The sequence below is a fragment of the Sminthopsis crassicaudata genome, chromosome 3 (assembly GCF_048593235.1).
Source record: "Sminthopsis crassicaudata isolate SCR6 chromosome 3, ASM4859323v1, whole genome shotgun sequence".
NCBI classification, from domain to species: Eukaryota; Metazoa; Chordata; class Mammalia; order Dasyuromorphia; family Dasyuridae; genus Sminthopsis; species Sminthopsis crassicaudata.
In genome coordinates, this window is record NC_133619.1 from 338,118,951 (window position 1) to 338,191,039 (window position 72,089).

At 37.9% G+C, this 72,089-nt stretch overlaps 1 long non-coding RNA gene across 2 annotated transcripts; it reads right to left on the reverse strand.

Moving 5' to 3' along the window:
* Window positions 1–18,578: 18,578 nt before the first annotated feature.
* Window positions 18,579–46,382, reverse strand: LOC141561664 (uncharacterized). 2 transcript variants are annotated; one of them, XR_012488113.1, is made up of 5 exons: window positions 45,978–46,382; window positions 45,281–45,356; window positions 36,711–36,782; window positions 22,320–22,426; window positions 18,579–20,923 (listed from the first exon to the last, which is right to left on the reverse strand). It is a non-coding gene; the product is annotated as an uncharacterized LOC141561664 (long non-coding RNA). The 2 variants fall into 2 exon arrangements; XR_012488114.1 differs by lacking the exons at window positions 36,711–36,782; window positions 45,281–45,356; window positions 45,978–46,382 and adding an exon at window positions 24,219–24,505.
* Window positions 46,383–72,089: the final 25,707 nt, after the last annotated feature.

Sequence of the window (72,089 nt, forward strand, 5' to 3'; positions counted from 1 at the left end):
TCTTTGGTAGATGGATTCCCAAATACTTTATACTCTCAACATTTGTTTGGAATGGAATTTCTCTTTGTATCTCTTGCTGTTGCATTTTGTTGGTGATATATAAAAATGCTGAGGATTTATGTGGATTTATTTTGTATCCTGCCACTTTGCTAAAATTCTGAATTATTTCTAGTAGCTTTTTAGCAGAGTCTTTGGGGTTCTCTAAGTATACCATCATGTCATCTGCAAAGAGTGATAGTTTGATTTCCTCATTTCCTACTCTAATTCCTTGAATCACTTTCTCGGCTCTTATTGCAGAGGCTAGCGTTTCTAGTACTATATTGAATAGTAATGGTGATAGTGGGCAACCTTGTTTCACTCCTGATCTTACAAGGAAAGGTTCTAGTTTATCCCCATTACATATGATGCTTACTGATGGTCTTAAATATATGCTCCTGATTATTCTAAGGAATAGTCCATTTATTCCTATACTCTCATGTAACGTGCTCTCGTGGCAGTTACAATTACTAGTCTGTCCTAGACCCACCAGAGTACCTTTGACCACTGTCCTTTGCAGTGTGAACTCTACCCGGCTCGCCTCCTCTGAGGCCTTCTAAGGTCTCTGGCCACAGTCTCTTGAATCTATAGCTTAATAACCGGTAGCGCACTCAAGAACAGCCACGTGTAATCTTAAAAGCCTTTATTATACCTACTCACATAATGCCCTAACTGATGCCCTGACTTGTTGGTTCCCGAGTGAACACCTGGTCAGAAGATCCACGTGTTCACTACCAAAACCCTTACCTCTTTTGGCTACCCATCTTGGCTTGGCCACCCAGGCTAGGGAGCCAGGGTGAACAGCACGAGGTTAAAGAGGGCGGTTGCTGCCTGCAGTGGGCTTACATAGGGCCTGTGAGGTCACACACACAGCCAATCAGCGAGAGAGTCACCCATTATGAAGCTATCTCAATATGGCCAGGATCCCGCCCAAGGGCAGTCCTAATATCCACAGAAATTATTTCTGGGCCTCAATCTCCCGATGCACTGTGTCCGCCCATTTAAAGGGCCCTTACAGTCTCAAGAGTTTTTAGTAGGAATGGATGTTGGATTTTGTCAAATGCTTTTTCTGCATCTATTGAGATGATCATATGGTTTTTATTAATTTGATTATTAATATGGTCAATTATACTAATAGTTTTCCTAATATTAAACCAGCCCTGCATTCCTGGTATAAATCCTACTTCATCATAGTGTATTATCCTGGGGATGATTTTCTGAAGTCTTTTTGCTAATATCTTATTTAAGATTTTAGCATCAATATTCATTAAGGAAATTGGTCTATAATTTTCTTTCTCAGTTTTCAATCGACCTGGTTTAGGTATCAGTACCATGTCTGTGTCATAAAAGGAGTTTGGTAGGACTCCTTCATCCCCTATTTTTTCAAATAGTTTATATAACATTGGGGCTAATTGTTTTTTAAATGTTTGGTAGAATTCACATGTAAATCCATCTGGTCCTGGGGATTTTTTCCTGGGGAGTTGATTAATAGCTTGTTCTATTTCTTTTTCTGAAATGGGACTATTTAAGCAATTTATCTCCTCCTCTGTTAATCTAGGAAGCCTATATTTTTGGAGGAAGTCATCCATTTCACTTAAGTTATCAAATTTATTGGCAAAAAGTTGTGCAAAGTAACTCCTTATTATTCCTCTAATTTCCTCTTCATTGGTAGAAAGATCCCCCTTTTCATTTGTAAGATTAACAATTTGATTTTCCTCTTTCTTTTTTCTGATCAGATTTACCAAAGGTTTATCTATTTTATTAGCTTTTTCATAAAACCAACTCTTGGTTTTATTTATTAATTCAATAGTTTTTAACTTTCAATATTATTGATTTCTCCTTTTAATTTTTGTATTTCCAGTTTAATTTTTGGTTGGGGGGTTTTAATTTGGTCTTTTTCTAGCTTTTTAAGTTGCAGGCCCAATTCGTTAATCTTATCTTTCTCTATTTTCTTCAAAAAAGCCTCTAAAGATATAAAATTTTCCCTTATTACCGCTTTAGCTGTATCCCACAGATTTTGGTATGATGTCTCATCATTGTCATTATCTTGGGTGAAATTATTAATTGTTTCTATAATTTGCTGTTTCACCCAGTCATTCTTTAAGATGAGATTATTCAGTTTCCAATTACTTTTTGGTCTATTTACCCTTAACTTCTTACTGAATGTAGCTTTTATTGCATTGTGATCTGAGAAGAAGGCATTTATTATTTCTGCCTTCCTACATTTAATTTTTAGATCTTTATGTCCTAATATATAGTCTATTTTTGTATAGGATCCATGAACTGCTGAGAAGAAAGTATATTCCTTTCTATCACCATTCAGTTTTCTCCAAAGGTCTATCATACCTAGTTTTTCTAATGTTCTATTTACTTTTTAAATTTCTTTCTTATTTGTTTTGTGGTTTGATTTGTCTAAATCTGAGAGTGCAAGGTTGAGATCTCCCACTATTATAGTTTTACTGTCTATTTCTTCTTGCAATTCTCTTAATTTTTCCTTTAAAAAGTTAGATGCTATACCACTTGGTGCATATAAATTTAGTATTGATATGGCTTCATTATTTATGCTACCTTTCAGCAGGATATAGTTTCCTTCCTTATCTCTTTTAACTAGATCAACTTCTGCTTTTGCTTGAACTGAGATAAGGATAGCTACCCCTGCTTTATTGGCTTTACCTGAAGCATAATCGATTCTGCTCCAACCTTTTACCTTTACTCTCTATGTATCTCCCTGCTTTAAGTGTGTTTCCTGTAAAGAACATACTGTAGGGTTCTGATTTTTGATCCAGTCTGCTATCCGTCTCCATTTGATGGGAGCGTTCATCCCATTCACATTTACAGTTAAAATTACTAATTCTGTATTTCCTGCCATCATATTATCCCCAGATTATGCTTTTTCCCTTGACCCCGCTGAACCCCTTCCCCAATATTTAATTTATAGACCCCACTTGTGACGTGCAGCCCTCCTTTTTTTTTTTATTATCCCTCCCCCCTCCTTCCAAGTCCCTTCCCTTATTTTCCTTTTCTTTTTCCCTTTTCCTCTCCCCCCTTTTAATGAGGTGAGAGAGAATTCTCTGAAAAACAGATATGTCAATTATTTACTCTTTGAGCCTCTTCTGATGAGAGTAAGATTCACACAATGTTTCTCCCCCTCTCTAAATTCCCTCAGATATGGTGTATTTTCTATGCCTCTTCCTGGGATGTAGTTTCCCTCTTTTTATCATTCCTTCCCCTTTTTCTGAAACGACCTCCTTCCCTTTACTTCACCCCCCTTTTTTCTTTTATATCAGTAAGATCAAATTATCCATGAATACTTTCTATACACTCACAATAGAGATACAGTTCTCAAAGGTTCTGTGTACCTTTTTCTGTTTCTCTTCAGTCTTGTGGATGTAGATCAAATTTTTTGTTTAAGTCTGGTTTTTTTCTCAGAAACATATGGAATTCCTCTATTTCATTGAATGACCATCTTCTTCCACGGAAAAAGATGCTAAACTTAGCTGGGTAGTTTATTCTTGGTTGCAATCCTTGATCTTTTGCCTTTGCAATATCAGGTTCCAGGCCCTTCTATCTTTTAGTGTGGAGGCAGCCAGATCTGCCAGATCTTGTGTGACTCTTATTGTGGCACCTTGGTATTTAAATTGTTTTTTTCTAGCTGCTTGCAAGATTTTCTCCTTTGTGTGGTAGTTCTGCAGCTTAGCCACAATATTGCGTGGTGTTCTTTTTTTAGGGTCTATTTCAGAAGGAGTTCAATGAATTCTTTCGACATCTACTTTCCCTTCTGTTTTTATTATCAGTTCTCTTTGATAATTTCCTGTAAAATAGAATCTAGGCTCTTTTTTTGCTCATAGTTTTCGGGAAGTCTAATGATCCGCAGATTATCTCTCCTAGATCTATTTTCCAGGTCTATAGATTTTCCCAGTAAGTATTTGACATTATTCTCCAGCTTTTCATTTTTTTTTGTTTTGTTTGACCGATTCTTGGGTTCTCAATGAATCATTCTATTTGTTCTATCCTGAATTTTAAGGAGTTATTTTCTTCTTTCACAGTTTTTAGTTCTTTTTGTAAATGTCCAATTTTGTTTTTAAATGAATTATTTTGCTCTATTGAATTTTTTTCCATTTCCCTAATTTTTTTTAGAGAATTATTTTCTTTTTCCAATTCAGAAATCCTATTTTCTTTAGACTTTTTTGTCTTCTCCAATTCAGAAATCCTATTTTCCTGTGATTTTTTAACCTTTTCTAATTCACAAATTTTGTTTCCCTGAATCTCCTGTGAATTCTTTATTTTTTCCAACTCCAATTTCATAGCTTCTCTTTCCTTTCCCCATTTTTCTTCAAACTCTCTTAATTTTTTAATAGTCTCTTCTAGGAGAGTGTTATGTGATGGGGGGCAGGTATCGTTCCCCTTTAGGCTGTTATCTGCTGACTCTCTGCTGTTAACTTCCTCGGGGTTGGATACCCGCTCTTTCTCTGTGTAGAATGAGTCAATGTTTTTTTTTTTTGCTTTTTGCTCATACTTAAAAAATCTTTTGGGGTCTGTCCCTGGGGTAGGAAATTATTTATTTCTTTACCAGCTTCCTCCCTGACTGGATGGATGCAGCGGCCCCTGTGCCTGAGCTAAGAGAGAGCTCTGGGAGAGAGTTCCCCATCCCCTCCCTGGAAGTGCCTCACAGGTGATTAGCACTGCTGTGCTTTGAGGGCAGCACTATTTGTCCTAGCGGCTTCCCTGAAGTTTGAGATTGAACAGTAAAGGCGACACAAAGCCCAGCCTATGTCTCCCGTGGGGCGTGGATGTCAGCAGCAGGTGACATGAAATGCCCTTGCGCTCAAAGTGGAAGTGTCTGCCCTGAAACCGTGGTCCCTAGTTCAAAGGTTCTGCTTCTCTGGGACTTCCCAGGGCTGAGTTCCACAGCTTCCAGCCAAGCAAGGCAGTGTGTGTTTCCTTGGGCCGTATCCACCCACTTCTCAATCTCTTAACTACTCCCAGGTGAAAGCCAGGACAGCCTAAGTTGGCCACACCCACAATGCCAAGATCTGCTGAGTCACTTTCAGGTTGGGGTGGTTCTAGTATCTGGCTTAAAATTTTTAAAGTGGCTTAATTTCTCTTCTGAACTGCTGTTTTATAAGTAGAGAAGAGCTAACAGCCTGTGCCAGATTCTTCTATCTCAGTGGCTTCTCTGATCCCAGAGCCCTCCCCAGCGCAATCGGGGCAGCGTGCCAGCACCCAGCCGTCTGTGCTGGCCTTTCTTCTTCCTCCCCTGGGAATTGACCTTTCCTGTTGAAACTCCAGATTCTCTTCAGCTGGTAAGTCGTGCTTCCAGTCCTTGTGGATTCTATCAGTCCAGCGCTATTTCTGAGGCTGATTTTATCTAGTTGGTAGTGAGGGAAGAAAGGAGCTTACAGAATTGCATGTATCTTCTCCACCATCTTGGCTCCGCTCTCACCCACTCATTCTTTAGCACCAGATTATTTAGTTTCCAATTCATTTTTGGTCTATTTTCCCCTGGCCTTTTATTGCAATTAATTTTTATTGCATCATTATCTGAGAAAAGTGCATTTACTAGTTCTGGTTTTCTGCATTTAATTTTGAAGTTTTTACGCCCCAATACATGTCAGTTTTTGTATAGGTTCCATGTACTGTCAAGAAAAAAAGTATATTCCTTTCTGCCTCCATTCAATTTTCTTCAAAGGTCTATCATCCCTTACTTTTCTAGGGTTCTATTTGTCTCTTTAACGTCTTATGATTTGATTTATCTAGTTCTGAAAGAGCAAGTTTGAGATCTCCCACCAGTATAGTTTTATACTTTAATTCTTCTTGTAGCTCTCTTAACTTCTCTCTAGGAATTTGGATACTATATCACTTGGTACATATGTGTTTAGTATTTATGTTTCTTCATTATCTATGGTACCTTTAAGTAAGATGTAGTTTCCTTCCTTATCTCTTTTAATTAGATCAGTTTTTGCTTTTGCTTGATCTGAGATTAGAATCCATACCCCTGCTTTTTTTTTTTTTTTTTTACCTCAGTTCAAGCATAATATGACCCCCCTTTTTTTTTATCTTTACCTTTACCTTTACTCTGTATCACTCTGCTTTACATGTGTTTCTTGAAAACAACAAATTGTAGGATTCTGGCTCTAGTCACTATCCACTTCTGTTTTATGTCCCATTCATATTCACAGATAAAATTACTAACTCTGCATTTTCTGCTATCTTGTTTATCCCCAGTTATATTTTTCTCTTTCCTTCCCCCCTTTCCCTCCTCCACAGTATTTTATCATTGATCATCTCTTCCCTCAAACAGCTTTTTTTTTGCAGCCTCTCCCCCTTTCTTATGCCTTTCCCCTTCTATTTTTGTTTTCCTTTCTACTAGACTCCCTCCTTCCTTTCCCCCTTGCCCTCCTACTTCCTATAGGGTGACAAAAGCTTCTCTGTGAAACTAAATGTGTCTGATATTCTCTCTTTGAGCCAAATCTGATGAGAGTAATATTTGCAGAATGCTCATTCCCCCTCCTCTCTTTCCCTCAATTGTAATAGGTCCTTTTTGCCTCCCCCTTTTGCCTGTCATTATTAGATGTAATTTATTCCATTTTAACTCCATTTTCCTCTTCTTCCAGTAAAATCACCTTTCCTCCTCTAGTTTCTTTTTAAATCATCACAATCAATCAAATTATATCTTCATCTTCTAAGTATAACCATAACAGAGATACAGGTCTTCCCATATAAGGATATAATCTTTTTAACTTTTAAAAGAAAGTTATTTTTTTTTTCCTTTTTACCTTTTACCTTCTCTTGAGTTATGTATTGAAGTTCAAATTTTCTATTCAGCTCTGGTCTTTTCATCACAAATAGATGAAATTTACCTATTTCATTGAATATCCATCTTTTTCCCTGAAAGATGATGCTCAATTTTTCTATACAGTTGATTCTTGGCTGCAATCCAAGTTCCTTTCCTTTTGGAATATCAGATTCCATGACCTTTGATCTTTCTAAGTGGAACCTGCTAGGCTTTGGGTAATCCTGATTGTGGCTCCTCAATATTTGAATTTTTTCCTTCTGGCTGCTTTCAATATTTTTTCCTTGATTTGCAAATTCTGAAATTATCTTGTGATGTTCCTTGAAGTTTTCATTTTGGGGTCTCTTTCAGAAGGAGGTGATAGGTGAATTCTTTTAATGGCTATTTTACCCTCTAGGTCTAGGCATCTGAGCAGTTTTCCTTGATGTTTTCCTGAAAGATGAACTCTCAGTTATTTTTTTCATCAGGTTTTCAGAAAGTCCAATAATTCTTAGGTTGTCTCTCCTTGATCTATATTCCAGGTCAATTTTTTTCCAATGAAGTATCTGACATTTTCTTCTCCTTTTTCATTTTTTTTTTGGTTTTGTTTGACTGGTTCTTGAAGTCTCATTGAGTCATTCACTTCCATTTGTTCAATTCTAATTTTTGGTGAATTATTTTCTTCAATTAGCTTTTTTATCTTCTTTTGCATTTGGCCAATTGAGGTGCTTTGTTCATTGCATTTTTTTCCATTTCACAAATTCTGTTTTTCAGTGAATTGTTTTCTTTTTCATATCTATTTTGTGTAAGGAATTCAGTGACCACCTAGGCCATCTATTCTGCTGCTAGTACTGCAAAAGTAAATCCTGAGAAAGTATCCATGGCAGCATGGATAAAAGACAGATAGTGCTTGTGGCTAGAATTTTGTTAAAGACCTTTAAGCAAGAAATACAATTATCTGGGATAGGATCTAACAAGATATACACCTTTTATACCAATATACAAATTAATGTATTCTGTGAAACCATCCTAGAGTGGTAAATTTTATTGGCCACAGCTCCAGATTTTATGCATTGATCCCCCTTAAAGATAAGCTGGTTATTACATAATTTGTCATGGGTTTTTGAAGAAAAGGTTTCTAAGATCCCTCTTAAAAGATCTTTACTTCTTTACAAATGCATCAAAATATAACATTTGTGTCATATATTCTGCTTATGCCCAAAAAGTTATCAAACTGTGCATACCCTTTGACCCAGCAGTGCTACCACTGGGCTTATAGCCTAAAGAAATACTAAAGAAGGGAAAGGGACCTGTATGTGCCAAAATGTTTGTGGCAGACCTTTTTGTAGTAGCTAGAAATTGGAAAATGAATGGATGCCCATCAATTGGAGGGTGGTTGGGTAAATTATGGTATATGAAGTTATCGAACGTTAGGGTCGGGGCAGACCTCAAGGGCAGAGTATAAGAGGCACTCGAAGGCTTATTCTGCCTGAGCCTAATAAACTGGGCATAAAAGTATTGAGTAAGCCTCATTAACGAGGAAAAGCCTCTTCGCTCTTGCTGATCATGCTCAAACTTGTGCATTCTCAGTCATGTGACCAGGGGACTATAAAAAGAGGATTGCAGAAGGTGGGGGGAGGGAACTCAAGGGAACTTGACGGAATTCCAAGGGAACTCGAGGGAACTTGAGGGAACTCGGGGGGAACTCGAGGGAACTCAGGGAGAACTCGAGGAACTCCGAGGAAGAAAGAGGGGATGTGCAGAAGGAAGGCCAGAGGGAATATTAGGGAACAGTATGTGAAGAGTTAGAATAAAGACCTGTTGCCGCATACTTGAGTGACTTGGGTGCTCTATGGTGGAACCTCTAAAGAAGTAGCTCATCAGCTCATTGATTGAGATAATCAGAGCTGGAGACGTCCAAAGAGGAGACGTCCAAAAACCTGGTGAAGATGAGAAACCAGTTGACCCCTGCTGAGGTAAGCAGCTGGGAGATAACGATGGAATATTATTGTTCTATAAGAAATGACCAGAATGATGAATACAGAGAGGCTTGGAGAGACTTACATCAACTGATGCTGAGTGAAATGAGCAGAACCAGGAGATCATTATACACATCAACAACAATATTGTATGAGGATGTATTCTGATGGAAGTGGATATCTTCAACAAAGAGAAGATCTAATTCAGTTCCAATTGATCAGTGATGGTCAGAATCAGCTACACCCAGAGAAGAAACATTGGAAAATGAGTGTAAACTGTTTGCATTTTTGTTTTTCATCCCAGTTTATCTTTACCTTCTGAATCCAATTCTTCCTGTGCAACGAGAAATTTGGTTCTGCACACATATATTGTATCTAGGATATACTATAACGTCTAGAGGAGGAGGTGGAGGGAAGGAGGGGAAAATTTGGAACAGAAGTGAGTGCAAGGAATAATGTTGTAAAAAATTACCCATGCATATGTACTGTCCAAAAAAAAGTTATAATTATAAAATTAATAAAAAAATAATAATAAAAAAGAAAGTTCAGTGTCCAGTGCAAGCAGCTCTGGTATCTTTAGATAATTGCCAGGTGATGCATAGAGATCCAGAAAGTGGTGAATGGAAGAGACCATTTAGGTTAACTACTTGGGGCAGAGAGTTTGCTTGTGTCTCTACAGATGGAAAAGGAATTCAATGGGTGCCGAATGTGCCATATCTGCCATATTCATTGGAGAGAGACAGAAAAAGAGAAGACCCTTGAAATGAAGAAGACCCAGAAAATATTGAGTAATTCCTTCTCTGACTACATCTGCCACTGGAAGAGCATGGCTGTTAGCCCTATGTGTATGGCAATGGATGAACAAATATTGTAATCTCTGGATGATCTTGGTACCAGCCTGAGTCTTTGATCTTAGGAGAGGAGTGAAAAGGTGGGGCCCATGTGGATGGTCAAACATAAAGTCTATTTCAAGTTCTTTCAGCCTTAAGTATCCTAGTACATTTGCATCACTATAGTACACTGCCCATGCATTAACTATACTAGGTATGTACCAACTATAGGATATTGCACATGCCGGGGCCACATAAACAACTTGCTATTGTTATGCAGATGCTTCCTTAATGCAAGTACCTTTCTTCAAGTAGAACACAGGTTCTCATGCCCCTTGACTTCTCAGGAAGGCTAAAAATGCCCCCAAAGGGAGATGAGAGCCAAACAAAACATTGTCAGCAGGTTCCCTCTGGGTTGAAAGATCTTATACCTCACCCAGAGTTCCCCAACTATCTGTGGCCCTCTACAGAATATTACCAAGACCATAAAAGTAACTGCTAATGAGAATGATGCAGGACTTCAAAACCTGCAGTTATCACTGGATTCCCTGGCACATGAAGTGATGGACAATAGATTGATTTTAGATTATCTCTTGGCTGCTGAAGGAGGTGTATATGTGGTTGTGAATTCCTCTTGTTGTATGTATATCAATGAATCACACATTGACCACAAATGGACACTAACTACATGAGGTAGCTCAATGGATAAGAGATGCAAGACAATAATTATTTTCTATACCTTCCTTCTGGGATTCATGGAAGTATTTTATAGTATCTTAATTATTCATATTATTTGTTATATTACTATTTGCCTGTATGATTCTTCCCATGCTGAAATGTGCTTTATGATTTTAATCACTGATGGATACCTGCTTCAATTAAAACAAAAGAAAGTGAGAAATGTAGAAGGCCATGGATAGTGGGGAACCCCGGGTAAAGTATAAGATTCTTTAGTCCAGTGAAGCTCTCCTGACAGTGTCTGGGTTGTCTCCCCTCACTCCTATGTGTGTCTTGGCTTTCCTGAGAAGTCAGGGAGCATGACAACTTGTGTTGTGGTTAAAGCAGAGTTATACTAAAGTGGCAAAGAAACATGTGCTCACAATAGCAAGTTATGTGGTCCCACATGTGCAGTATCCTATAGTTAGCACATGCACAGTTATGTGCTATAATTATGTATGTGTATAAGGGTATACAGGGCTGAGAAAATTTTGAATAAATGGACTCCTGTTTGACCATCTTCGTGAGTTCTGCCCCTTCACCTCCTCACCCATGATCAGGATTCGGGCTGGTACCAAAGTAAGCAGGTATGAACACAACACAACCAAGGCCAGGTACTATGGAAGTCATGATGAGGGCACTGGTTTCCATCCATTGCAGGTGTAAGGCAGAAATCTTGGAGTAATTTCAGCCTGGCAGTTGAGGTGGAGCACCTGTTCAGGGCTGAACAGGGGGTCATTTTCCCTCACTGGATTTCACCATTGTGAAAAGCCAAAGAGACTGAGAATTCATATCATGACCTGTTGGAACTCTGTCTTCCCAGAAATCAGCCGGAGTCAGGATCACTAAACGTCTTTATTCTTGATCTCTACCGTCCCCTCCAACACCAGGTCACGAGTGCGAGTGAGCATGAGTTCCACCACCCAAGTTTCTCTTACTCCTCCCACACAAGTCACTTCCCCCTCTTTGTCCCACCAAACAAGTCAGCACAGAACAGCTGGGGAGGGTCAACCTTCAAACAAGTTAATAGGGAACTGTCCAATTGGCAATTAGTTTCATGTGCTTCATTATCCAAGTGCATTGCTCAGTTCTAGCCCTTTACAATGACCCAGGTGGTAGCCCCTCATACCTCTATCATTGGTCACCTTTTTGCTCTGTCCCTACTTGGCGAAGTCATCAATTTCCCTAACATCCATTTCTCATCACTATGCAAATCATTCCCAGGCATATTGATACTGCCCTAATCTCTCCCCTGAGTTGTACTCCATAATATCTGTTGGATATTTTAAACTGGATGCTCCATTTGAATCTCAATATGTTCAAAATGGAATTTGTTCTTTGTCCACAAAATTTTCTCTTTTCTTCTGAAATTCCCCATTCCAATAACCCAGGTTTTGCAGGCTCTGTTACCCACCACTCTTCTTTCTTTATTACCCTACATATCCTACACTTAGTAGATTTGTCCATTTTGAGTTCCTTGCAATTAATCTTGTTTATTGACTATTCTTTATTAAATTTTCTATTAAGTTTGGTTATAGTTAGGACAAAGTCTTGAAAGTCTACAAGTTAGTTATGTTGGAAAATTATCATGGATAAGATATTCTTGGTAACAGGCTTAGTCTTCTGATTGGTTGTTTATGTCACTCCATGAACTGTGGTTTTTTATTGTGGATACTAATAAGTACTGTAAATTTCTAATTGTACCTCCAGCATATCTGAATTGTTTTGGTTTGGTTTGCTTTATTTCTTGCAAGTTTTTCTCTTTGATCTGAAAGTTTTAATATTTGTCAATATTCCTATATATCCAACAATTATGGGGAGAAATTTATAACTATGCCCAGAGGACTATAAAACTGTGCTTACTCTTTGATCCAGCAGTGCCACTACTGGTTTTGTATCCCAAGAAAATCATAAAGGAGGGAAAAGGACCCACATATGCAAAAATGCTTGTAGCAGATCTTTTTGTGGAAGCAAAATGAGTAGATGACCATCAATTGGAATATGACTGAATAAGTTGTGGTATATGAAGGTAGTGGAATATTACTGTCCTATTTAAAAAAAAGAAGAAGAAGAAGATGAACAAGCTGATTTTAGAAAGGCCTGGAACAATTTATATGAACTGACACTGAGCAAAACAAGTAGAACCAGGAACACATTGTACACTTCAGCAGCAAGAATATGCGATGATCGACCATGAAAGACTTGGTTCTTCTCAGTGGTTTAGTGATCCAAAGCAGGATAAATAAATTTTGGTTAGAAAATGCTATCTATGCCCAGAAAAAGAACTATGGAAATCATGTGTAAATCAATACTTGTTATGTTCACTTTTTTGTATGTTTTTTCTCTCCCATGATTTTTCCCTCATTCTGATTTTTCTCTCCCAACACAATCCATAATGAAATATGTATTAAAAATAAATTAATTTTAAAAAGAAAAGCATCAGTCAATTCTGCCATGTCTGACCCTTTGAAAACCCACACAGATTTTCTTGGCCAAAGCTATTCTTTTCCTTTTCCAGCTCATTTGACAGATGAGGAAACTGAAGTAAAGAGAATGAAGTAATAAGTTCAGGTAAATTTCCCTAGAAATTTAATTTCAACAATCAATAAAATAGCCATTAGATCCCACAAATAATTGTAGTAAGAACCAATTTTATATCATTTTGAAACATTTAAGGACTTTCTTTCATACACACATATACATCTCCTAATAGACAGGTAACTAGGTCAAATATTCATTTACCTAATGGTTTCACATTTTCAGACTGAAAGCAACAAGATCTTACATACCTATATCCCATTCATATCTTGTATTGACCACCTGCTCATATTATAGAAATTTGTAGGGACATGATTCTAATGGAAAGCTTTCTTGACTTCAAGTAAGAGTCATAGTTAGGAAGAGGTGGAACCAAGATGGTAGAAAGTAGACAGGACTTTGCTAGTGAGGTTCCATGCAAGGAGGCCCAGGGCAGAGAAGCCCTATGCAACGAATCAAGTGGGCAGGTCTTGGCCAAAATATAGTAGTGTTGAGTACTCTGTACTAGTTCACAAGCCAGCAGATAAGCAGAATAGCTGTAAGACCTCCAACACAACTACAGAAGGCAAATAGTGAGCCCTTGAACCCCAGAAAAACAGGCAAAACTTGGTCAGGCTCACACAGCACAGGGAGGAAGCCTGCAGCACTACCTGGCACCAGGACAGTGTAAAAGCCCTGTTACATTGTAGAGGAAGCTTAGGACAATCTCCCCTATACCTAGGAGCAGATCTCAAACTTGTAAAATGATCAGGAAAACCAAAAAGAGCTCTGAACAAATTAGCAATTATGGAGGCAGAAAAGAATAGACACTATAGGCAAAATGCCTTCAGATGAACCCTCAAAGGGGGTTATGAACTAGTGTCCAACTCAAAAGATTCTCATGTAAAAATTCACAAAGGATCTTAAAAGAAAGAAGGAAAATGAGGAAAGTAAATAGAACTTTGCAGAATAGTTTAGAAAAGGAAACACAGAAATTAAATGAAGAAAACGTCTCCTTAAAATAGAATTGGTGAAATGGGGGGGGAGGGGAGGATCCAGTGAACAAATTAATTCCTTTAAAAGTTCAATTAACCAAATGCAAAAAAAAAAAAAAAAAAAAAAGGTAAAAAGGCTAACTGAAGAAAATCATTCAATAAACATTAGAATTGGACAAATGAAAGTGAATGACATAATGAGACATCAAAAAGCAAACAAAACAAAACAACAACAACAACAAAAAAAAAAAAAAAAAACAGAAGAAAATGTAAAATATCTCATTGGAAAAACAATTGACCTGGAAAACAAATGCAGGGGAGACAATTTAAGAATTATTGCACTACCTGAAAACCCCAATGAAAAAAAGAGCCTTTCAAGAAATCATCAAGGAAATTTATACCTAGTACCAGAGGAGGAAATAGCTATTGAAAGAATCTACCTGTCACCTTCTAAAAGATACCCCAAAATAAAAACTTCAAGAAATATTGTAGGTAAATTCTGGAGTTATAGAAGGCAGAGCCAAATAGGGGAGTAAAGGCAAAAACTCACATAACCTCTCCCCCAATCTACTCCAAATTCCTTAAAATAATAACTCTAAATAAATTTTAAAGCATCCAAACATTCCAAAAGATGTAAAATAATATTTTCCAGCTAAAGTCAAGTTAGATGGTCAGCAGAAAGGGTCTGTAAAAACAGAGTAGGAGCCCAGAGCATAATTCCAGCATAGCCCATGCCAGCACAGCCCTAGCCCTGGGCTGCAACATCAAATTCAACTTGTCACAGATTGAGGACATTCTTAACAGCTTCAGGAAAGAAAAGAATGTTGTGGTCAGTTTCCTAGAAGGATGTCTGAAAGCAGCTGCATAAAACTCCTGCAACTTGGGACAGTGCATGCTCTACACTGGAACCAGACTGCTGTTTTTACAAAAAGTTAAAAGCCAAGTAATAGGCTAGAAAAATGAACAGAAAACAGAAAAAGTGATATTACAAGCAACTTAGAACAAGTGATAGTCTACCTCTCAGATCTGTGGAGAAGGAATTTGTGATCAAAGAAGAACTAAAGAACATTATGTAATGCAAAATAGATTTAATTTTTATTATATTAAATTAAATGGGCTCTATACAAACAAAACCAATGCAGCCAAGGGAATAAGAAAACTGGGGGGAAATTGTTACATCCACAGGTTCTGAAAATTTCTAAATTTCTAAATATATTTCTAAAATATATAAGGAATTGACTCAAATCTATAAGAATAGTAGCCATTCTTTAAATGATAAATGGTCAAAGGATATGAACTGACAATTTTCAAAGATATTAAAACCATTTATAATTATATGAAAAAATACTCTAAAACACTATTGGTTAGAGAAATGTAAATTAAGACAACTCTGAGGTACCACTACATAATTCTTAGATTGGCTAAAATAACAAGAAAAAGTAATAAATAGAGGAGATGTGGAAAAACTGGGATACTAATGCATTGTTGATGGAGTTATGAAACAATTCACTCATTCTGGAGAGCAATTTGGAACTACGCCCAAAGGGCTATGAAACTTAGCATACGCTTTGATCTAGTAATCTTTGTATCCCAAGAAAATCATAAAGGAGGGAAAAGGACCCTCATGTGCAAAAGTGGTTGTTAACGACTGTTATTGTGGTAGCAAACAATCAGAAAATGAGTTGAAAAGTTGTGGTACATGAAGGTAATGGAATATTATTGTTCTAGGAAAAAAAAAAAATGAGCAAGCTGATTTTAGAAAGGCCTGAAGAGATTTACATAAACTGATGCTGAGTAAAACAAGCAGAACCAGAAATACATTGTACATAGTAATTAGCAAGATTGTGTAATGATTAACTATAGAAGACTTCATTCCTCTCAGTGTTTTAGTGATCCAAGACAATCAGAATAAACTTTGGAAAGAAAATACCATTTGCCTTTTGTTCTTCCAGATGAATTGTGTTATTTTTCTAGTTCTATAAAATAATGGTTTTTTTTGGTATGGTACTGAAGAAATAGCCCAATTTATACAGAATAATGATTTTTATTATGTTAGCTTGGCCTAGTCATGTTTATGGCTATTGATATTTTTCAAATTGTTTAGATCTGATTTTGTATGAGAAGTGTTTTGTAATTGTGTTCATATAGTTCTTGGGTTTGTATTGGCAGGTTGACTCCCCAAGTATTTTATTTTGCCTATAGTAATTTTAAATGGAATTTTTCTATCTCTTGCTGATGGTCTTTGTCAGTAATATAGAAATGTTGATTATTTCTCTGGGTTTATTTTGTATCCTGCAATTTTGTGAATGCTGTGAATTGTTTTGAGGAGGTATTTGGATGATTTTCTAGGATTGTCCAAGTGTATTATCTTATCTGAAAAGATAGTTTTATTTCTTTTTCTTTTCTTATTGCTAAAGCCAACATTTCTAGGACAATGTTGAATAATAGTGATAATAATGGGCATCCTAGTTTCACCCCTTCTCTTACTAGGAATGCATTCTGCTTCTCTCCATTAACAACAATGCTTGTTGGTTTTAGATACTGATTAAGGAAAGCTCCCTTTATTCCCATGCTCTCTAGTGTTTTAAATGGGAATGGGTAACTGAACCAGCTAGACCCAGCAAAAGAACTCTGGGAGATGACTATGAACCATTACATAGAATTTCCAATCCCTCTAATTTTGTCTGCCTGCATTTTAGATTTCCTTTACAGGCTAAATGTACACTATTTCAAAGTCTGATTCTTTTTGTTCAGCAAAACAACTGTTTGGTCATGTATACATATATTGTATTTAATTTATACTCTTAACATATTTAACATATATTGGTCAACCTGGGTGGGGAGAGGAGGAGAAAATATAGAACGAAAGTTTTGGCAATTGTCAACATTGTAAAATAACCCATGCAAATACCTGGTAAATAAAAACTATTATTAAAAAAAATGGGAATGGGTGCTGCATTTTTCCAAAAGCTTTTTCTGTATCTATTGAGATTATATAATTTCTGTTGGCTTGGTTATTAATATGGTCAAATATGGTATAGTTTTCCTGTTAGTGAATAAGCCCAGCATTAGTGTTATCCTGATAAGTTGCTGTAATCTCTCTGCTAATATTTAAATTTTTTGCATCAATATTCATTAAGGAGATTGCTCTGGAATTTTCTCTGTTTTGGCTCTTCCTGGCTCAGATATCAATGTCATAGAAGGTAAATACTCTTTACCTATTTTTCCAAATAGTTTACATAATATTGAAATTCTTTAAATGTTTGGTTTTAGTCACTTGTGAATCCATTTGGCCCTTGAGATTTTTTTCTTAGGGAGTTTTACTAATGCCTTATTCAATTTCCTTTTCTAAAATTGGACTATTTAGGTAATTTATTTCCTCTGTTAACCTGGTCAATTTATATTTTTGTAAATATTCATCCATTTCAGTTAGTCAGACTTGCTATGTAGCTGTGAAAAATAGCTCCTAATTTTAATTTTTTTTGTATTGATGGTAAGTTGACCCTTTTCATTTTTGGTGCTGGTGATTTTTTTCTTTTTCTAATCCAATTAACCAAAGGTTTGGAATTTTGTTTTGACACAAAACCAACTTTTAGTTTTATTAGGTCAATAGTTTTATTAGTTTCAATTTTATTAATCTCTCCTTTGAGAATTTCAGAATTTGTACAAAGCTAGGGAAAATCTTCACAGCCAGTATCTGATAAAAGTCCCATTTCTAAAATAAAGAACTGTGTCAAATTTATAAGACCACAAGTCATTCCCCAATTGACCAAAAGATATGAACTATTTTCAGATAAAATCAAAGCCATTTACAATTATATGAAAAATGCTCTAAATCAGTAGTAAAGAAATGCAAATTAAAACTCTTGAGGTACTACTTCATACCTCTCAGACTGGCTAAAATGACAGGATAAATGTTGGGAAAAATGTGAGAAAACTGAGACACTCATGCATTGCTGGTGGAGTTGTGAAATGATCCAACTATTCTGGAGAGCAATCTGGAACTAGGCCCAAAAGACTATAAAGCTGTGTATGCCCTTTTGACACAGAAGTGCCATTACTGTGTCTGTATCATAAAAAGGAAGGAAATCATAAAAAAAGGACTCACATGTGCCAAAAATGTAGCAGCTCTTTTTGTCCTAGCAAAGAATTGGGAGAGGAGTGTATGCCCATCAATTGGGAAATTGCCTAACAAGTTGTGGTATGTGAAGGTACTGGAATATTATATAAAAAAATGAACAAGCTAATTATAGAAAGGCTAGAAAAGATTTACATGAACTGATACTGAATGAAATAAGTAGAATATTGAAGAAATAACAGCAAAAATGTATGATAATTATGAAAGGCTTGGTTCTTAATAGTTCAGTGATCCAAAGTAATCCCAATAGATTTTGGACCAAAAAAATGTTATCTGCATCCAGAAAAATTGAGAATGCATTCAGAAAAGAACTGAGATTGAATGTAAATCAAGACATGCTATGTTCACTTCTGTTTTCTCCCCCGTGGGATTTCTCTCGTGATTTTTTTTTCTCCTGACACGATTCATAAATGTGTATAACCAGGAAAAAAAAGGCAGTACCAAAAATGCTGTCAAGAGAAATCCTGAATTGGGATTAAAAAGTCAATTCGTTTTTGTGGTTTAGAGATTAATTTCAATTAGTAAAAATTCAATGAAATGAGAAGTCAAGAGTATAGAGTTTAGAAGTGAAAGGAGAAATAAGTGGAGGAATCAGTCAGTCAATAAACATTTATTATTGGCTATAAGCCAAGATCCGTACTGAGCACAGAATATGAAGGCCCTGGCCTGGAAGAGCTCCCAGTAGCTCCATGCAAACAAATTTGCACAAATAAATGGTTTACAAGAAAAATTGGAAGTGACTCCATGCAAACAGCTTTGTACAAATAAGTGTTTTACAAGAAAAAATCGGAAGTAATGAAGTTGTCTCTTGGGCTTCTTTCAAGTATAAAATGAAAGCATATACAAGAACACAATGAAAAAGGTCAGTTCTCCTTGAAAGGCCAAGTATCACTCTTGGTAGATCATATGTTCTGCCATCTTTCCCACCCATAGTGTTTCTTCATTGCTTTCCTTTTGCTCCTAAGTTCTCTTCATCCACAAACTTGGCCCAATTGCCTCAGAAAAGCATCTTTCAGAAGGCCAATTCAGTGCTGTCACTAGGTCCCCTTCACTGGATTTCACCATTGTGGGAAAAAGATCCCCTGTCCAGCACTGAGCATGTACCCCACCCCAAATGCCAGACTGAAAATGATACAGGTTCACTGCCTCACAGGAAGGAGCTTGTGCCCTCCTCATGGCTCCAACACCTGACTTTGCTTGTGCCACACTTGTTTGTTCCCAGAGTCATGGCTGAGCCATTACCTCCCTTTGAACCCCAAGACCACTAGGAAGCCATCCCAGCCCTGCCCTTCCATCAGTGGTTGGACACAAAGGAAACCTCGGTGGACATAAAATTGGTCACCAAATGCAGTGCTCCTCAAAAGTGCAACCTCAAAAGCCAGCCTGCCGTTGCAACCCACAACTCCTCAACTGGCAGAGCAGCTTTCAGGGTCCTGAGCACCTTCCTGAGATTGTCCCAGGCAAAAGGACCTTTCAAAGCTGATTCTGATCAATTCCACCCAAAGGCCCCAGTCAGAAATTGCTAACCACCAGGCTCCTTTTAGAGAATTTCTTAATTATGTAATTTGCAAAGCACTAAGAAACTGTTTCTGCCCTATCAGGACTAGCACCTCCCTTTGCCAAGGAGCACTGCTAGCCAGATGCCCCAGACTTGGGTCTCTGGATTCCTGCTTCATTTGATGAGCCAGATACAAATGAAAAATCTTGAAAGCACTGTGAACATCAGTTTTTAAAAAAATTTTGAAAAAGAAAAATTTTAATTTTTCAAGGAATTTTGTGTTTCTTGTGACTTTAAACCCATGTGTCTCATTTTACATGTCATTTAAAATTTTAATTTTTAAATAAATTGGGATTTTTTTTCCCTTTAAAATCAACTTGAACAGCTTCCATGGGCAATGACTATCCTGAGACTAAACCTGTAATATTAAGACTGCTAGCAGCTCGAGTCCCCAAGACTTCCACACCACTCCCAGATCAGCTATTAGCTGAACACGTAGCTTTGGGGTTCATCACTCAGGAGATCCTAGACTCTACTCCAGACCTCTCCAACTGCCACAGGGAAGCTGTTGGAGGAATACAACCTCAGGGCTTTTCTGATCTTCAGGTCATATAAGATCTAAAAAATCATTTACTAAGATAACCACAAGTAGTGCTAAGCTAGCTTCCTCCCCACTTCTTGAGTTCTATAAGTTGATCATTTTGTAGGGCCAGTAAATTGAATTATATGGAGTTGAGGACTGGTCAGGTCTTTACTTGGTTGGCACATAATGTACCCATAGTTCCCTGGCCAGAGCTCATGGGGAAAACTTAGAGATATATTTTTAGGCCTGCAAGTTCACTAGGTCAAATGTCAGGCTTGTATCTAATTTACGGGGCCTGTGTTAATTTTAGTTATCTCATTACTGATGTTCATTAGTTTCATATTAAAAAAAAAAAAAAAACCAAACAAACAAAACACATTTTCACCAATCAGCATTGGTTATCTTTACCTCTGGCATTCATTTGAGCTTAGGCACCTAGCCCTGCAAGATAACAAGAAGAATATCACCTAAATGAATTCACATAGTTTGGGGTATGTTTTATATCATTTTTCCAGGATCTGGCATTTAAGAGTTTTAAATACCTTAGGGCCATTACAGAATTCCTGAAAATTGCCTTAGTTTAGCAGACCTCAAAATTGTACAACATCAGAAATGCCCCACTTGATTCTTCTCTCAAGTATTTGGGACCCAAATTAATTTGGAGAACAGAGATGAAGTCTCATCTTCTACAGTTATTTCCTGCTGGAAGGGGTCCTAGAGATGTCACTGCCTAGTGGGATCCAGATTGAGGAGAATAGATTTGTGACAAAGAGGTTAGGGAGAATCCAGGAGGTGGTAGGTCTCTGGGTCAAGTAGAAAATGGTATTCAGGTGGAGTAAGTGGCTGGAAGTTCATGACCTGGAGATTAGAAAAAATAAAGTTGCTTAAAGATGCAACAAAAATGATCAGAAAAAAGATTAAAATTGAAAAATATGGGATTCGATAGGGAAAGTAACCCCAAACCTTATCCACATGAAAACTTGGCTGGAGAGGGGGGAGGTGTTGGGAGTGATGGGGGAGGTAAAGGGATGGGGATAGAGATGTTACCTAATATCCATAAAATATTTTATTTTTTAAGATTAACTCTGTATGAAGTTCCAAGGTGATGTTGGCAAGGAGACAGGTACCACACTGAAGTCAAGAAATGAGAATCTAGGGCCAACCAGTTGTCTAAGAGCATATTGGCCATGGGGTCCAGGGACTCCTGGAGGATTTAGAGAGAATGTGTCATTCCCTTAATCATTTGGTGGGTGGTAGCACTCAAATTAGAGAGGATATGCTCATGTTCTAAATACCCAAGCCAGGGAATGAGTATTGCCCTTTCATTCCTTAAACTATCTCATTAGGGGGATAAGGTTGGTGGAGGGAATATTAGCATTATAAGAAGTAAAAGGAATATTCAGGTAGCCAAGGGTGCATGCACCAAAGTGTTTACAGGGGTTAGATATTGGATAGAGTAGATAACAGGTTGAGAGAGGTCCCTCCTAAGAGCATCTGAGAACTTTCAATGTGAAATTGGAAGACTCATTTTACAAAAAAAAAAGTGCATCTCTCAGGGACAGAAATGGTGCCCAAGGTCACCCTTGATAATTGCTTTCTGGCTAGCTCTCCTTGAGGGTCCCTCTAATTGCATGACATTATACCAACAGGAATGCCCATTCACAAGATACCATGGAGAAGCCTGCAGGCTTAAGGGTGGTATAGAAGTGTTGTAGGGAGTTTGCTGAAATAATTTTGGAATAGGTACCACACAATTCTCTTCAAGTTGTCTATAGTCATACGTATAGTGAATGCTCAGATCCTCATTATAGCTAGTATAAGTGGCTGAGGTGAAATTAAGAGTTGTGGGAATGGTTATATTCACTTGCTCCACTAGTGTTTATGGAGCCCATAGCTTCTATAGGTGGACAGGAACAAAAGCCATTTTCTGGAGTTATTTCCTATTGGAAAGAGTCATAGAAATGTTTTTGCTTAATGGTGTCCAGAGTGAGGAGGGGAGATGTGTGACAAAGACCATAGTGCAAGATCCAGGAGGTGCTGGTATCTGTATTAGAAGATGGTAAACACGTTAAGCAAGTAGCTGGAAGTTCACAGAAGAAATAGAGCTCACAAGTAGGTTGAAAATGAAGGGACTGAGAATGAGCAGGAAAGGAATGATTAAAAGGGGAGCAAGTATGGGATTCCATAAGGGCAGTAGCCAAGAACCCCCCTCCCCAAAAAGGGAAGATTTTGTGAGTTTTTATAGATGTCTTACCTCCATCCTGTTTTTTTTAAAGACTCTTGCAGTATGAAGCTCAACTTCCCCAGTGGTTGATGTACATGTAACAGCAGTAGGTGTTGGCACAGACACAGCCACCAACCCTAAAGGCAAGAAATGAGTCTATGGCCTACCATGTTGGTCAGGAAGTCAAGTGATTTCCCCCAAGCATTTCCAGTGTTCCAGGGATTCTTGGGAACAGCACTTTCAGTTCTTCTCTGAGTTCTCATGAGATGCCAGGAAGGTCTGAAGAAGTAGAGATTAACAGGAGTAGCATGTCTGAAAACCTGCATCCTGCTGGGAAGGCCTCCAAAGTTAACAGCATTTTTTTTTTTAACCAAAAATGACCTCATGTGATTCTTTCCATTTGGTGCACAGAAGATCAGGACTTTGGGCCACCCATGATTTCAAATATCCTAGGTCGCCCCTATTTATGGAGATGAAGTCTGGGGATGAACACCTGCTGGTTTGAGGAGATGTTCACATTCAGAAAGGGCCTTCAGGGCTCTGCCAAGCTGTGGGACAAACTGGGTGACCAGATGCTGCTCTGAATCTACAGAATGTCAGAGGGGAAACATGGCTGCCCATGTGAAAGGTCAAAAGGGCCTGAGCTCAGTGTTCTCCCCAAGTGCAGTGCAGACTCTTAAGTAGTCTTATCAGGAGGCTTTTTACCCCCTCTTCCCAAGTCTGCAAGCACAGCTTAGGGAGGACTACCTGGAGATTCATTTTTAGCACCTTTCACTAAGCCTGAGGATACCAGACAGAGTGGGGATAATCTAAAATACCTCAGCCACAGTTTGGGTTATTAGTGAAGGCTGGACAGTTCATTCTGTAAATAGTTGGGCACTCCAAAATAAGATTAAAATTTCTTTTAGTAAATCTTTGATACCTCCCGGGCTTATTCAGTCTTAAAAGGGAAGGCTTTCATCGAATTGGTAAAGATGTCAAGAAAAGCCAAAAGTAGTTTGAAATTCCTGCAATGGGGCCTATGAATAAAGTTTATCTACCAGTCTTCTTCTGGATAGATATCCTCTTCTCCAAATGTATTTAAAAAGCTTGTTTGGGATAGAGGATTATTTAACAGCACCATCAGGATTTACTTGAGCACATATTGTACAAGCTTGACTAACCTGCCTAATTATCTACTAGCTTGTGTCCAGCAAAAATAGATTCTATAGGAGCATCTAGGTGACGCAGTGGATAGAGCACCAGCCTTGAAGTCAGGAGTACCTGAGTTCAAATATGGCCTCAGACACTTAATACTTCCTAGCTATGTGACCCTGGGCAAGTCAATTTAACCCCAATTGCCTCAGAAAAATAAATAAAATTTTAAACATTTAATTTTTTTTTTTTAAATAGCTTGGTGTAAGCCAAAGAGAAGTTATCACTGGCTTGCCTCTGGAATTGGAAGCTGGCCAGAGAAGGTTTGAAACACCCAGAGAGGGAAAAATTATATACCCTTTCTCTAAAAAGGGCCTGTTCCTAGGAACTATAAGAAAATATACAAGATTCAGGGAGATGGCAGAGCAGGATGTCATGGTTAAGAGCAACTGTGCAATAGCTTGGGTAGCCAATTCTGCAAGCTTGTTGCCTTTGACCTGGAATAAAATATTACTCTCTGGGTTCACGGACAGCCTGCAGGCAAAGTAGAGTTTCCCCGGCACATTTTATGGGGGAAGTTTGGTCTTCAGAAATCCCTCTATTTTCTAGAGAACCCCATGAGCATATGAAACCTGAAAGGCACATTTGGAGTCAGTATAGAAATTCCCTCTCAATCCTTTCCCCCCATTTTAAAGCTTTGGTGAAAGCAATGATTTCAGCCCTCTGAGCAGAGGTCCCAGGGAGAAGCAGTTTAGCTTCCAAAGTACTATTGAGGGTCACCATGGAGTCACTTACCTTTCTGTCCTTATCTTCAAGAAAATGGACCCATCAATAAACCATTCACCATCTGGGTTGTGGAAAGGAATGTCTCTCAAGTCAGGTCCACTAGAGTAGACTGAATCTGAAGTTTCCCCACAAGTATGAATAATATCACTGGACTGTGTGGACTGTCAGGAAGCAAGGCAGCAGGGTGGAAAGTGTGACACATCCAGAGTTAAATTGGGAATGTCTAGTAGCAGGGCCTAATATTTGGTTAGCTTTCTGCTAGCCAGCAACAGATGGCCTTTAGCTTCTAGAATGCTCTGACCCCAGTTGAAAGCTGTTCAAAACGGTTTTTAACTGTTGGTAAAAACTGTTTGTAACTGTTGTTCAAAACTCTCAATGCTTTCTCCAACAGCTGGATTTGGAGAATTTGTGGCCCTATCGCTAACTTCTGCAGCTACTTGTGAATATCTGGGGCAGCCTAAATAATAAAATGCATGTTGGACAATGGCCCCTTCAGGAGAAATGGGGTCCAGGTTGGTGTATTTTTTGTTTTTTGTTTTTTTAACCTTTAAATCAATATGAAAAAACAACAACTTAAAACAGAAAAGACAGAAATAGAAAACTAAGATTATTGCTCTGTCCCAGTAGAACATCAGAGAGTTTTCAAAATATGTAAAAAATTTTCTTTTCAAGAAAGCATGTACAATAATAGAAGACATTGTACACATAATAGTACCTTTTTTTTGCTTCCTTTTAGGATTTCTTTTGTTCTCTATGTACATTTTACTTTTATCTTTTTTCTCTCCTTTTCTTCCCTACCACATCTCCCATGCACACTTCTGTTCAACATATACATATATTTGTGTAAACATATATATGTGGACATGCACACACACATACAGAAACATATGCATGTATATATAAAATATACTTTTTGCACACTCACATATACACACACATGTATTGACATAGAAATATAAACATACATAGCCATAATGTTTAAAACAACTATATTTGAGGTATAATTTTTCTCTTGATTGAATCTTTTGTAAGTTTTACATTGTTTAAGATGAATGATTATTAACCCTGATTTTTTTGCCATAAATTCTACTTCTAATCCTTATTGTATTATTTTTGTATATATCTTATTTCCTATCCCTTTTCTGTTTTTAACTTGTTCTTCACCTGAGAAAGCTCCCTCTCTTATCCTCTCCTCCCGCCATCTCCTTCCCTCTTTATCCTATTTCCATTATCACTCTGATTAATCTAAATATCCTTCTGAGGACCACCTTATTCTACACCATCCTTTCAACCCTTTTATTTTTTTCTCAATAATCTATACACCTTGTCCCACTACTATTTATTCTACACACCCTTTTATACCACCTTATCCTATTCCCTTCCCCCTTATTTCTTTATAGATTTTGTATTGTGTTATACCCTTCATGCTCTCTCTCTCTCTCTCTCTCTCTCTCTATATATATATATATATATATATATATATATATATATATATATATATATATATATATATATATATATATATATATACTCTATTTAACCCATTCTAAAAGTTAGATTTTCAGAACTATGAATCTTTCCCATCCTTTCATCCCCACCAAGAGTTCTTCCTCAGCACTTCATTTGCATAACATAATTGCTATATTTACCTTTGCCTTGTTTTTTAGACTCAGTTCTTACTCAACTCTGCCCTAATCTCTTTTGAGCAACCCAATTAGTGATATTAAATCTTACATATATGACATATGTTTCCATGTACAACACATAAATGATTTGTCCATGTTGAGTTCCTTGAAATTAATCTTGGATACTGAGTCTTATATGTTGAATTTTCTATTAAGTTTGGCTTTGACTGAGACAAAGTCCTGAAAATCTACAAGTTCATTGAATGTACTTTTGTTTTTTAATTCTTTGTGATCAATAATTATTCTGAATAGGATATTATTAGTTATAGGTCTAGTTTGTTAGGATATATGTCATTCCATGAACTGTAGTCTTTTATTGTGGCTTCTAAGTCCTGTACATTTTTAATTGTAGCTCCAGCATATCTGAATCATTTTGTTTTGTTTTGTTCCTTGCAAATTTTTCCCTTTGATCTGAGGATTTTGAAAATTTGCAATAATATTCCTATGTGTTTGCCAATGTGATCAGTGGATTTTTTTCTATTTCCCCATCCTATCACTCCAGGACAATTTTCTTGAATTATTTCTTCTAATATTAGGTCAAGGATTCTTTTATTGTTGTTGTTAGAATTTTCAGATAGTCCAATTATTCTTAGATTTCTCTTCCTGATCTGTTCTCCTGATCTGTTATTTTTCATGTGTTTCACATTCTGTTCTATTTTGTCATTCTTTATATATATATATATGTATATATAGATATATATATATATATTTTTTTAATTATAGCTTTTTATTGACAGAACAAAATCATGGTAATTTTTACACCATTGTTCCTTGCACTCACTTCTGTTATAACTTTTCCCATCCCTCCCTCCACCCCCTCCTCTAGATGGCAGGTAGTCATATACATGTTAAGCATGTTAAAGTATTTCCTAGATACAACATATGTGTGCAGATCCGTACAGTTCTCTTGTTGCACAAGAAAAATTGGATTCACAAGGTAAAATTAACAGTTTACACTCATTTCCCAGTGTTCCTTTTCTGGATGGAGCTGATTCTGTCCATCATTGATCAATTGGAATTGGATTAGCTCTTCTCTATGTTGAAGATATCTACTTCCATCAGAATACATCCTCATACAGTATCATTGTTGAAGTGTATAATGATCCCCTAGTTCTGCTCGTTTCACTCTGCATCAGTTGATATAAGTCTCTCCAAGCCTCTCTGTATTCATCCTGCTGGTCATTTCTTACAGAACAATAATATTCCATAACATTCAGATACCATAATTTACCCAACCATTCTCCAATTGATGGACATCCATTCATCTTCCAGCTTCTAGCCACTATGAAAAGGACTGCCACAAACATTTTGGCACATACAGGTCCCTTTCCCTTCTTTAGTATTTCCTTGGGATATAAGCCCAGTAGTAGTATGGCTGGGTCAAAGGGTATGCACATTTTGATAACTTTTTGGGCATAATTCCAGATTGCTCTCCAGAATGGTTGGATTCTTTCACAACTCCACCAACAATGCATCAGTGTCCCAGTTTTCCCACAGCCCCTCCAACATTCGTTATTTGTTCCTGTCATCTTAGCCAATCTGACAGGTGTGTAATGATACCTCAGAGTTGTCTTAATTTGCATTTCTCTTATCAATAGTGATTTGGAATACTCATATGAGTGGAAATAGTTTTAATTTCATCATCTGAAAATTGTCTGTTCATATCCTTTGACCATTTATCAATTGGAGAATGGCTTGATTTCTTATAAATTAAAGTCAATTCTCTGTATATTTTGGAGATGAGGCCTTTATCAGAATCTTTTAACTGTAAAAATGTTTTCCCAATTTGTTACTTCCCTTCTAATCTTGTTTGCATTAGTTTTGTTTGTGCAGAAACTTTTTAATTTGGTGTAATCAAAATGTTCTATTTTGTGATCAATAATGGTCTCTAGTTCTCCCTTGGACACAAACTCCTTCCTCCTCCACAAGTCTGAGAGGTAAACCATCCCATGTTCCTCCAATTTATGATTTCGTTCTTTATGCCTAAATCTTGGACCCATTTTGATCTAATCTTAGTATGTGGTGTTAAATGTGGGTCCATGCCTAGTTTCTGCCAATTTCCAGTTTTCCCATCAGTTTTTGTCAAATAATGAATTCTTATCCCAAAATTTGGGATCTTTGGGTTTGTCAAATACTAGATTGCTATTTTTATTCACTATCTTGCCCTGTGAACCTAACCTATGCCACTGATCAACTAGTCTATTTCTTAGCCAATATCAAATGGTTTTGGTGACTGTTGCTTTATAATACAGTTCTAGATCAGGTACAGCTAGACCACCTTCACTTAATTTTTTTTTTCATTATTTCCCTTAAAATTCTCGACCTTTTGTTATTCCATATGAATTCTGTTGTTATTTTTTCTAGGTTATTAAAATAGTTTCTTGGAAGTCTGATTGGTATAGCACTAAATAAATAGATTAGGGAGTATTGTCATCTTTATTATATTCGCTCAGCCTATCCAAGAGCACTGAATGTCTTTCCAATTACTTAAATCTGACTATTTTTGTGGCAAGTGTTTTGTAATTTTGCTCATATAATTCCTGACTCTCCTTTGGTAGATATATTCCCAAATATTTTATACTATCGACCGTTATTTTGAATGGAATTTCTCTTTGTATCTCTTACTGTTGGATTGTGTTGGTAATGTATAAAAATGCTGAGGATTTATGTGGATTTATTTTGTATCCTGTAACTTTGCTAAAATTCTGAATTAATTCTAATAGCTTTTCAGCAGAGTCTCTGGGGTTCTCTAAGTATACCACCATGTCATCTGCAAAGAGTGATAGTTTGATTTCCTCATTTCCTACTCAAATTCCTTGAATCTCATTCTTGGCTCTTATTGCCGAGGCTAGAGTTTTTAGTACTATATTGAATAGTAATGGTGATAGTGGGCAACCTTGTTTCACTCCTGATCTTACAGGGAAAGGTTCTAGTTTATCCCCATTACATATGATGCTTACTGATGGTTTTAAATATATACTCCTGACTATTTTAAGGAATAGTCCATTTATTCCTATACTCTCAAGTGTTTTTAGTAGGAATGGATATTGGATTTTATCAAATGCTTTTTCTGCATCTATTGAGATGATCATATGGTTTTTATTAATTTGATTATTAATATGGTCAATTATACTAATAGTTTTCCTAATATTAAACCAGCCCTGCATTCCTGGTATAAATCCCACTTGGTCATAGTGTATTATCCTGGGGATGATTTTCTGAAGTCTATTTGCTAATATCTTATTTAAGATTTTAGCATCAATATTCATTAAGGAAATTGGTCTATAATTTTCTTTCTCAGTTTTCGATCTACCTGGTTTAGGTATCAGTACCATGTCTGTGTCATAGAAGGAATTTGGTAGGACTCCTTTAATCCCTATTTTTTCAAATAGTTTACATAGCATTGGAGTTAGTTGTTCTTTAAATGTTTGGTAGAATTCACATCTAAATCCATCTGGTCCTGGGGATTTTTTCTTAGGAAGTTGGTTAATAGCTTGTTCTATTTCTTTTTCTGAGATGGAACTATTTAGACGACTAACTTCTTCCTCTGTTAATCTGGGAAAGCTGTATTTTTTAAGGTATTCTTCCATTTCATTTAAGTTATTGAATTTATTGGCATAAAGTTGGGCAAAGTAGCTCCTAACCATTGTTCTAATTTCCTCTTCATTAGTGGTGAGTTCACCCTTTTCATTTTCAAGACTAACAATTTGCTTTTTCTCTTTCCTTTTTTTAATCAGGTTTACTAAGGGTTTGTCTATTTTGTTGGTTTTTTCATAGAACCAACTCTTAGTTTTAATAATTCAATAGTTTTTTTGCTTTCAATTTTATTAATCTCACCTTTTAATTTTAGAATTTCAAGTTTTGTGTTTGTCTGGGGGTTTTTAATTTGTTCCTTTTCTAGCAATTTTAGTTGTAAGCCCAATTCGTTGGCCCTCTCTCTATTCTATGCAAGTAGGCTTGTAGAGATATAAAGCTTCCCCTTATTACTGCTTTGGCTATATCCCACACATTTTGGTATGATGTCTCATTATTGTCATTTTCTTGGGTGAAGTTATTAATTATGTCTATGATTTGCTGTTTTACCCAATCATTCTTTAGTATAAGATTATTTAGCTTTCAATTATTTTTTGGTCTATTTTCCCCTGGCTTTTTATTAAATGTAATTTTGATTGCATTGTGGTCTGAAAAGGATGCATTTACTATTTCTGCCTTACTGCATTTGATTTTGAGGTTTTTATGCCCTAGTATATGATCAATTTTTGTATAGGTTCCATGAACTGCTGAGAAGAAAGTATATTCCTTTCTGTCTCCATTTAGCTTTCGCCAAAGATCTATCATATCAAACTTTTCTAGTATTCTATTTCCTCTTTGACTTCTTATTTATTTTGTGGTTTTATTTATCTAATTCTGAGAGTGCAAGGTTGAGATCTCCCACTATTATAGTTTTGCTATCTATTTCTTCTTGCAGCTCTCTTAATTTCTCTTTTAAGAATTTAGATGCTGCACCACTTGGTGCATATATGTTTAATATTGATACTGCTTCATTATTGATGCTACCCTTTAGCAGGATATAATGCCCTTCCTTATCTCTTTTAATTAGATCAATTTTTGTTTTTGCTTGTTCTGAGATTAGGATGGCTACTCCTGCTTTTTTGGCTTTGCCTGTAGCATAGTGGATTCTCCTCCACCCTTTTACTTTTAGTTTGAATGTATTACCCTGTTTCAGGTGTGTTTCCTGTAAACAACATATAGTAGGATTCTGACTTTTAATCCAGTCTGCTAACCTCTTTATGAGGCAGTTTGCCCCATTCACATTTATGGTTAGAATGACTAATTCTATATTGCTTGCTATCCTATTAACCCCTGCTTATGCTTTTCCCCTTTCCTTCCCTCTTACCCCCCTACCCAGTATTAAACTTGTGAACACCACTTGCTTTTCACAGCCTTCCCTTTTTAGGATCCCTCCCCCACCTTAAAAGTTCCTTCCCTTATTTTACCCCTTTTCCTCACAATTTCTGTATTCCCTTCCCCTTAGCTTACTGCTTCCCTCTCACTTTTCAATGAAGTGGAAGAAGTTTCACCATAAATCGAATATGTCTATTGATACACACTATGTTCATCTCCCTCCTTTTTTTCTCTCAGATATATGTTACCTTTGCCTCTTCATGAGATGTAGTACCACCACTTTACACTTTTTTGTGATATAATTTCCTTTCCACCTCTAGTTTCTAAGACAAATTGTACATATGTTCTTTACATATTTTTTTTGGCAGAAGTATAGTTCTCAAGATTTCTTTTTACCTTTTTAGAAATCTCTTGAGTTCTGTATTTGAAGATCAAACCTTTTATGTAGGTCTGGTTTTTTCATCAAGAATAGATGGAATTCATTTATTTCATTAAATGTCCATCTTCTTCCCTGGAAAACGATGCTCATTCTTGCTGGTTAAGTTATTCTTGGCTGCATACCAAGTTCCTTAGCCTTTTGGAATATCATGTTCCAGGCCCTTCATTCTTTTAATGTGGACGCTGCTAGATCCTGGGTTATCCTTATTGTGGCTCCTCCATATCTGAATTGATTTTTTTCTAGCAGCTTCCAATATGTTTTCCTTTGTCTGATGGTTCTTGAACTGGGCCACTATATTTCTTGGCATTTTGATTTTAGGGTCCCTTTCAGTAGGTGATCAATGAATTTTTTCAATGTCTATTTTACCCTCTGTTTCCAAAATGTCTGGGCAGTTCTCTTTGATAATTTCCTGGAAATAGTGTCCAAGCTCTTTTTTTCCTCACATTTTTCAGGGAGTCAAATTATTCTCAAATTGTCTCTCCTGGATCTGTTTTCCAGGTCTTTTGTCTTTCTAATAAGGTACTTGATATCCTTTTCAATTGTTTCATTTCTCTGGTTTTGCTTGACTACCTCTTGGTTTCTCCTTGAGTCATTCATTTCTACTTGTTCCAGTCTAATTTTCAATGATGTATTTTCTTCACTCTTTTTTATATCTTTTTTGTAATTGTCCAATTGTGTTTTTATCTTCTATGGAATTTTTTTCCATTTTATCCATTTTATTTTTTAAGAGAGCCGATTTCTTTATCCAGCTCACTAATCCTGTTTTCCTTGGACTTGTTTGCCTTTTCTAATTCACTGATTTTATTTCTCAATGATTTGTTTTCTTTATCCACTCTGTCTTTAAATGCATGGAATGACTTCTCCAGGCTCTCTTGCCAAGCTTCCCTTTCCTTTTCCCATTTCTCTTCTAGATCTCTTGTGAGAGCCTTTTTGATATCTTCTATGAGATTCTTTTGTATTGAGCAGCAGATCATATCCCCCCTTAGGGGATTCCTCTGGGGACAGTCTGTTTTTAGTCTCCTCAGTATTTGAAGTCTGCTCTCTCTCCATACAAAAGCTGTCAATGATTAGAGCCCTTTTGAATTTTTTGTTCATTTTGTCAAGAGCGGAATAGAAGAAACTGACAAGAGAAACAATTGGTCTGTTTTTTGGGGGGGATGGAGCTGGATGGTGTTAATGGACTTCCTCTACAGATTGGGGGTAGGGCAGCAGAGAGCCACTAACAGAACAGCGATGGCTGCGCTGAGTCTGTGCTCTGAGGCTCTGAGAAAGAGCTGAGTCACTCCAGGTGGGGGTTGGGAGTGGCCAGGTTCCCAGAGACACTAGCTTTCCCGGGTTTTAATCCTCACCTCCGGTGTTTACCCCCTCTCCGCTGCTCCTGGCTTGCTGCCAAGATGGAACATTCACACTGGGGTAAAAGCCTTTTCCCAGAAACGGCAGAGATTGTACCCCTCCCCCTCTGGTCTGAGCTGTGTGAGCTGCCTGTCTCGCTCTGGCTGCCTGCCCCGCTCTGGCTGCCTGCCCTCCGTCTACACCCAGTCTGTTCGACCCTCCCCCGAGCAAACACAGACCTTCTCTGGCGAATTTCAAGAATGTTGTCTCTTGGTGATTATTTGTGGGTTTCTTTTCTGGTCAAGCATTAACTCTGAGGCTTGTCATGAAGTAAGTTCTGAGAGAAAGCGCGGAGCTCAAGCAGCTGTCTGCCTCCACGCCGCCATCTTGGCCGGAAATGTCATTCTTTATATTTTGTTAATTTCTTAGTCACTTATAGTTTCACTGGCTTCCCCTTGCCTAATTCTACTTTTCAAAGAGTTATTTTGTTCATTAAATCTTTATATCTCCTTTAATACCAAGTTAACTTTTTCCCTCATCTTTTCTTGGATGGTTTTTATTTATTGTATTTCCTTAATTTCTCTCACTTAATTTTTAAAGTCTTTTTGAATTCCTCTAAAAATTATTTCAGGGTAGGTAGCCATTTAGCATTATTCTTGGGGACAGCAGAATTTTTTTTTTTTTTAACTTCACTATCTGCCTGTGAAAATGAGGCCCAGTTTTCCTTATTCGCATAAAAAGTTTCTATGCTTGCATTTTTTTATTGTTGCCTTTTCATTTTTTTATTTTAAACAATAACTATGTGAGTAAGCACCTCTAATCATGGAGTGGGGGCATACTGCATCAATCCTGATTGCTGCTCTCCTCTTTGATTTGAAAGTCCAAACCAAACGCTATTCACTTTTGCATTCACTAAGTTTGTGAATTCCTTCTCTGAGATTCATTACCAATGGTGCATCCAATTCAAAACGTCTGTTATTATGTGAGAATTGGGGAGTAAAGTTCAGGAGGGCTAAGGCAGGATTAATATATTTGGGGATGGTTTGTGGGGAGATGAAAAGTGGATACCAGGAAAATTAATGAGGTCCCTAAGGAGGAGTACACAGTGCAAAAAGATGTACAATGACAGAGGTATGGGGGGGGGCCATCACATGAGTTCATGACATGACTAAAGATCCAGCCAAAGAGACTGAACAACAAGCAGGTCACACCAAGTCAGTACCCAAACCTCAAGTAAAGCTCTAGGCAAAGAAGCCCTCAGATACTAAGCATCTTCCTGGCATTTTGCTCAGGCTACAAGATATTTCTGGTGTATTCCACCCAAAGCCCCTCTCTTCAGCAACTGCAGACCACTAGGATCCTTTTTTACAATTTGTTAAGAAGTTAACAAATCTGCTACCTAGAAACAGAATAAGTCCTGACTATTGAGCCAAGGACACACCACCTATGACTATGAACAGTAATAGCCAAGTTCCATCCAGCTTTCATTATTGGGTCACCCCTCCACAGAGAATTGACTGTAAGGCTAGGCATATTCCTGATCCTAATGTCCAGGCCTCTGTTCAACCAGAGCTAAATGACTGAGAAACTCTAACCCTGAAAACAGACCAGCAAGCCTCAATACCAAAACTTCAAGATCCTCAGGCAAGACCTCAAATGAGCATTGACCCTGAGGACACAAGTTTCCCTGGCCATATCTGTTGGGTAATACCTTCATCCAGCCCCAACCTCCAGCCAGGGAATCAACTATTCACTGAAAATGTCATTGGGACCATACCATTGGGTCATATGAATATACTTCCATATTTCCCTACTTCTGATCCTCTAACTAGTCCTGCACACCAACATGAATTAAATAAGATTTCATTACCACATTTCTGGATACAGCTCCCAAAAATCTGAAAAAAAAATAAAACTAAGAAGCCAATACTCCAACCCAGAAATATAAGATTGTACTTAAATCTCAATCAATTCTAAGGAGAAGTTTGAAGTTCTAACAGTTGGTAGTGAGCACGTCTGGGGCTTCAATAACTACTGACCCTGAAATGAAATTTCCATCTGAAATTCCATTCCAATCCTCATCATTGAGATCTCTGCCACCAAGATAAACAAGGAGACAAAAGCAAATTTAATTTTTTTTAAAGCAATTCATCATGTGATTTTAAAATGAATGTTTCATCTTACATGTGATTTTTAAATTTTATGGAGAGAGGAATCCAGAAGATGTCTGAATTACTTTTTCTTTTTTAAATATTTTGTTTTTGGTTTTGTTTACTTGTTTGGGGCTCAAAAATCTGGTAATTTATTCCACTGCTCCCAAGAGCAATGACTACCCTGACTTTGAGCCTGGATTTTTTTTTTCCTGAAGCAATTGGAGTTAAGTGACTTTCCTAGGGTCTACAACTAGGAAGTGTTAAGTGTCTGAGACAGATTTGAACTCAGGTCCTTCTGACTTCAAGGCTGGTGCTCTATCCACTGTGCCACATAGCTGTTTCAGAGCCTGGTATCTAAAACTGCTAACACAGACTTAGCAGCTGCCAACCCTTGGGTTGTTTAGACCTCCAAACCACTTCTGGGGTCTATCATTCAGGAGGTCCTAGACTATACTCCAGACCTCTCTAACTACAACAGGGTAGCTATTAGGGGAACACAGTTTTAGGGCCTTTCTGATCTTTAGGCTATATAAGGCCTGAAAAATCATCTACTGCAGCAGTGATGAGCTGAAAGCTAGGCACAATATCTTCTCATTGCTTGAGTTTTATAAGGCAATCATTTTGTAGGACCAGTAAATGGTGTTATTTATGCCTTTGACAGAAAAGAGGTCCCCAGCACAGATCAGGGGAAGAGAGAAAAAAAAAAAAGTCTCACTAAATGTTAAATGGATATCTCACTATCCCTCTCTTTCCTCAGAGTGATAGAATCAAAGACTCCACAAAAACAAGTTCAAGTAGATCTCCAAGTAAATGAGCAAAGTTGTTTTATATGACAAACTGTAGGTTAATTTCCAAAAGAAGTTAGCAAAGAGCCAGGAGCAAGAAGGCAAATTCCTAGGGAAAAATGAAATGAGAAATGAACTGCTTCATAGCCTGATAGCCTGATTTAATGGCTTAGATGTAGAGTGGAAGAGTGATCAGGCTCTTACCCATAGTACCCTGGCCAGGGAATCTATAGTTCCCTCATTGCTGGGAGTGGGGTGGGGGACAGAAACCTTCCAAAAGTGTGTTTTTAGTCCTGAAAAGTTATAGGTACAGTGTCAGGAATCCAATTTTGTACTGTCTGGTTTAACTTTGGATACCTCATTATTGATGCTCAATAGTTTCAGAAACCTCATTATTGCCAACAAGCAGGCTAGTATCTTGAACACAGGCTTTTGGACTTAGCTATCTGGCTTTGTAAAATAACCTGAGCAAGATCACCGAAGTACAATACTCATAAGATAGTTTGGGGTCTGTTTTATAACATTCTCAGCATCTTAGAGCTTTTAATACCTTGATCCCATTTATATATTATTCCTGAAAATTGCATTAGTACAGCATTTCCCCAAATAGCACCACATCAGAAATATCCCACATCATTCTTTCACTAGAACACTTGATCTCCAAATTCATTTGGGACAAAGCGACAAGGGTCTCGTTTTCTGAAATTACTTCTTGCTAGAAGGGGTCATAGAACTGTCCCTGCCTAATGGTGTCCAGATTAAGGAGGGGAAATGTGTGACTTAAAGAACTAAGTGCAGCATATAGGAGGTGCTAGTATCTTGGTCAGGAGAAGATGGTATCCAGGTTAAGCAAGTAGCTGAAAGTTTATGGCCTGGAGTCTAGAAGAAATAAAGCTTACAAGTTGGTTAAAAATGAAGGGACAAAAAATGAGCAGGAAAAGAATAATTAAATTGGAATAAGCATGGGATTCCATAAAGAGAGTAGCCAAGAGTCCTCCCTCCAAGAGGAAGCCTTTGTAAGAGAAGTTTTTATAAATGTCTTCCTCCATCCCATTTTTTTAGGACTCAAGCAGTATGAAACTCAACCTTTCCCAGGGGTTGATGTACATACAACAGGTGGCACAGGCAAAGCCTAGAAGTAAGAAATGAGTCTATGGCCTACCATACTGGTCAGGAAGTCCAAGGATTTTCCCATACAATACCTTTCCAGTGTTCCAGGGGGTCAGAGAACAGCAGTTTCAGGTCTTCTCTGGGTTCTCATGAGTCATGAAGGTCTGGAAAAGCAGAGGTAACAGGAGTAGCATGTCGGATTCTAGCAATGTGAGTCCAGCTGGGAAGGTCTCTGAGGTTAACAGGGGATGGCTAAAATGACTCATGTGGTCCTTTCCATTTGGTGCCTAGTGGGTCAGGACTTTGGGCCAGCCAAGATTTCAAGTATCCTAGGTCCCCAGTGTTTACTGGGGTGACAGTCTGGGGATGAACACCTGCTGGTTTGGAGAGATATTCACTTGCATATTCAGAAAGAGCCTCTGAGATTCTGCCAAGCTGTGGGACAAACTGGGTGACTAGATGCTGTTCTGAATCTATAGAATGTCAGAGGGGAAGCATGGCTGCCCATGTGAAAGGTCAAAAGGGCATGAGCTCAGTGTTCTCCCCATGGGCACTGCAGACTCTTCAGTAGTCTTATCAAGAGGCTTTTTACCCCCTCTTCCCATCTCTGCAGGCACAGCTTAGGGAGGATTCTCTAGAAGGGCAGATTCATTTTTTTTGCCCCTTTTCCCCAAGACTGAGGATGCCAGACAAAGAAGAAATAATGTAAAATGGCAGAGTTGGGCAGGCCACAGTAAGGAAAAATATTCTCTTTTTGTAATATCTTTGCCACTCAATTACTGATGCCAGTCTAAAATAAATATATGGTATTCATTTATATGCACAATACATAAACACCTTTGTTCCTGTTGAGTTCCTTGAAATTAATCTTGGATATTAGCTCTTATAGGTTAAATTTTCTATTAAAATAAGGCTTGGTTGAGACATCCTGAAAATCTGCTGAATGTCCACATTTTTTTGTTCATTATTAGGGATAATTTTCCTGGTTGTATTTTTCACATCAGGCCTAGATATTTTGATTGTTTATATTATTCTAGGACCTGAGGTCTTTTATTGTGGCTGCTGCTAATCTTTTCTTTTTTGGTTTTTCTCTTTGATTTGGGAGTTTTGAAATTGGGCAATACTATTTCCATGTGTTTTTGACAAAGGATCTTTTGAGATGGTAATAGGTTTTTTCCTCTTTCCCCTTGTGTGCTTTCACTTGAGTACAGGTTTCTTTGATTATTTCTTACATTGCCAATGTAACACTTTTATGTGACCTTTTTTTGGCCACAGTTTTCAGGTAGTCTGATTCTTAGAATTTCTTTTCTTGACCTGTTCTCCACACCTGCTGTTTTTTTGATAAGGTGTTTTACATACTGGTCTATATTTTTTTTATTACCCTCATCTTTTCTATTCCCATACTAAGTTTTTGTAGTTGGATTCTTCTTTGCCTATTTATTTTTTTATGAGGATTGACAGATGTAGCTCTAATCCAGGAGATGGAGGGGTGAGAATGGTGCCTCTAGGTTCAGCTCTTTCCTCTGACCTGGAACCCTAAATCAAAAGGTCCCCTCTCCTGTAAGTCCCTGCCTCACTGCTATTTTCCATCTGGTTCCTTTTTAAAAATACGTGTTTTAAAACCTAAAGTATCAGCATTTCTATATATTACTGACAAAGTTCATCAGCAAGAGATAGAGAAATTCCATTCAAAATAACTATAGCAAAATAAAATATTTGGATATCTTACTTGACAAGGGAAAAAAACAGGAATTATATGAACACAATTACAAAATACTTCTCACACAAATAAAGTCAAATCTAAACTGGAAAAATATCAATTGCTCATGAGTAGACCTAGCTAATATAATAAAAATGACAATTTTGCCTAAATTGGTCTACTTATTCAATGTCATACCAAACTGCCAAAAAATTATTGTATAAAACTAAAAAAAAACATAAAACTCATCTGGAATAAGAAAAAGTCAAGAATAACAAGGAAATTAATGAAAAAAATACAAAGGTTGGTGACTTAGCAGTACCAAACCTAAAATTATCATAAAATAGCAGTTATGAAAACTATATGGTATTGTCTAAGAAATAGAGTGGTTGATGAGTGGAATAGATTAAATATACACAACACAACAATCATGGTGTATAGTGATCTATTTGATTAAATCCGCCAATAAATCCACCAAACTCCAGCTTTTGCAATTAAAAACCTCACTTTTTGACAAAAATTACTGGGAAAAATGGAAAATATGGCAGAAACTCACCATACACCTCCATCTCAAATCCTATACCAAAATAAGGTCAAAAATGGGTAGATGACTTTGGCATTAGGGATGATACCTATCAAGATCCTATGGAGAAGATAGGAATTTATGACCAAAGAAGAACTATAGAATATAAAAGGCAAAATAGACAACTTTGATTACATTAAATTAAAAAGGCTTTGCACAAACAAGCCCCACAAAATCAAAATTAAAAGGGAAGTACAAAGCTGGGGGGAAAATCTTTACAGCAATTTTCAGATGACAAAATTAAAGCCATCTATAGTTATATGAAAACAATGCTCTTAAGTCATTATTAGAGAAATGCAAATTAAAACAAATCTGAGATACCACCTCATATATCTCAGATTGGCTAAGATGACAGGAAAAGATAATGTTGGTGAGGATGTGGGAAATCTGGGACACTAGTGCATTGTTAGTAAAGTTGTGAAATGATCCAATCATTTCTGGAAAACAATCTGGAGCTATGCCCAAAGGGCTATAAAACTCTGCATATCCTTTAACTCAGATGTGCCACTACAAGGTCTGTAATTCAAAGAAATCAAGGAGGGAAAAGGACCCACATGGCAGCTCCTTTTTTTCTTTTTTTTGGGGTATCAAATAATTTGAATATGAATAGATGTCCATCAATTGGGGAATAGTTGAATAAGCTGTGGTATATGAAGTTAATGGAATATTATTCTACAAAAAAATGAACAAGCAAAGGCCTGGATAGATTTACAGGAAATGATGCTGAGTGAAACAAGCAGAACTAGGAATACATGTGTATACAATAATAGCAAGAATGTGAAATGATCAACTTTGAAAGACTTGATTCTTTTCAGTGGTTCAGTGATACAAAGCAATCTCTATAGATTCTGGACAAAGTGCCATCTGCATCCAGAAAAAGAACATCCACAATGCAGTAGAATCACATTATAGTGTTTATAAGTTTATTTTTAATACACATTGCTTTATGAATCATGTTGGGAGAGAAAAATCAGAGCAAAAGGGAAAACAATTGGAGATATAAATGGGACATCAAATTCAAAATGTCCAGCCTAGGTGTTTCAGTTGTGAAATAGAGTGCAGGAGATCAGGAGGATCAATATACCTGGGAATGGTTTGTAGAGAGATAATTGTTTACCTGGAAATTTATCAGGTCCAAAAATAGCATACAGAACAAAAAATTGACCAATGACAGAGATATGTTACTAACATTCAATTGAATGTGAGAAGGAAGAGTGCAGAGAGTTTAGAAGAAAGAAATAAGTGGAGGCATCAGCCTGTCAATATTTATTGTCTACTATGGACCAAGCTCTGTACAAAGCAATGGGCAGATACATCAGCACAAGCCAGTCTGTGACCTGAAGGACCTTGCTATCTGTACCTGTACAAATAAATGGCTTATAAGAAAATTGGATGTAACAAAGTTGTCCCTTTGGCTTCCTGTGTGAAATAACAGCACATGTAAGAGCATATTGAAAAGGATCCAGTTCTCTAAAGGTCAAGTATCACTAAGTAGATCTCTATTCCCTATTTTGATACTATCTTTTCCACCCACAATTTATTTCCTGATTTCCTTCCACTTGTTCACTAGTTCCCTTTTTCCTCCACAGATTGGTCCCTGGTGCCTCAGAAAAGCCTCTGCCAGCAGACCAGATCAGTGCTGATATTGAGAAGATCAGGGCCTTCTCAACAAATTTCCCCTTTGTAGGAAAATGACCTTCCCTGTCCAGCATTGAGCAGGTGCCCACCCTGAACTGCCAGATTGAAATTAATGCAGGGTCACTTCACTGCCTCACAGGAAGGAGCTTGTGCCCTCCTCGTTCCTCCAATACCTGACATTGGCTGTGCTGCACTTAAGACTCTTATGTTCCCAGAATAATGGCTGAGCCATAAACTCCCCTTCAATTTTAAGAGCATCAGGGAGCCACCCAGCCTTGCCCTTCCATCAGAGGCTGGACACAAAAGGAACATCAATGGTCCTAAAAATGGTCACCAAATGCAGTGCTGCTCAAAAAGTGCAGCCTCAAAGGCCAACCCATGACTTCTCATTGAAAAAGAAGCCTTCAGATCCTGAGCACCTTCCTGAGATTGTCCCCAGGCAAAAGGACTGTTCAGTACACTCCACCCAAAGGTCCCAGGCAGAAACTGACCACTGGGATTCCTTTAGGGACTTTTTAAAGATGCTTAAATATAGAGTAAGAAGCTGTATCTGCCCAGCCTAACAGGCTGAGTACCTGCCTTTGCCAAGGAGCACTGCTTAGCCAGGTTCTATCTAACCTTGGTCCTTGGGGTCCTGGTTCTTTGGAAGAGAAACCAGAAAGGCACTGGACATTCCTTTTTTGAACAACAAAAGGAACTTTCAGTGATCTAGATTCTGATACACTCAACCCATCATCCCCAGTCAGAAACTGCTGACCACCAGGATCCTTTTGTAGGATCAAGGTTACTTGCAAAGTACTACCAAGAAGCTGCATATGCCCTGCCTACAAAACTGAGGACCTGCCTTTGCCAACCAGTACTGCTATCCAGGTGCCATCGAGCCTTGGTCACTGGATCCCTATTTCATTTGTTGAAAAATTACAAAGGCATTGTACATCTCTTTTTTCAAGATCTTTTGAAACAGAAAAATTAAATTTTCATGGCATTGGCTGTGCTGCACCTGATTTTGGATCTTCCCAGAGTAATGGCTGAACATAATCAGTATCTCCTTTCACCCCAAGGAGCATTATCCATCCCAACCTTGCCCTTCCATCAGAGGCCAGACACAAAGGGAATCTCAGTGGCCATAAAATTAGTCACCGAATGCAGTATTTTTCCACTGGCAAAATCTGGCTTGCTTTTCCCTCTGACAAAGAAGCCTTCAGATCCTGAGCACCTTCCTGAGTTTCCCAAGGCAAAAGGATCATTCAATAGATTTCTACCTATAGTCCCCAAGCAGAAACTGCTGATTACCAGGATCCTTTTAGAGGATTTAAGGTAACTTGTAAAGTACTACCAAGAAGCTGCATCTGCCCTATCTACCATGACTAGGATCTGCCATTGCCAAGGAGCACTGCTAGCTAGTTTCCATCCAACCTCTTCCCTGCTTCTTTGGAAGAGAAACCAGAAAGGCACTGGACATTCCTTTTTTGAACAACAAAAAGAACTTTCAGTGAGTCAGATTCTGATAATACTCAACCCAACATCCCCAGTCAGAAATTACTGACCACCAGGATCCTTTGGTAGGAGCAAGGTTATTTGCAAAGTACTACCAAGAAGCTACATCTGCCCTGCCTACAAAACTGAGGATCTGCTTAGGAGATCTTTGCTTTAGAGCTTAGGAGCACTCACTGCTAGCCAAGTTCCACCTAGCCTTAAGTCATCAGGTCTCTGCTCCACTGAGTATTGATAAGGACAGGGATATTGCAGACACCAATACCCAGATAAATGAAAAATCATTTAGAATTTTGAAAGACAAAAATTTTCATAATTTTAAAATACTTCTGGTGATTTTAAAACTCTCATTTTAGATGTAATTTTTCAATTTTATGTAGAAGGGAACATATGACAATTTTTTCCTTTTTAAATAGATTAGAATTTTTCTCCTCTTTAAAATCAACTACATTGATTCAACTGCTCCTTGGGTCAGGGGATGCCCTGAGATCAAGACTGCAATATTAAGACTGCTAGCAGGGATTTGGCAGCTGCCTTAAGTCCCTGACATCATCTCACTAGTTCTGGGGCAGCTATTAGCTGAACATGTAGCCTTGGGGGCTCATGACTCAGGAGAGATTAGACGCCAACCCAGACCTCTTCAACAGTCATAGGGCAACTGTTGGGAGGAATACAGTCTCAGGGCCCTTCTGACCTTCAGGCCATATAAGGTCTCAAAAATCATTTACTAAGGCAACCACAAGCAGTTATTAGCTAAAGGCTAGGCAAAAGCACCTCCCCACTATAAGTTGGTCATTTTGAAGGACCAGTGGATATTCTTATGTGGAGCTGAGGACAAGTCAGGTTTACTTTGTGGGCAGATGTAGTTCCCATATTTCCCTAGCCAGAGTTTATGGGGGGAGTCATTTCCAGAGATGCAGTTTTTAGGACTGAAAGATCACTAGGTCAAATGACAGGCATCTAATTTTATACTGGGCCTATGATAACTTTAGGCATCTCATTTCTGATGCTCATTATTTTAATTAAAAGCCATTTTTACCAACTAGCAGGCTGGTATATTGACTACTGGCATTCCTTTGGGCTTAGCCATCTGGCCTAGCAGGGCAACCTGAGAAAGATCACCTAAATATAGGACTCCTACATTCAGATAGTGTAGAATCTGTTTTACATCTTCCCCAGAATCTGGCATTTTAGGATATTTAATAGGACCCAATACTACAGCATTTCTAAAAATTGCATTAGTACAACATTCCTAAAAATTGTACATCGGAAATGTCCCGCTTCATTCCCCCCTCAAGTATTTGGGACCTAAACTCATTTGGGGCAAAGGGACGAAGGTCTCATCTTCTGCAGTTACTTCCCGTTGGAAGCAGTCGTAGAGATGTCCCTACTTAGTGGGGTGCAGATTGAGGAGGGGAGATGTGTGACTTAAAGAGGTTAGGGGTAGAATCCAGAAGGTGCTGGGTCTCTGAATCAGGTAGAAAGAAGTATCCAGGTGGAGCAAGTAATTGGAAGTTCATGGTCTGGACCCTAGAAGAAATGAAGCTTAGTAGTTGCTTAAAAATGTAAAAACCAAAAATGAGCAGGAAAAAATTGATAAAAATTGGAGTAAGTATGGAGTTCAATAGAAAGAGTAGCAGAGTCCCCACCCAGAAAAAAATTTTTTTTAGAGAAAATGTCTTATATTTATATAAAGACTCTTGTTTTGTGTTTTGTTTTTTAGGATCCTCATATATGGCATTCAACCTTCCCCAAAGTATCAATGTACATAAAGTAGGAAGTATTGACAAGGAGACAGTCACCACCACTAAAGTCAAGAAATGAGCATCTAAAGCTAACCAGTTGTCTAAGAATATGATGGGGGCTATTAGGTTGCACCAGCCCTGAAGTCAGGAGGACCTGAGTTCAAATTTGTGTGATTCTGGACAAGTCACTTAACCCCAAATGCCTCAGGGAAAAAAATGCTGGCCATGGCATCCAGGGATTCTTAAGAGGACTAGTGCACCACTTCCTTAGCTGTTTGGTAGTAGATGGCACTCAGATTAGAGAGGATATTTTCATGTTCTAAGTACCCAACCCAGGGAATGAGTCTGACCCTTCCTTTCCTTACAAACCAGAGAACATTTTCCCCAAATGTTAACCTTGATCTAATCATGGTAAGGTTGGTGGAGGGAATGTTGGCATTATACATAGAAAAGGAGTATTCAGGCAGCCAAGGTGCATGCACCAAAGTGTTTACAGGGTTAGACATTGGATAGAGCAAATGACAGATTGAGAGAGGTTCCAGAGGCATTTCTCCTAACAGAGCCATGAGAACTATCAAAGTGAAATTGTGGAAGACTCACTTTACAGATAAAAGTGCATCCATCAGGGACAAAAATGGTGCCAGAGGTCACCTTTGGTAATTGCTTTCTGGCTAATTCTCCCCAGGTGTCACTCTTAATTGCATGACTTTGTATCAACAGGAATGTCTGTTCTCAGGATATTCTGGAGGAGCCTGGGGGGAGGGGTGCAGAAGGGTTGTAGGTGAGTTTGCTGAAACAGTTTTGGTACTGCTGTTCTCTGTAAGTGGTTTATAGTCATAGTACACATATGACATATATACATAGTCATAGTGTATAATAAGTGCTCAAGCCCTCGGTATACAGGTGGCTAAGGTGAAATTAAGACACTTGTGAGAGTGGTTACATGCACTTACTCCCCCAGTGTTTGTGCTACAAGTCCATGGCCCCCTATCTGGGATGTAAACAAGGCCATCACAAGTTTCTGTGCCTGTGATTAGACATGCTGAGATATGACAAAGAGAGATTTTCTGGAGCAGTTAGGGCCAAGTTGTTGGCAAGGGGGTGGCTACTGCTAATGGGGAATTATTTAGGGTGGAGACTGTGACCCTCAGAAATGTGGTCTTTGCCAAGAGTGCATCAGGTCACAGATGCGGGCTGCTGTGGGGATGCCCACAGAACACATTGCAATCCTGGACACTCCTGCTGCCTATGGAGTTTCCTAACTTAACCAAGGAGTTATGGCCCCACTGGAGGGAGCCCCAAAGTGTGGTAAGGAGACCTTGAGAAAGAGCACTAGGGATAGGGCCTCATCTTTGGGATGAATGGCTCAAAGAGCATCAAAGAGCATTGAAAAAGATTCAAGTTGAGAAGCAATTAAGTTGGAGAAACTAGAAAATAAAAAGGAGAAATGAAAAGGGTTAAAAAAGGATAACGCAGACAAGTTCACCCTACTCCATACAATACCTTTCCAGTGTTCCAGTGCTCTAGGGGAACAGAAGTTTCAGGTCTTCTCTGGGTTTTCATGAGGAGTCAGGAAGGTCTGGAGAAGCAGAGGTAACAGGAGTAGCATGTTGGATTCTAGAAACATGAGTCCAGCTGGGAAGGTCTCTGAGGTTAATAGCAGGGGGATGGTTAAACTGACCTCATGTAGTCCTTTCCATTTGGTGCCCAGTGGGTAAGCTAAGATTTCAAATATCCTAGGTCCCCCGCATTTATGGGGGTGACAGTCTGGGGATAAACACCTGCTGGTTTGGGGAGATATTCACTTGCATATTCAGAAAGGGCCTTTGGGGCTCTGCCAAGCTGTGGGACAAAGTGGGTATCCAGATGCTGTTCTGAATCTACAGATGTCAAGAGGGAAAGCATGGCTGCCCATGTGAAAGGTCAAAAAGGGCTGAGCTCAGTGTTCTCCCCAGGTGCACTGCAGACTCTCAGTAGTCTTATCAGGAGGCTTTTTATCCCCTCTTCCCATGTCTGCAGGAACAGCTTAGGGAGGACTCCCTGGAGTGGAGGATTCATTTTCTGAACCTTTCCCCAAGATTGAGGATGCCAGACAGAGAGGAGATAATTACTCTTAAGGTGGCTCAGCCACAGTTTGGGTTATCTGTGAAGGGAGATTAGTCTCCAAAGTACTATTGAGGGTCACCATGGAGGCACCTACCTTTATGTTCCCATCTTCAAAACTGGACCCATCAGTAAACCATTCATCATCAAGGTTGTTGAGAGGAACATCTCTCAAGTCAGGTCAACTAGAGTAGACTGAATCTAGTTTCCTCACAACTATGAATAATGTCACTGGACTGTGTAGTGTCAGGAAACAAGATGGCAGAGAGTTAAATTGGAAGTGTCTAGTAGGAGAACCTGATATTTGGTTAGCCTTCTGTTAGCCAGCAACAGAGGGCCTTTAGCTTCTAGAATGCTCTGAATCCAGTGGGGAGCTGTTCAAAACGGTTTTTAACTGTTGGTAAGAACTGTAACTGTTCAAAACTCCCAAAGCTTTCTCCAACAGCTAGGCTAACTTCTGCAACTTCTTCTGAATGTCTTGAAATAGCCTCACTAATAAAATGCATGTTGAGGATAGTGCCCTCTTTGGGAGAAATTAGATACAAGTTGGTGTATTAATATTTCTTCAGTTTTATAATTCCAAATAAAAAAAACTTAAATAAAAATAGAAAAACAAATAGAAGAAAATTATAAATATTGCCCTGTCCCAGAACATCAGGATGATTCAAACTATGTAATAATTTCTTTTTTAAGTAAACATATATAATAGAAAACATTGTATTCATAATGGTGTTTGTTTCCTTTTAAGAATTCTTTTGTCCTCTCTGTGTACTTTATCTTTTTGTACCCCTTTCCTTCCAACTACATCTCCATGCAGGCTTTAGTTGTGCACAGATATATTTATATAAACCTGTATATCTACATAGTCTTGTGGACATACATATACATAAACTCATATTTATAAAAAATATTTATATATATATATACTTACATACATACACACATATACACATGTGCATTTATATAGACATATAGACATACATATCTATAACATCTAATTTTTATAGAGCTGACATAATAGACTTCTCTTGATTGAATATTTTGTAAGTTTAACATTGTCTAAGATTAATGGTTATTATCCCTTGATATTTTTTTCTCATAAATTCTACTTTTGATTCTCATTGTAGTGTTTATATCTTATTTACTATCCCTCTTCTGTTCTTTGACATGCTCTTCCTAGAGACATGGATACCTCACTTATCTTCTTCCTTTCTTTCTCTCTTTATCCCATTTCCATTATCTCCACACTTTATCCCACTTGATTAGTCTAAATAACCTTCTGAACCCAACTTTATTCTATACTACCCTTTAAATCCTTTATATTTTTCCCAGTAATCTACACACCTTGTCCCACTATTATTCTGCACATCCTTCTATATCTCCACTTTATCCCAATTCCTTCCCCTCTTATTTCTTTGCAGATTTTGGAGGTGCTGTATTTTTCATGCTCTTTATATATAAATAGTGCTTCATATTTAACCCATTCTCAATGTTTAGAGGTTTTCAGAACTACAAACAGTCCTCCCATTGAAATGCCTCTGGATCAGTTCTTTCTCTGCAACTCATTTGTGTAACAATTACTATATTTATCTTTGTCTAAACAATATTGTTTTTTTGACTCAGATCATACTCAAATCTGCCCCAGTCTCTCTTTTGGGCAACCCAATTACTGATGTCCATTTTACATATATGGTATAAATTTTCATGTACAACACAAAACGATTTGTCCATGTTGAATTTCTTTAATCATGGATATTCATATTTGGCATTCTTGTGCACTTATAATAAGTACATCCCACTGGAGAAGGCCACAAGATTTAGACTGACATTCAGAAATAGCTTCCTCATTTAGCTATCTTATTTTCCAACTGCTATTGCATCTTCACAAAGCGGGCTTCCATGTAGTTTTCTGACGACATTTTCCCTACCCTGAGACTGAGCCTGGAATCTCAGCCAATCTCTTAGGGCCTGAAATCACCACACCAGTCTTGGGGTAACTGTTGGTCGAACATGTGGCATCAAGGGAAATCTAGATCCTAGACTCAACCCCAGACCACTCCATTTGCCACAAGGCAGCTATTGGGAGAACACCAGGTCACAGGGATCACAAGACTCCCATGATGTATAAAGCCTGCAAAATCATTTCATAAGGCAAGCACATGCAATGATGAGTTGAAACCCTTGGTACAAGCACCTCCCACTGCTTGAATTCAATAAGAATTATGTAAGGTCAGTGAATAATGTTATAAATCTCCAAATTGGACTTGACAGGAAAAAAGCCCTAGACATTAGGGAAGAGAGATGAAGTATGGATCTCACTGGAATGGTTTGGAGATCATTTCTATCTACAGAGTGATGGTGTCAGGGACACCACAAAATGTTGAATATCGAGCATTGTCACAAGTATCATGAAAGAATTTACAAGCTCAAATGGGGTTCCAAGTTAGGAAGGAACATTTACTTACACAATAAACAATAGGCTAAGTTCCAAAAGAAATGAGCAGAAAGCCAGGATCAAGCAAAAAAAATTCTAGGGAAAAGTAACTGAAACCAGATTCTTCCTGTCACTGATATGCTAATGTAATGGCTTAAGTGAAATTAAGAAGTGGCCAGGTTCTTTCTTTGTGGGCAGATGAAGAATCCAGAGTTCCTGGACCAGATCTATAGGGGGAACCTATCACAAGTTAGTTTTTAGGACTGAAAGGTCACTAGGTTAAGTGGCCTCCATCCAGTTTTGTACTACATGTGCCTTAAGTTTGGGCATCTTCTTATGGATGGTACTTAATTTCAGCAATTCCATTATCACCAACCAGGAGGCTGGTATCTATTACTCTAGTCACTCTTAGCCTTAGCCACCTGGCTCTTCAAGGTAACCTGAACAAGATCGCCTAAATACAGCATTCTTAAATTCAGACATCTCTTGTACATCATCCCCCAAATTTGGCAGCACCTAGCATCTTAGGGATTTTAGTACTTGGGGTCTGTTACTACAGCATTGCTGTGAAAGTTGCATCAGGACACCATTTCTCATAATTATATCAGAAATACCCCTATCATTTCCAGAATTCAAGGATTGGAGATCCAAATTTATTTGGGGCAAAGAATGCATGATCTCATCTTCTGGAGATAACTCTTGCTGAAAGGGGTTATAGAGGTGTCCCTGCCTAATAGGGTCCAGATTGAGGAGTAGTGATGTGTAACTTAAAAAGACTAGCACCAGCTTCCAGGGGATGCTGGGTCTCTCCATTAGGTACAAGATGGTGTCCAAGTTCTCTAAGCAGCTGGAAGGCCATGTCTTAGAGCCTAAAAGAAATAAAGCTCACAAGCTGGTTAAAAATTCAGGGACAAAAAATGAACAGAAGAAGAATTAAAATTGGAGTAAGTATGAAGATCAACAGGAGCAATAGTCAAGACCCCCACCCAAAGGAAGACTTTGGGGGGAGATGCATTTTTCTTGGTATGGGCAATACCTGATCCCGAGCATACTAGACCAATGCAGGTCAGTACTTTTGTCTTACATTCATAGAGAATGGAACTTGGCATGAGAGGCTGGAACAATCCATGCTCCCCTGTGCCATTTATAGGTGCTCCCTCAGCCACACTCTCTCTCTCAGGAACTTCTTCCTTGAGGACCACTCAATCCAGATCGACCAACCAAGTCAAAGTCAGCAAGCTACTGTGTACTGTCCTCTAGAACACTCCCTTCCAGTAGTTCAGTGCTTGGCTCACAAGCTTTTTCAACTACTCCATTCTTGTCCTCTTCCTAAGGTGCTTCTAAATACATACTGATACACTTTCACAGCCTCGATTTAACCTCACACTTCTTTAATTGAATCATTTCATATCTTATTACCTACCTTACTCACATACAAAGTCAAATCTTTGATTTTTTCCACCATCCCCACATGCATCACTTGTAAGTTCATGCATTTTGGGATTGCTTTGTTTGATGACAATTTATGGTCATTCTACCTTTGTCTTGAAACCCCAAATCCTTTCTATGCCCTTATTGTGACCTATCTTTTAAGCCCTCAGTTCTTTCTATGGCCATGATCCTTCACTGGCTCCACTCTTTCCCTTTTCCTTCTCATGACTTCTTGTTAAAGTGATTCAGTTCCATACAGACTCTCTCAAATCCTTTTTCTTTTCATGCTACTTCCATTTCTAAGTCTAATTCTGGGATCATTCCCATTATCTACTGCCTTCATTTCATTCATACTGCTAAATAAAGCTGGAGAAAAATCCAAAACCATGCTGACTGCTCTACTACAACTTGATCTCATATTATCTCACCAAGGCCTTTCTAGCTCAAAGGAAAGCTTTGATACCTCCTACATGAACTCATTACCCTATTCACCATTCCAGTTCTTCAAAACTTTTGCTTCCTCAAACTTGCCTCATCTTTTCTTGAACAACAGGAGATGAGTCATTGAGAATTCCCCTTCTTCCTCTACTTTATCTCACATTGCCCAGATGCTTTTAGCTACTTTTATTTCCTTCACATCACTCCCATGAAGAAGTGGACCCCTTCTCCTTGCAAACAAGCCTCTCTCCATATACAAAGGATCCCAATCTAGCCCATATTCTCCAGAATGTTACCTTCTCTGTCTTCCCACTCACTCATTTTGCTGACTACAAGCATGGCTATGTCTCCCCATCTTTAACTGGAATCCCTTGTTCCATCCTTCCCTGATAGATATCTCTTCTCTCTGGCCCTTTGAGGTTCAACTCCCAGAGAAAACCAACTAGAATCAATGCTTCTATTTCCTCTCACTCTCTTCTAAAGTGTTTGCAGAGAAATGTCTGACCTTACCATTCAACTTAAACCATTCCCTCCAAGTTAATACTGATTAACACTGATCTCTTCTTCATTGCCAGAACCAATGGCCATTTCTCAGTCCTAAAGCTTCTTGATTTCTTTGCATGCTCTGACATTGCCAAACACCCTCTTCTCCTAAATACTATTTTCTAGCTTTACCACTATGGCACCATTTGATCCTACCTGTCTCACTGTTCCTTTTCAGTGTCTCTCTTTGTTAGTTCTTTGCCCAGGACATGCTCAGTAAACATTAGTGAGTGTGTTTCCCAGAGCTTTGTCCTGAGGCCTTTTTTCTTCTCCCATGATATCTTTTCACTTAGTGATCTCATCAGCTCTGGTCAATTAAAAGATCATCTCTAAACTGATGATTCTTCAACCATTTCATCCATCTCTACCCTTTTTCCTAACATTCAAAATTCTCATCCCAACTACTCCTAGATATCTCAAATGGGATTTTCGGTACACATATTAAATTCAATATGCCCCAAACTCAATGCATAACCTTATTTCACAAAACTTTCCATCGTTTAAATATTCTTAGTAATGTGAAGGGCCCCATTCAATATGCACCATTTATCCTGCTAATTAATCTGAACCTAGGCTGAAACCCTAAGATATTATTATGGAATTTTCATTCTCTTTCACCCCCTCACTCCACATCCTAACTATTACCTTATTCTGAGGGGTTTAACCATTGTAACATTTCTATCATATGTACCCTTCTAGCATTTGGTATTGCTACAACCTTGGGGCAAATACTCTTCCTCTCATGCAGCAATAGACTACTTATCCAAGTTTCTTTTCACTCTGGTCCTTCCATCAGTCAGCTGTCCAATTAATCTTCTAAAGCACAGATTTATGTTACTTCCTCAATCCCCAACTCAATAAACTTCAGTGACTCCCTATGTCCTCTATGATCAAAAATAAAATTCTGTGTAGCATTCAAAGCCCCTTACGACCTGTCCCCTACCTTTCCAACCTTCATAACCCTTATTTCTTCCCACTAACTATGGAATGCAGTGAAAGGAAACTCCCTACTTTGCATTACCTTCCAAAGGTACAGGTCTAAAAATTGACAGAAATGGGGCTAAAGTCTGTCAGATTATATTGCCACTACAACCCTCAAAACCCAACCAAAGATCCTCCCTCCTCTATCTTCTTTCCAGGGATCTTCTACCTCCTACCCCATGTTAACATATCCTCAAATTCAGTGACACTAGCCTCATTGCTATTTTTCACATGAGATATAGTCTCTCCTGTCTCTTGAGCATTTTCAATGGCTGTCCCTCATGCCTGCATGCTCTCCTTCTTTATCTCAGCCTCTTGCATTCCCTGATTTCCTCTAAGTTTCAGCAGAAATGCCATCTTCTATCACAATCCTTGAATTTTTACCCCATCATTTAAATACCTTTTTGCATGGATTATATCCAATTGTTCCATAGAGAGCTAGGTGAAGAAAGGACCCAGGGAAATCATGGATGATTGGGTAGAAGGTCAAAGGGATCTGACTTTTGTCACAATGAATAGGAATATCCCTTGACAAATAGGCTCATAAAGATGAAAAGGATAACTGCAGAAGTGGGCCCCCAAAGAGATTGGTTTTTTTCCCTCCAAATTCTCCATGAGATTTATTAATGACCTCTCTCCTTTTGGGAAGGTTTCACTAGATGAGAAGCTGCTGATTGGGTGCAGAAAGAAGGTAAGGGAAGAAAAGAATAAGCCTTTAATAATCACTTCCTATGATCCATGCATGGTGCTAAGTGCTTTATAAAGACATCTCATTTCATTCTCACAACAAATCTAGGACATTTTGTTTTCGAGGAAGGTGAGGAGGATTGAGATTGTATATTGACCAAGGGTCACACAGCCAGTCAAATTGGAGCCAGGACTTGATCTGAGATCTTCCTGATTCTGAGCCCTATACACTATGCATTGTACAACTCCACCATTGTGAATGAAGATAAAGAAGGAAGACGTTGTCAGTTTTGTTGCCTTATCAATAAAGAAGCCATATATCTATCTTTGATTGGACATGAATCAAAGAGACAAAAAATGAAAGTTGAATCAAAAAGTTTTATAGAGAAGCCTATCAAATTCTCCTTACGTATTCACACTGAACACAAACATTTTTCCTTATTAATCGGCAGACAAAGACTAAAATTTTTAAAGTTCAACATTGAGAGATATTTTTAATCTTTGGTAAAGATGCATTCTAGTTGGAAGAGTGACAACAAAACTGTTTAATGAGAATCAGTAGGAAATACAGTTTGAAACACAATTTAAGGCAAAGTGGCTTAGGTTCAAGATACTAAGTAATGTAAAAGCTTCCTCTTCCTGAACAAATACTCCAGCCTGCAATGATAGAGATGATTGGAAGACAGTAAGTGTTACAAAGGCAAAATGGTGCCTTATGATGTCAAGTCTACCTTCCAAACCCTTACTAGGATAAAAGGCCTGGAGTCTCATCAGTCCTGTTCTGTATGAAAGAGAGACATAGAGACAGAAAGACTAACAGAATAAAAAGCATTTTTATTAACTTACTAGGCTTAATTTTTGCTGGGGTATTATGTTCTTCCTGAGCAAGCTGGGAACCACAGAGATCCCAACACAGGCTGGAAGTTGACTAGCTAAGAGTGCAGCCTGCTTCCTCTTCTGCCAGATGTTCTTGTAGGTAAGACTCTTCATGGTACCTATTTTTGTGGTGGTGGTGATATAGGAAAGAGGGAATGAGAGAGTTTGTATCTCTGCATGGGGGTACATTTTTGTGGGAGCAAATTATCACTAGAGCTCAATATGAGACATTCCTTATTCCAGAAATAGGAGACAAAGTTGCTTCTTCCTCTGTCAGTGGGGGAACAACTAGGATACAATTTATATCTTGAGAGAGAACTCTCTCATGTATACTCTGGGGAGGAAATACAAATCCCCTGAGCCTCAGATACTTTCAAAATGGATTTTTGTTCTTGTTCCTAATATGCTGGGTTGTGAAATTAAAGAATTAAAGCATATTGAGTGAACTCTTAGAAATTTTGTGATTTGGGCAGTCTGAGAGAAGCTACCCACTCTCCACTAAAGAAATGCTGCTTGAAACCACAGGAAATAAGTGACTTTTACTTTTAGAGATACATTCTTTTTCTGACAGACACTTTGCTACAATGTTACTGGAAGGATAGCTCTCTTCCTCCCCCCTCCCCCCATTTCATCTCTTCCTACAAGTATGTTTCTTAATTGTTCTCTTTGGATTACTTTTAATGATGAGAAACAAGATGAGTTGGAGGGACTTTTCAGAATTGATCACTTTAATCAATTATGTTGAGTATTAACTGAACACTATAAAGCAAAACCCAGGAAGAAGACAAGAACTGGATTTACAAAAAGTGCATTAAGCTGAATAAAATTAGCTATTAGGCCTTTTGGGGCTGCTATTCCTTTTTTGGAAGGATGGCTAGTCATTGGAACCAGAGTTCTCAATGCTTATTTTATTTTTTTTAAAAATGTATGTTACTTAAACAGTAAGAAAAAAAGAAAATCATGTGTCAGCTGAACATAGGAAGGATTCAAAATATCTTAACAAAAACAGTTCAAGAAAGCACATATTAATCAAAAAAATAATATTCATGAGTGTCCATCTTTTCTTCCTCGTAAATTCTTTTCTCTGCTGTGCCCCTTTTTTACTTTATTCTTTTTCCCCCTTTCATCTGCCCCACCCCCAAGCAGATTATAGTTTTAAAAGGATATATTTATATGAGGATATATATACATACTCATACATTTACACACACACACACACACACACACACACACACACACACACACACACACATCTTTCCTATCCCTACTTTCTCTGCTTTAATTCTGCTCTTTAACTTGTCTTGCTATTATTTCATCTTCTTCCACTCATAATCCCTCACTTGTCTTCTTCCCTAACACTTTGATTCCTGTCCATCCATTCCCTCCCCTTTATTTCTGTCTAGATTTTGGAGGGTGTTATACCCTTCATGTTATATATGTAGTGTTATCTATTTAATCCATTCCTGATATAAGTTTTCAGAACTACAAACCCTCCTCCCCTCCTCAAATGCATTTGTGTCTATTCTTCCTCTGCACATCATTTGTATAACATATTACTATTTTTCCTTCACTCTGCCCCAATCTTTCTTTTGAGTTGCCCTATTATTGAAGTCAATCTTAAACATATGCTATATACTCCCTATATTAAAAAAATAAGCAATTTGTCCATGCTGAGTTCTTTGAAATTCATCTTTCATATTGGCTCTTATGTGTTAAATTTTCTATTAAGTTTGGATTTGGTTGATAGAAAGTCCTAAAAATCTTCAAATTCATAATTATTTTGCTAAATATGTTAATTTTGGCCTCAGGTCTAAATGATTATCAGTAGTTGATGTTAGGATTACAAGGTGCTAACTCAGGTTGTCTAAACAATTGTCTAGCTCAGAGTTCACACCTTTAGTTCATACCTTTAAAAGGAGTTTACACATTTAGTCTTCTGAAAGGAGTTGACACCTTTAAAGAAGTTTACACCTTTGGAATACCCACAAGCCCATTCTCTGGGAGGATAAAAGAGGAGGGCAGTCAGGAAGGATCGAGTTCTGGATTGAGTCAAGGAGAAGATGTAGATTTGCAAATCCAGCAATCCCACACTTTTGGAGGGGAAGAAGAGGATTTGAGATTCTACCTTCACTCTGGCTGGAGGCTCCAGAAGCCTCCCAAGAAACTTGCTCACAGAGGAAAAGATTATACAGAAAAGAAACCTCCTCCCAGAGAAGGATTATAATTGAAAGACAATAGGACATTACAGTTATAATTCCAGGACCTGCTATTATTGTGGTAGCTAAGAAATCCTGTACAAGGGGGGCAGCTAGGTGGCACAGTGGATAGAGCACCAGCCCTGAATTCAGGAGGACCCAAGTTCAAATCTGGTCTTAGACACTTAACACTTCCTAGCTGTGTGACCCTGGGCAAGTCACTTAACCCCAGCCTCAGGGGAAAAAAAAAAAGAAATCCTGTACAATTCTAATTGTAGCTCCAGATATTTGAATTGATTCTTTCTTGTTTATTGCAGATTTTTCTCTTTGTGACCTCTTCATGGCTCAGACACTTAGCCTTGGCTCTGCTGCACATGTGCACATTACTCTGGCTGTGCCCAGTGCTCCTCAAATTGGAGCCCCCAAATCAAGCCTGTCTTTCACACCTCCTACTCATCCCTAGAAAAGAAGCCTTCACATGCTGAGCACTTTCCTGAGGTTGCCCCCAAGCACTCCACCTGAAGGGCCCAGGCAGAAAGTGATGACTACTAGGCTTTCTGGGAATTTTTTAAAAAGTTACTTGCAAAGTACTACCAAGTTCCAAGTGCATCTTCCCTGCCTGTGAGGCTGACAATTAGCCTTTACCTTTTCAATGCTAACCAGGTTCCACCCAGTCTTGTTCCTGGGGTCTCTGGTACATTTGATGAAAAATCTGAAAGGCACTGGACATTGGCTTCTTTTTGAAAACTTTTTAAAAATAAAGATTTATAATTTTTTGAACCAATTCTTTTCACTTGCTCATCCTCTCCTTCCTCTCTTCCCCTGCACTGGAAAAGCTTTTCTTGCCTTTTTTTTTTTTTTTTTTTTTTTTAATACCAGACAATTTGCATCATTCTGCTTCTCTTTTCCCTTTCTCCCAATATATTCCTCTCTCATCCCTTAATTTTGTCATTTTTTTTAGAAAAAGAAATTGTTCTTTCATATTCAACTCACACCCATGCCCTTTATCCATATATACTCTCCTTAACTACCCTAATAAGGAGAATATTCTAATGATCATTCTCCAATGTAGGAATGTAAACAGATAAACCTTATGAAGTATTTTATGATATAACTCTCCTTTACCTCCTTATACTTCTCAAGAGTCCTGTATTTCAAAATCATATTTTCCATTCAAGTCTGATCTTTTCATCATGAATACTTGAACATTCCCTGTGTCATTGAATGACCATCTTTTCCTCTGAAGAATTATACTCAGTTTTTCTGGGTAGATGATTCTAGATTGCAATCCTAGCTTCATTGTTCTCCAGAATATCATATTCTAAGCCGTTCAGTCCTTTAATATAGAAACTACTAAATCTTTTGTTATCCTGGCTATAGCTTCACTATACTTGAATTGTTTCTTTCTGGTTGCTTGCAATATTTTCTCTTTGATGTGAGAGTTCCAGAATTTGGCTATAATATTCCTGAGAGTTTTTATTTTGGGATCTCTTTCAAAAGGTGATTGGTGGGTTCTTTCAATTTCCATTTTACCCTCAAGGTCTAGAATATCAAAGCAGTTTTCCTTGATAATTTCTTGAAAGATGATATCCAAGATCTTTTTTTTTGATCATGACATTCATTCAGAGCTCAATTCTTATTTTCCTTGGAGGCTTTGGACAATAGGAGTTTTGATTTTGTTATCTTCTTTGTGTGTTTTGATTCTGTCACCATAATAATTTCTCCTGGAGTTGGGTCAGGATAGCAGGGATATCTTATCTTGGCAGTTCTCTTTGATAATTTCCTGGAAAATAGTGTCCAGGCTCTTTTTTTCATATTTTTCAGGGAGTCCAACAATTATCAGATTGTCTCTCCTGAATCTTAATTATCTCTCCTGGATATATTTTCCAGGTCAATTGTTTTTCCAATAAGATATTTCACCTTTTCTATATATATTTTTTTTTTCATTTAGGGGGGTTGGTTTATATCTTGATTTCTCACAAAGTTGTTAGCTTCCATTTGCTCAATTATTTTCCTCAGTGAGCTCTTGTACCTCCTTTCTTGATTGACCAATTTTGCTTTTGAAAGCATTCTTTTCATTAGCTTCTTGCATTTCCTTTTGCACCTCAGTTCTTTTCCTAATTTTTCCTCTATCACTCTTACTTCATTTTCAAAGTCCCCTTTGAGCTCTTCCATGGCCTGAGCCCAATTCTTATTTTCCTTGGAGGCTTTGGACAATAGGAGTTTTGATTTTGTTATCTTCTTTGTGTGTTTTGATTCTGTCACCATAATAACTTTCAATGGTCAAACTTTTTTTTTTGTTTGTTTCCTGCACATTTTCCTAGTCTTATTGGCTTTTAACTGTTTTGTTGTTATCGTTGTTGTTTGTTTTGTTTTGTTTTTTAAGTAGGGCTCTCTTTCAAGGTAAAGGGTGCATTGTCCCAACTTTCAGGGATTCTGTGCAGCTGCTTTCAGAGATCCTTCTAGGAAATCTGACCACAAGCACTCTTTTCTGCCCTAAAGCTGTTTAGGTGTACCCATGCCTCATGTATAAGATCTAGCTAGGGTGCTGGTCAGGGCTGGGGCTCTGGTTCTGCTGACAGAGGCTGGGTTGGGATTGCACACCAGACCCCCTCTACACTGACCACTGCTGCTGATTCAGAGGTCCTACTTTGCTGAAGCTGGGGTCCAGGCTAGAGCTGGGGCCAGAGTGAGCCTATGCTAGGATTGCCTGGTAGGCTCCCATTCTTCTCCCACAGACCTTTTCTGCTTGATGATTTGGGGAGCCCAAATAAAATTAGGGTTTCTGGTGGTCAGGAAATTAAGTGAGGTCTAGGGGCAGGTTCAGGGTTCAGAGTAGTTTTGGCTCCCCTACACCCCTTTGGGATTCGGTACAAGGGTAGGGAGTTTTGGGGAATTTCCTTCTGGTGGCACAAGAAGTTCTCTGTAAAGGAATTTACAAACCTGAAAACCTAGATTGTTAAGAGAGGCTTATTATGGGGATTGGAAGTAAAGTTAGAGAAAACAGATCTCAGGAACAGATTAAAACTGGGGTATCATCCAGGGTTGAGATGGCGACATTTGGGAATGGGGCTTTTAGTAGGAAATGCACTAGTTCCCTTCCGTGGGCTGCCTGTAAGAATGCTGATGGTCCATTTAACTATCAAAGAAAAGTAGAAGAAAATGCTAGGAGCAAAAGATTCTTTGTCTATAGTAAAAGGTGTTAAGTAGCCTAGAGATTAGCCCTTTCACTCTTAATTTCCAGGAAAGCTAATTTCTCCTGGAGTTGGGTCAGGATAGCAGGGATATCTTATCTGGGCAGTTCTCTTTGATAATTTCCTGGAAAATAGTGTCCAGGCTCTTTTTTTCATATTTTTCAGGGAGTCCAACAATTATCAGATTGTCTCTCCTGGATCTATTTTCCAGGTCTTTTGTTTTCCCAAGAAGGTATTGATGTTTTTTTCCATTGTTTCATTTTTTTAAATTTTGCTTGACTGATTCTTGGTGTCTCCTTGAGTATTCAGTTCTATTTGTTTGATTCTGATTTTCAATGATGTATTTTCTTCACTCACTTTTTCTTAATATCTTTTTCTAATTGTCCAATTGAGGTTTTTAAGTGAGTTGTTTTGTTGTATGGAATTTTTTCCCCCATTTCGCCAATCTTATTTTTTAGAGAGCATTTCTTTTTCCAACTCACTAATTCTGTTTTTTAGGGATTTGATTTCTTTATCTACTCTTATCTTTAAGTGAGTGGGATGACTTATCCAGACTCTTTTGTCAAGCTTCCCTTTCCTTTTCCCATTTTTCTTCTAGCTCTCATGTGAGAGCCTTTTTAATTTCTTCTATGAGAACATTGCATTGAAGACCAGATGATTTCTTCCTTCAGGAATTCATCTGGAGACAGTCTGTTTTTTTAGTCTCCTCAGGGTTTAAAGTCTGCTCTTTATCCATATAGAAGCTATCAATAGTTAGAGTGTATTTTAATTTTTTGCTCATTTTGTCAGAGTCAAAGAAAACAAGCCAACAAAAAAGAAATGGTCTGTTTTTTTGTGGGGGGAGGGGCTGGATGGTATTACCAAGCTTCTTCAACAGACTGTAGGGAGCAGCAGCAAGGCACTAGCAGGACAGCAATGGCTGAGCTGCATCTGTGTTCTGAGACTCTGAGAGTGTGCTGAGTCACTTGGGGTGGGTGTGGACAGATCCCTAGAAACACTAGCTTTTGGGGGTTATAGTCTTTACCCCTTGTGTGTGTAGTTTCTCTGCTTGTCTACTGGCTTGCTGCCAGAGCAAAGTAGCCAATGCTGTGTTAAAGCTCTCTCCACAGAAAAGGCTGAGATCACCGCCCCCCCCCCCCTCAGGTCTGCTCAGCTGTGAGCTGCCTGCCTTACTCTGCTGTATTGCTGCTGCTTGCCCTCAGTTTGTGCCCAATCTAAAATCTTCCCCACCCACGAGCAAAAACAAACCTTTTCTGGCGACTTTCAAGGATGTCTTCTCTTGGTAATTATTTGTGTTTTTGTTTTTTTTTTTTTGTTTTGTTTTGTTTTTTTTTTTTTGTTTTTTTTTTTTTTCCAGTCAAGCACTAATTCTGAGGTTTGTCATGAGATAAGGTATTCTGAGAGAAAAGAGCTTAAGCATATGTGTGAGTCCTCTCTGCCATCTTGGCCAGAAGTCGAGTCTCAGGTTTTTCAAAGGAAACTGTTTGTAGTAGCAGCGTGGGAGAAACATCAAGGGCTCAGAATGGGCTCCTCTAGTTTTGGCCTTAGTATATTGGCCTTGGACCCCTGGGGGGGGAATTTGGGGGGGGGGGAGGTCCAAGGTCTCTCAATAGTGTGGGAGTCTTTTTTTCCCAGCTTTGAAAGAGACAATTCTTCTGGGTGTGTTTCAGCTAGCCATTTTTTGTCTGAAGGCAGAAGTGTTAGCCAGTCCCAGGATTTGAAAGAAAAAAAAAAAAAAAAAAGCACTTTTAAAATGCAAAGGAGGTGGGTGGAGGGAGATTGGATCTCTTTCAGCTAATCTAATTAGTGTTCAAATTTTGAGATTCAGACATTTTTTCAAGCTGAGTGTGAGACAGCCTAAAATAGGGGAACAGGTCTCAAGCACCCCAATTCTGTAGCTTTTCATTCTCTACAAGCATTTCTAAGAGAGAAAAACTTGACAAAGTTTTCTGCACAAGCATCCTTATGGGAAATACTCTGCTGAATGTTAGGAGCTCCAGAGAATGTCCAACCACATCCTGGGATGTCGAGCTGTCCCACCTTGCTATAGAAAGGGTGGAGTAGTGGCTTACTGGAAAAAAAACAAAAACAAAAACAAAAAAACCCAAGTGAACAGTCACCCAGTGGGAAATCAGAAAGACTGAAATCCTTAGACTGAGGCAGGGCGGAGTCACAGCACTGAGAGTGGGAACAGGACTCTCCCAGGGTGGGGTGAGCCTCCGTAAAGGGATGGCATGTGAGAGGGACTTGGGGAGAGGCATCCTGATAAGACAGTATCTGACATTTTGATAGCTTAGAATGAGGAGAAACATTCTGATATTCTAAAACATAAGGTCTTTTATCCTTATCAAGTATTCTGATAAAGAGGGAGGGGAGGTTTTGCAGAACTGAGAAGCAGGGAAACCGAGGCAGGACTGAGTCAGAATAATTAGGGAAACTGAGTCAGGACAATAAAAGAGAACAGTGGCATAACATTCCACACTCTCTTCTGAATATTCAAATCATTGAATAACCTTCCTCTAGAAGGTCTTAGCACCATAATTTTGACCAACCCTATGTAAACCAAACTAAAACCAGAAAAATGCAAGGATTTGTGGCAAGGACCAATTTCTCCCTGATAACCCCAGAATTATTAGCATCAAACAGCATTCCTCATTTAGGGAGACACATAGGCTTCCCTGTTCAGGTCCTCGGCAGTTGGAGCATCTCAGCCAGTGATAGATAGTTTGAGATGGACAATTCACTGTGAGTCATGCCTGTGGTCATTTGTGCAATTAAACTCAGCCTCTGTTGAGTAGCAGTGCTCAAGATAGTCCTGCTGCCTATCCTAAGAGGGACACCCCAAGTCTGTCAGGGATTCCAAAAAAGGGGAAAAATGGGGCAAGAAGAGCAAGATAAGTCATACTTAATAAAAAGAAAAGCTCAAAAGAATGCAACTGGTAAAGAGATCAGTGATTAATGGGGTTTCTGAAACTAAGAACTATAAATAATGAGGTGCTTGATATTAACATAGGCCCAGTACAGAACTAAATACCTGCCATTTGATCTAGTGATCTTTAATCCCTAAAAATTCATTTATAGTTCCTCTATATTTCTGTCCAAGGATCTATGGGTACTACAATTGACAACACAGCAAAAACCTGGCAGCAACTACTTAAGCCAATAAACTAGCATAAGCATATCATGGGCATATTTCCTGGGGACTCATTGCTAACTTCTCGATACCTTGGAGAGCTATTTGAGCTTATAAAGTATTTCATGATGTTTGTGATAATGTTTGAGGTACTCCAATATTTTAGGGTGTCTTTGATCCCCCATCACTCTGAAGATAGAGAAGGAAGATATCACATCTGTGATCAATTCCAGTGAGATCTCTATTATTTTATCTCCTCCTCTAAAACTGGGGTGGGAACATATATATATATATATATATATTTTTTTTTTTTTTTTGCCAAGGGCAATTTATATATTTATACTACCATTCACTGGTCCTATAAAATTCTAAATTTATAGAACACAAGCAGTAGGAAGTGTTTATGCCCAGCTTTCAGTTCATCATTGCCTGTGATTGTCTTAGCAAATGATTTTGCCAGAGTTATACAACATGGGAATCAAAGGACACCCAAGGCTAAATTTTCCCTCAACAGCTACAGATAGTTGGAGAGGTGTGGGGTTGAGCCTAGGATCACCTGAGTAATGAAACCCAAAATTAAGTGTAAAATCAGCAGCTTCCAAGGGGACTGCTAACAGAGATCTCAGTGACCTAAAGCTTTGAAGCTTACCACTGAGAGAAGCTGATTCAATCTAGGTGATAAAATAGATTTATCTTCTATATGCCTCTCTCTACATAAAATTTTAAAATGACATGCTTAATGAGAAACACATTTTAAAGTCACATGAAGGATTAATTCCTTTTAAAAATATATAATTTCTCTTTTATCTCTTAGAAAAACTCTACAATAAATGTCCGTCATTGTGGAAGTTCAGACTCAAATTTAATTTTAGGGTCAGAGTTCACTAGAGTCCCTGCCTTGTAGTCACTGCCACCTGTTAGAACTCAGCCTTACAGTTAAAATTCCAGAGAATTCTAGACATATTGTAGATTCTAAGAGTTGGCTTCCTGTTTTTTTCAAAGATTTTTGGGAGCTATTTTCAGAAATGTGGTGGTGAAATCTGATTTAATATCAGGTTGGAATTCAGGATTGGATAGAGTATCAGGAAGTGGGTAAGTATGAAAGTATGTTCGTTCATGTGACCTGATGGTATTTTCAATGAATCAGGTAAATCTGATGGAGAGATTATATGAGTTAGGGATTCTAAAGAAGCTTTTGATTGGAGGTTGGGGTTGTATGGAGGTGCTACTCAATAGATATGGTTCCAGGAAAACTTGTATCTTCAGAGTCAATGTCTTCCCTTTGAGGTTTTCCCGTAGGAACTTGATCTTCTGGTGCTGAAGCTTCCTGGTCTGTTTTGAAGTCTGTTGTTTCTTGGGGCACAAAAAATAGCCTGAAAGAATCTTTCTGATAGCCTAATTTCCAAATACTCTTCTGCAATGAGAAAAAAAAAAAAAAAAAAAAAAGGTTTCCTCAGGGGGTGGCTCTTGATTTTTCATCCTACATAATTCCATATTTCCTCTAATTTTAATTATTCTTTTTCTGCACATTTTTGTTTCTTGCATATTTTACCAACTATTGATCTTTATTTCTTCTAGACTCCAGGACATGAACTCAAACTGGATACCATCTTCCACCTGATCCAGAGAAGCAGTACCTCCTGGATTCTGCTTCTAACCTCTTTCAGTCATTTATCTCTCCTCCTCACTTTGGATTCCATTAGGCAGGGACATCTATATGACTCTTTCCAATAGGAAGTAATTATAGAAAATGAGACTTCTGTCCCTTTCACCCAAATGAATTTGGATTCCACATGTTTGAGGAGGGAATAAAGTGGGGCATTTCTAACGTTCAATTTTGATGAATGCTATACTAATGCAATTTTCAGAAATGCTGTAGTAATGAGCCCAAGGTATTAAAAGCTCTAAGATGCCAGATCCTAGGGATGACGTAAATCAGATCCCAAACTATCTAAATGTAGTAGTGCTATATTTAGATGACCCTGCTAAGATTACTTTATTGAGGTATGAGGATAATCTCTGGGCTAAGTGAATAAGCTCAAATGAATGCCAGTGGTCAAAAAATCCAGGCTTCTAGTTGGTGTAAATGGTTTGTTTTGTTTTTTGTTTTTGAAAGTAATGAACATCAATAATTAGATGCCCAAAGTTAACACACATGCAGTACAAAATTGGATGCCTGACACTTGAACAAAAGACCTTTCAGGCCTAAAATCACATCTCTGGAAGGTTCCCCTCATAAGCTCTAGCTAGGGAAATAATTAAAATTAAGTAATTTGCATTTCATAATGTTCTCTAGTTCTTCTTTCACCATAAATTCTTTTTTTCTCCAGAGCTCAGAGAAGTAGACTATCCATTCTTCTCCTAATTTACTTATATCACCCTTCATATCTAAATCATGAACCGATTTGGACATTATCATGGTATAGGATGTTAGGTGTTAGTCAGGACCTAGTTTCTGCCATATTATTTTCCAGTTGTCCAAGCAATTTTTGTCAAGTAGTGAGTTCTTAACCCAGAGGCTGGAGTCTTTGGGTTTATCAAACACTAGATTACTATAGTCATTGACTATTGTGTCTTGTGAATCTTAATCTATTTCACTAATCAACTACTTTATTTTTTAGTAAGCATTTTTGATGATTGCTATTTTTTATAATATAGTTTTAGATCTAGTACAGCTAGACTACCTTCATTTGCATTTTTTCCATTAATTCCCTTGAAATTTTTGAACTTTTGTTCTTCCAGATGAGTTTTGTTATTTTTTTAGTTCTGTAATTTCTTGACAATTTGATTGCTATGACAATGAATAAGTAGATTAATGTGGGTATAATTATCATTTTTATTATATTAGTTCAGCCTACCCATGAATACTTGATAATTTTCCAGCAATTTATTTATTTATTTATTTATTTATTTATTTATTTATTTATTTATTTATTTATTTATTTATTTATTTATTTATTTATATGAAGAATAATTTATTTATTTGTTTGTTTTTGTTGTTGTTTTGTTTTGTTTTGTTTTGTTTTTTTAATTTTATTTTATAATTATAACTTTTTTTTGGACAGTACATATGCATGGGTAATTTTTACAACATTATCCCTTGCACTTACTTCTGTTCAGATTTTTTTTCCCTTCCTCCCCCAACCCCCTCCCCCAGATGGCAGGCAGTCTTATACATGTTAAATATATTACAATATATTCTAGATACAATATATGTGTGTAGAACCGAATTTCTTGTTGCAGAGGAAGAATTGGATTCATAAGGTAAAAATAACACTTTACACTCATTTCCCAGTGTTCCTTTTCTGGATGTAGCTGATTCTGTCCATCATTGATCAATTGGAATTGGATTAGCTCTTCTCTATGTTGAAGATATCCACTTCCATCAGAATACATCCTCATACAGTATCATTGTTGAAGTGTATAATGATCCCCTAGTTCTGCTCGTTTCACTCTGCATCAGTTGATATAAGTCTCTCCAAGCCTCTCTGTATTTCTCCTGTTGGTCATTTCTTACAGAACAATAATATTCCATAACATTCATATACCATAATTTACCCAACCATTCTCCAATTGATGGACATCCATTCATCTTCCAGCTTCTAGCCACTATGAAAAGGGCTGCCACAAACATTGTGGCACATACAGGTCCCTTTCCCTTCTTTAGTATTTCTTTAGGCTATAAGCCCAGTGGTAGCACTGCTGGGTCAAAGGGTATGCACAGTTTGATAACTGTTTGGGCATAATTCCAGATTGCTCTCCAAAATGGTTGGATTCTTTCACAACTCCACCAACAATGCATCAGTGTCCCAGTTTTCCCACAGCCCCTCCAACATTCATCATTATTTGTTCCTGACATCTTAGCCAATCTGACAGGTGTGTAGTGGTATCTCAGAGTTGTCTTAATTTGCATTTCTCTGATCAATAGTGATTTGGAACACTCTTTCATATGAGTGGAAATAGTTGCAATTTCATCATCTGAAAATTGTCTGTTCATCTCCTTTGACCATTTATCAATTGGAGAATGGCTTGATTTCTTATAAATTAAAGTCAATTCTCTGTATATTTTGGAGATGAGGCCTTTATCAGAACCTTTAACTATAAAAATGTTTTCCCAATTTGTTACTTCCCTTCTAATCTTGTTTGCATTAGTTTTGTTTGTGCAGAAACTTTTTAATTTGGTGTAATCAAAATTTTCTATTTTGTGATCAATAATGGTCTCTAGTTCTCCCTTGGACACAAACTCCTTCCTCCTCCACAAGTCTGAGAGGTAAACCATCCCATGTTCCTCCAATTTATTTATGATTTCGTTCTTTATGCCTAAATCTTGGACCCATTTTGATCTAACCTTAGTATGTGGTGTTAAATGTGGGCCCATGCCTAGTTTCTGCCATACTAATTTCCAGTTTTCCCAGCAGTTTTTGTCAAATAATGAATTCTTATCCCAAAATTTGGGATCTTTGGGTTTGTCAAACACTAGATTGCTATTTTTATTCACTATCTTGCCCTGTGAACCTAACCTATGCCACTGATCAACTAGTCTATTTCTTAGCCAATATCAAATGGTTTTGGTGACTGTTGCTTTATAATACAGTTCTAGATCAAGTACAGCTAGACCACCTTCACTTAATTTTTTTTTTCATTACTTCCCTTGAAATTCTCGACCTTTTGTTGTTCCATATGAATTCTGTTGTTATTTTTTCTAGGTTATTAAAATAGTTTCTTGGAAGTCTGATTGGTATAGCACTAAATAAATAGATTAGTTTAGGGAGTATTGTCATCTTTATTATATTTGCTCGGCCTATCCAAGAGCACTGAATGTCTTTCCAATTACTTAAATTTGACTTTATTTTTGTGGCAAGTGTTTTGTAATTTTGCTCATATAATTCCTGACTCTCCTTTGGTAGATATATTCCCAAATATTTTATACTATCGACCGTTATTTTGAATGGAATTTCTCTTTGTATCTCTTACTGTTGGATTGTGTTGGTAATGTATAAAAATGCTGAGGATTTATGTGGATTTATTTTGTATCCTGCAACTTTGCTAAAATTCTGAATTATTTCTAATAGCTTTTTAGCAGAGTCTTTGGGGTTCTCTAAGTATACCATCATGTCATCTGGGAAAAGTGATAATTTGATTTCCTCACTTCCTACTCTAATACCTTGAATCTCTTCCTCAGCTCTTATTGCAGAGGCTAGAGTTTCTAGTACTATATTGAATAATAATGGTGATAGTGGGCAACCTTGTTTCACTCCTGATCTTACAGGGAAAGGTTCTAGTTTATCGCCATTACATATGATGTTTACTGAAGGTTTTAAATATATGCTCCTCATTATTTTAAGGAATAGTCCATTTATTCCTATACTCTCAAGCGTTTTTAGTAGGAATGGATGTTGGATTTTATCAAATGCTTTTTCTGCAAATTTTCCAGTAATTTAGATCTAACTTTGTGTGGAAAGTGTTTTGTAATTGTGTTTTTATAGTTTCTGACAGTGTCTTGACAGGTAGCCTCCCAAATATTTTATATTACAATTATTTTAAATAGAATTTCTCTTTGTAACTCTTTCTGCTAAATTTTTGTTGGTCATATATAGAAATACAGAAATGCAGTGTTTATGTGAATTTTTTTGTATCCTTCAACTTTGCTAAAGTTGTGAATTGTTTCTAGGGTTTTTTTTTAGTGAATTCTCTAGGATGCTCTAAATATGGCATCTTATCTTCCTCATTATCTACTCTAATTCCTTCAATTTCTTTTTCTTCTCTTATTGCTAAAGATAACATTCTAATATAATATTGAATAGTAATGGTGTTAACGGGCAACCTTCTTTCACCCAGACCTTACTGGGAATGCTTATAGTTAATCTCCATCACACATGATGCATGCTGATGGTTTTAAATGGATATTACTGATCATTTAAGGAAAACTCCATTTATTCCTATGTTCTCTAGTGTTTTTAATAAGAATGGATGTTGGATTTTATCAAATGCTTTTTGAGTGTCTACTGAGAGATAATCATATGATTTCTGTTAGTTTGGTTATTGATAAAATCAATTATACTAATAGTTTCCCTGATATAGAACCAGCTTTGCATTCTTGGTATAAATCCTACTTGGTCATAATGTATTATTCTGTTAATAAATTGCTGTATTATTTTAGTAATAAATAAGTTGCTATATCACTTTGCTAGTATTTTATAATTTTTGCATCAATATTCACTAAGGAAATTAATCTACAATTTTCTTTCTCTGTTTTGACCTTTCCTGGTTTAGCTATCAGAAATATATCTGTGTCAGAAAAAGAATTTGGTAGGATTCCTTCTTTCCTTATTTTCCCAAATAGTTTGTATAGTATTGGAATTGTTCTTTAAACGTTTGGTAGAATTCATGTGTAAATTCATGTAGCCCTGGAGTTTTTCTTGAGATTATTAATAGTTTGTTTTCTAAAATAGAACTATTTAAGCAATTTATTTCCTCCTCTGTTAATCTGTGCAATCTGTATTTTTGTAAGTATTATTTCATTTGAGTATCAGACTTATTGGCTTATACAATTGGGCAAAAATAATTCCTAATGATTTTTTAAATTTGCTCTTCAATGGTGGTTATTTCACCCTTTTCATTTTTGATACTGATATTCTTTCCTTTTTCTAATCAAATTAACTAGGCTTGTCTTTTTTTTAGTTTAATAGTTTTCTCACTTTAATGTTTATTAATCTCCCCTTTTATTTTCAGAATTTCAAATATGGTATAACATTGAGGCTTTTAACTTGTTCTTTTTCTAGTTTTTTTAGTTGCATGTCCAATTCATTCATGTAACATAGATTTCTATACTCATATTGATTCTGTATGTTTTTGACTCTGAGGCAATTCTAATGAGAGTAAGATTCACTCACTGATCCTCTCCTCCTCCTCTTCCCCTTTACTGTAATAGCTTTTTCTTGCATTTATTTATGGCAGATACTTTGCAACATTCCACTTAGCCCTTTCCTTTTCTCTCAGCATATTTTTCTCTCATCCCATAATTTCATTATTTTTTACTCTGACTGTAATGCTGGAGATACTTAGGCAAGGTAGAGATTAGAGAGTTTTAGTATTTTATTTGAAAGGGAGAGATTTACTGGGACCAAATGGATTCATGGTTTGGTCCCAGGGCTGAGTGAGTATCATCTCCAAGAATCCAGCAACACAATGTGAGTTCTCAATGATATATATTTGCACGTGGTTCCAAGCTACCAGGGAGTAGACAGAGTGAGGGGCAGAGTCAGAGCTCTGAGAGCGGGGCTGGACTATCAATCCTGTTCTGACAGGGTCGGGGAGGCATCAGACATTCTGATAAGTTGGGATCAAGAAGAACAATGACAGAATGGGGAGAGGCAATGGACATTCTGCGAAGTTGGGAAGGGCTGGGGTCATGATGTCTTAAAATAGAAGGTCTTTCTCCTTATCTGGATCATGATGATTAGAAGGGAGGAGTGGTGTTGCAGGACTGAGCAGAACAATTAGGAATTGAGGCAAAACAATTGAGGGACACCAAGGCAGGACAATTTAGGGAAACTGAGGCAGAATGATAAAAGGGAACTGTGACACAATAAGACTTGTGCCCTCTGTCTAGAAGCACTCCTTCTAACTGCCAAAATAATGAGAAAGTTCTAATGAGCTACAAATCCCATATATAAATCCCATATATAAATGAAACAGATAAAGCTTATTAAGTTTATTAAGTTCCTTATGATACCACTTTCCTGATTATCTCCTTATGCTGTTCCTAAGTCTTATATCTGAAAAGAAAATTCTTCCATTCAACTCTCTCTGAACCCACATAGTCCAGCAGCATTATTAATAGTTGTGAGGAAACTTTAGATTCAGTCTACTTTAGTTGAACTAACTTGAGAAATATTCCTCTCAACAACCCAGATGGTGGATGGTTTACTTATGGGTCCAGTTTTTTTGAAGTTGGGGCCAGAAAGGTAGGTGAAACTGTGGTGATTGTCAATAATACTTTGGAGGCTAAATGACTTCCTTTTGGGACCTCTGCTCAGAGAGAAGTCATCGCCCTCAACTTAGCTTTAAAACAGGGAAAGGAAATGAGAAGGAATATATACCAAATGTGCTTTTCCCGTTTGACATGCCCATGGGGCTTTCTAGAATGAGAGAGGATTTCTGACAGCCAAAGCTTTCTCCATGAAGTATGCTGGGGAAATTTTATATTGACTGCAAGCTGACCTTGAACCCAGAGAGTTTTTTTGTAATATCTGGGAGAGGACATCAAAAGGAGGACTTATTCCAGGTCAGATGTAACACGTTTGCAGAATCAACTACCAGAGAGTTGCTAAATTTTTGTCTTTAACCATGACAACCCTACACTTCTTCATAGTTCCCAGGAATATGCTCCTGCAAAAAAAAGGGGGGGCATATACTCTTTCCCCCTCTGGGTGGTTTCAAATCCCTCTGGCCAGTTTCTAATCCCAAAGGCAAGCCAGTGAAAAATTCTTTTTGGCCTACAAGAAGTTACTCACTTGAAAAAGAATAGCCTTCAATCCCCTGTTAAATCTACTTTTCTCTGGAAACAATTCAGCAGCAATAATTATGCAGGTTTGTCAAGCCCTACCTGTTATGTACCCAAGTAAATCCTAAAAATGCTATTAAATATTTGTATCCCCAGCCCTCTTGTTTAATACCAATTCCAAGGAAGCATACTTATTCTGGCCCATAGACTTTATTCAAAGGCCCATTTCAGGTGTTTCAAATCAATTTTGGTTTTTCTTGGCATCTTTATCAATTGGGTGGAAGCCTTCACTTTCAAGACTAAACCAAGCCCAGGAGATATCAAAGATTTTAGAAAGATTTTTACCTTATTTTAGAGTGCCCAACTACTTACAGAATGACAGCAGTCCAGCCTTCCCTTCACAGATAACACAAACTGTGGCTGAGCCACCTTAGAGTAATTATCTTCTCTCTATCTGGCATCCTCAGTGTTGGGGAAAGGTACAGAAAATGAATCCTCCACTTCAGGGAGTCCTCCCTAAGCTATTCCTGCAGACATGGGAAGAGGGCATAAAAAGCTTTCTGATAACACTACTGAGAGTCTGCAGTGCACCTGGGGAGAACACTGAACTCAGCCCCTTTTGACCTTTCACATGGGCAACCATGCTTCCCCTCTGACATTCTGTAGATTCAGAATAGAATCTGGTCACCCAGTTTGTCCCACAGCTTGGCATATGTGAACATCTCCGCAGACCAGCAGGTGTTCATCCCCAGACTGTCACCCCAGTAAATGCAGGGGTCCTAGGACACTTGAAATCTTGCCAAAGTCCTGACTCACTGGACACCAAATGGAAAGGACATGAGGTCATTTTAACCATCCCTCTGCTGTTAACCTCGGAAACCTTTCCAGAATCCGACATGCTACTCCTGTTACCTCTGTTTCTCCAGAGCTTCCTGACTCCTCATGAGAACCCAGAGAAGATCTGAAACTGCTGGAACCTGGAAAGGTATTGTATGGAGAAGGGGAATTTGTCTATGGCCTCTTTTTTTTTTTTTAATGTTTTTGCATTTCTCCTTGTTACTTTCCACTTTATCCAACTTAATTTCTTTTTCAAACAACCTGAACCTTTTTCAGTGCCCTTTGAACCATTCAGCCCAAGGTTGAGGGCCCTATTCCCAGTGTTCTTTATCTAGGTCTCTTTGCCCCACTTTAGGGGCTCCCTCAGGGGAAGGGGAGAGGAGGCTGAGCATAACTCCTTCGTTAGGTTAGGAAACTCCATAAGCAGCAGGAGCATCCAGGATTTCGATGTGTTCTGTGGGCATCCCCAAAGCAGCCCACTTCTGTGACCTGATGCACTCTTGGCAAAGGCCACATTTCTGAGGGTCACTGTGTCCCCCATGGATGACTCCCCATTAGTACTAGCTACCCCCTTGCCAATAATTTGACCCTAACTACTCCTTTTTTTGCCAGAAAATCTCTTGCCCATATATCTCAGCATGTCTCACCTGTGAGGGTCTTGTTTACATCCCAGATGGGGGGCCATGAACTTGTAGCACAAACACTGGGGGAGCAGGTGCATGTAACCACTTTCACAATTTCACCTCGGTCACCTGTACTTGTTATACTGAGGGTTTGAGCACTCACTATACCTATGACTATGGATCAACTGAAGATAATTGTGTGTTATCTGTTCCAAAACAATTTCAACAAGCTCACCTATAACACTTCTGCACTCCTTCCCCCAGGCTTCTCCAGGATATCTTGTGACAAGACAGATACTCCTGTTTGTATATTATACAATTAGAATTACCT